Source organism: Oryctolagus cuniculus, chromosome 3 (genome assembly GCF_051225735.1).
Source record: "Oryctolagus cuniculus isolate XC-2025 breed Fujian yellow rabbit chromosome 3, ASM5122573v1, whole genome shotgun sequence".
NCBI classification, from domain to species: domain Eukaryota; kingdom Metazoa; phylum Chordata; class Mammalia; order Lagomorpha; family Leporidae; genus Oryctolagus; species Oryctolagus cuniculus.
In genome coordinates, this window is record NC_142869.1 from 125,802,356 (window position 1) to 125,874,444 (window position 72,089).

The 72,089-nt window shown below is 40.3% G+C and overlaps 1 long non-coding RNA gene across 5 annotated transcripts; it reads left to right on the forward strand.

Moving 5' to 3' along the window:
• Positions 1-24,006: 24,006 nt before the first annotated feature.
• Positions 24,007-31,140, forward strand: LOC127491634 (uncharacterized). Of its 5 annotated transcripts, none has more exons than XR_016231253.1 (4): positions 26,249-26,487; positions 27,084-27,173; positions 29,409-29,542; positions 30,756-31,140. It is a non-coding gene; the product is annotated as an uncharacterized LOC127491634 (long non-coding RNA). The 5 variants fall into 5 exon arrangements; XR_016231255.1 differs by having other exon boundaries at positions 27,058-27,173; positions 30,756-31,139; XR_016231256.1 differs by lacking the exons at positions 26,249-26,487; positions 27,084-27,173 and adding an exon at positions 24,007-24,153 and having other exon boundaries at positions 30,756-31,137.
• Positions 31,141-72,089: the final 40,949 nt, after the last annotated feature.

Below are 72,089 nucleotides of genomic sequence, written 5' to 3' on the forward strand. Positions count from 1 at the left end.
TCTGTCAAATAAATTTAAAAAAAAAAATTAAAAAACTAAGTTCACCTCCCTAAGATTCTTAGAACGCTCTTTGCAGAAGGCTGTCTGTGAGATCTGGTCCTCACCATCTCTAACATGGATAATAGCTGTGACCTATTATTACCTATAGAGTTCTCAAATCCCTCTGATATATATCGTATTCTGATCTAGATTATATGTTCTTAGAGAGGTAACATGAGTATTGAATCCATTCCATTCTTTTGTATTCATCCCAATCTAGTATTTCTTCATGAAAGAAATTAACTCAATCTTTACTCCATTCATATAATAGATGCTATTTGATTCTGTGAGGGAGATATTGGGAGAATATAAAATTCTAACCTGTGAGTCTAATGAAATGGATTGCCTTCTTGGATAATTCCAAGTAATCATCTTATTATTCTAAACGTCTGTAATTGCTCTCATACATCACACACCTAACGTTTACATGTGTATGTTAATATAATTGTTTTCCTCTCATCTATGTGCCTAGCTGTATCCAGCTAATTGAATAGAAACATGAGTAGCTGATGGCTGCTCGAGTCTATTCTTTAAGTTTGTGTAATTTGGCCGGTGCCGCGGCTCACTAGGCTAATCCTCCGCCTGTGGTGCCGGCACCCCCGGTTCTAGACCTGGTCGGGTCGCCGGATTCTGTCCCGGTTGCTCCTCTTCCAGTCCAGCTCTCTGCTGTGGCCCAGGAAGGCAGTGGAGGATGGCCCAAGTGCTTGGACCCTGCACCCGCATGGGAGACCAGGAGGAAGCACCTGGCTCCCAGCTTTGGATCAGTGCAGCACGCCGGTCATAGCGGCCATTTGGGGGGTGAACCAACCGAAAAATTAAGATCTTTCTTTCTGTCTCTCTCTCTCTCTCACTGTCTAACTCTGTCAAAAAATAAATAAAATAAAAAAAGAAAGTTACATGAATTGATTTATATGCACAATGGCCTTGTCAAAAATTATCAGAGTCAGTGAACTCAGGGGGCTTCCATAGCCTTGGCAGCTCATGACAAGAGCCTAGGGTGATTACTGAGGCCATAAACAAGAGTGTCAATTTGTTAAGCCAACAACAGGAGTCACTGTGCACTTACTCCTCATGTAGGATCTTTGTCCTTAGTGTGCTATACATTGAGATTTAATGCTATAACTAGTACTCAAACAGTATTTTTCACTTTATGTTTCCGTGTGGGAGCAAACTGTTGAAATCTTTACTTAATGTATGCTAAACTGATCTTCTGTATATAAAGAGAAACGAAAATGAATCTTGATGTGAATGGAAGGGGAGAGGGAGTGGGAAAGGGGAGGGTTGTGGGTAGGAGGGACGTTATGGGGGGGAAGCCATTATAATCCATAAGCTGTACCTTGGAAATTTATATTCATTAAATAAAAGTTTAAAAAAAACACACTGAATCTGTTAAAAACTAATTAAAAATTAAAATTACAATTTAAAAAAAAAAGTTTATGTGATTCATCCGAGAAAGACTATCTCAATAACTCTTTAGAAATAGGCTTTTGTATATAGATGTTGGATGCAATAGTTTTGGTTTTTGTTTTTATTTTTTAGATTTATTTTTTTTTGTTTGTATTTATTTATTTATTTATTTATTTTTTTAACTTTTATTTAATAAATATAAATTTCCAAAGTACGACTTATGGATTACAATGGCTTCCCCCCCATACCATCCTCCCCACCCACAACCCTCCCCTTTCCCACTCCCTCTCCCCTTCCATTCACATCAAGATTCATTTTCGATTATCTTAATATACAGAAGATCAGCTTAGTATACATTAAGTATGGATTTCAACAGTTTGCTCCCACACAGAAACATAAAGTGAAAAATAATAGATGATTTTTTTTAAATGATGATGAAATCAGAGCAGACCTTTTGTCATGTTTAATCCCAGTGAGAGTCAAGTTGGGAGTTGATAATTTCTTTTTTTTTTTTTACAGAGGATCAGTTTAGTATGCATTAAGTAAGGATTTCAACAGTTTGCACCCCCATAGAAACACAAAGTGAAATATATTGTTTGAGTACTCGTTATAGCATTAAATCTCAATGTACAGCACATTAAGGATAGAGATCCTACATGAGGAGTAAGTGCACAGTGACTCCTGTTGCTGACTTTACCAATTGACATTCCTGTCTATGGCATCAGTAATCTCCCTATGCTCCAGTCATGAGTTTCCAAGGCTATGGAAGCCCTCTGAGTTCTCCGACTCTTATCTTGTTTAGACAAGGTCATAGTCAAAGTGGAGGTTCTCTCCTCCCTTCAGAGAAAGGTACCTCCTTCTTTGATGACCTTTTCTTTCCACTGGGATCTCACTCACAGAGATCTTTTGCCAGAGTGTCTTGGCTTTCCATGCCTGAAATACTCTCATGGGCTTTTCAGCCAGATCCGAATGCCTTTAGGGCTGATTCTGAGGCCAGAGTGCTATTTAGGACATCTGCCATTCTATGAGTCTGCTGAGTATCTCACTTCCCATGTTGGATCACTCTCCCCTTTATTTACTCCATCGGTTAGTGTTAGCAGGTACTAGACTTGTCTATGTGCTCCCTTTGACTCCCAGTCCCTCCACCATGACCAACTGTGAACTGAAATTGATCACCTGGAACAGTGAGATGGCATTGGTACATGCCACCTCGATGGGATTGAATTGGAATCCCCTGGTATGCTTCCAACTCCACCACTTGGGGCAAGTCAGCCTGAGCATGTCCCAAATTATACATCTCTTCCCTCTCCCATTCCCACTCCCATGTTCAACAGGGATCACATTTCAGTTAATTTTCAACAATTAAGAATAACTGTGCATCAATTACAGAACTAAACCAGTCATATTTGAAAGACAGAGTTATAGAGAAAGGTAGAGACAGAAGAGGTCTTTCATCTGCTGGTTCACTCCCCAGATGGCCACAATGGCCAGAGCTGCACCAATCCGAAGTCAGGAACCAGGAGCTTCTTCCAGGTCTCCCACGTGGGTATAGGGGCCCAAGGCCTTGGGCCATCTTCTACTGCTTTCCCTGGCCGTAGCAGAGAGCTGGATTGGAAGAGGAGCAGCTGAGGCTAGAACCGGTGCCCATATGGGATGCCGCCAGTGCTTCAGGCCAGGCCTTTAACCCATTATGCCACAGCGCTGGCCTCAAATGTGAGTGTTGATGATAGATGTAATATCAGCTTGTCTGGGTTATAGGGAGCCCCACTACTTGAGTAAGCATTTCTGTGTGTATCTGAGAGAGTGTTCCATAAGAGGTTAGTGTTTGAATTTGTAGACCAGGTAAAACACATTACCCTCCCTTAGGTGAATGAGAATCATCCAGTCTGTTGAGGAACTGAGTAGAATAAAAATGGTGGAAGAGTAGAGCATTAACTTTCTCAGCCTGACTCTTCAGTAGTGACATTAGTCTCTGTCTTCCCTTGGACATGGACTTACATAACTGGGGCCTCTGGCTCTCAAGGCTTCATATTTGGATGGGAATTTACTGGCTTACATAGATCTTCTGCATGCAAATGATTGCAAAGCATATTGTGAGACTTATTGACTCTCCCTCCCTCTCTCTCTCTGTCTTTCTCTCTCCCCCACCCCCTTTGATTCTGTTTCTGTAGAGAACCTCAATTAATATTATAGAGAAGGAAACTAAGCCATGGGTTCTATAGGTCATTCATTAATTGTGTTTTGAGATGGTTCATACAAATGTAAACAATAAAATGTAGATAGCACTTCAATAGGAAAACAAGGTACATAAAAGGAAAAAACAAAGCTAAATTAGACCTCAAAAATACAAAATATCTGCTCTATGACAGACCCATTGAATGGACAAAACACAAACTATAGGGAGAAAATATTTGCAAATTACACATTTAGCAAAGAAGTAGTAATTAGAATTTATAGAGGACTCTGAAACTTCAAAAGTTAGGAAAAAAGAAAAAAAATCATTGAAGAGAATACACAGATGGTAAATAAGCACATGGAGATTTTCAACATTCTTAGCCATCAGGGAAATGCAAATCCAAACTACAATCAGATATTACCGCATACCTATCAAAATGGCTAAAACAACAACAACAAAAACAGCGCAAACAGTGATAAGACTAAACATTGGCAAGGATAAGGGAGAAGTATATCCAGTCTCTCAAGATGTACACAATATAAACTGAAAATGGAATAAAGACCTAAATGTAAGACTTCACCTTTGAAACTATTATATGAAAACACAGGGGAAATGTTTCAGGATATTGGAATAGGTAAGACTGGTGTGTGTGTGTGTGTTTTTTTTAATCAGACCCTAAAAACAAAAAGCAGGAGCAAACTTAGATAAATGGAATTTCATCAAATTAAGGAGCTTCAGTGTAGCAAAGGAAATAATCAACAGAGTGAAGAGACAACCTACAGTGTGGGAGAAAATATTTGCAAATTATACATATAACAAAGGGTTTATAAGAGCAATGTATGAGGAACTCAGCAGCAAAAAAAAAAAAAAAAAAAAAAATCCTCACAAAATTCAATTTAAAAAGAAGGCATACTTTAGCCAGACATTTTCTATAAGGAAATATTCAAATTGCCAACAGGTCATGAAAAAAGGGTGGACATCACTGTCATCAGAGAATAGCAAACCTGAATCACAGTGAAATATCACCTCTTTCCATTTGCACTATTACCAAAGGAGAAAGGTAACATACACTGACAAGGGTGTGGAGAAAGTGAACTCTTGCACACTGTTGATGAGAATGTAAATTAGTATAGTCATTGTGGAAAACGGTTTGGAAAATTGTCAAAAACTAAAATAGAGATACCATATGAGTATCCAATGACTGGATATATATCCAACGGAAATGAAATCAGTCTGTGGAAGCAACATCTGCATTCCTGTGTTTATTGCCATCTTATCCACAATAGCCAAGAAATGGAAACGACTTAAATGTCCATCCACTGACTAATGGATAAAGAAAATGTGGTACATATACATAGAATACTACTCAGCTTTCCCACTCAATTTTTGCTTTATCAAAAAACTTAGCAAAGGTGTCTGCTTTTTTTTATAAAGCAATGCACATTAACTTTATAAGTAGTTTAATAAGCTATAAATTGTATACCTTCATACACTTTCATACTATATGAATTGTTTATTGAATGGCTGTAAGTGCTGATTTATGTTCCACATGAATCTAACAGTAAGCAAAAATTATAAAAACAACAAAGACAACAACAAATGTTAACTTTTAAAGAATTCACAATCTCATGAAGAAAGTGCACATTTAACAGAGAATCACAAAAAACAAATTGAATTCAGCTGATGAAATAGGAATTACAAATGTAGTCACAGAGGCTAAAATGGATTCTCTGTGGAAGTGGTGATGGGGTGAAAACTGAGCTAGGGGATCCAGGGATGCAGTGGTGGGGTGAGGGCAGAGTTGGGGGAAGGGCAGAATTCCAGGGAATCCAACAGCCACCAAGACTGGGGCATGCAAGATTCATGTTTTGTACATCATAGTTAAACAGGAAACCATCCAAACAGAAACCAACAAGGTATCTTGTTGTCTTAGAGGGAGCTTCATGCAACATCAGACCAAGAAGCAATGCTATGCTACAGGCTGTCTTCTTAAGAGCCATTAAATCGCAGGTTTTTGAATACTTTTATTTCTCAGCAGAGAATTTGTGTGGATTTCTGTTTTTGAAAGACCTTTCTGGCTACCATAGCTAATATTCAATGAGAGCTGATGCCCTGAGGTGGGCATTGCTCTGAGAATCATACATGAATAGCAAATTTGATCCTCATGACAGTCTTATGAGTTTTGTATTCTTTTCCCCATTCTAAGTGTGAAGAGATCGAGGGAGACATTAGTAGTCTCCTATTAACTGACTCACACAGTGACTGCACAGAGCAGACTCTTGGAGTTTGCCTTCAGCTCTCACAAGAATAACCACTAGGGTAAACTATGCTCAGGTTTAAAAAGGATGGGAAGGAGAATGTAGATGTAAGTGGCTAGCTGGAAGCCTACTTTAAGAGCAAATCTACAGAACTTTTCATCCTACACATAAAACATTTACATTCTTCTCAGCAGTACATGGAACCTTCTCTAGGACTGACCACATACTAGGCCATAAAGCAAGTCTCAGCAAATTCAAAAGAATTAGAATCATACCATGCAGCTTCTCAGACCATAAAGGAATGAAGTTGGAAATTAGCAACTCAGGAATCCCTAGAGCATACACAAACACATGGAGACTGAACAACATGCTCCTGAATGAACAATGGGTCAAGAAGAAATCAAAAGAGAAATCAAAACTTTCTGGAAGTAAATGAGGATAACATCACAACATACCAAAACTTATGGGATACAGCAAAAGCAGTGTTAAGAGGAAAGTTTATATCAATAGGTGCCTACATCAAGAAATTGGAAAGGCATCAAATAAATGAGTTTTCCATTCATCTCAAGGATCTAGAAAATCTGCAGCAAACCAGACCCAAATCTAGTAGGAGAAGAGAAATAATTAAAATCAGAGAAGAAATCAACAGGATTGAATCCAAAAAAAAAAAAAAAATCAGCCAAACGAGGAGTTGGTTTTTTGAAAAAAATAAACAAAATTGACACCACATTGGCCCAACTAACTAAAAAAAGAAAAGACCCAAATCAATAAAACCAGAGATGAAAAAGGAAAAGTAAGAACAGACACCACAGAAATAAAAAGAATTATCAGAAATTATTACAAGGACTTGTATGCCAGCAAACAGGGAAACCTATCAGAAATGGATAGATTCCTGGACACATGCAACCTACCTAAATTGAACCAGGAAGACATAGAAAACCTAAACAGACCCATAACTGAGACAGAAATTGAAACAGTAATAAAGGCCCTCCCAACAAAGAAAAGCCCAGGACCAGATGGATTCACTGCTCAATTCTACCAGAAATTTAAAGAAGAACTGACTCCAATTCTTCTCAAACTATTCAGAACAATTTTTTTAATCTTAGGACATTTATTTTTTTTAAACTTTTATTTAATGAATATAAATTTCCAAAGTACAGCTTATGGATTACAATGGCTTCCCCCCCATAACGTCCCTCAGAACAACTGAAAAAGAGGGAATCCTCCCAAATTCTTTCTATGAAGCCAGCATCACCTTAATTCCTAAGCCGGAAAAATAAATGCAGCATTGAAAGAGAATTACAGACCAATATCCCTGATGAACATAGATGCAAAAATCCTCAATATAATTCTGGCCAATAGAATGCAATAATACATTAGAAAGATCATCCACCCAGACCAAGTGGGATTTATCCCTGGTATGCAGGGATGGTTCAATGTTCACAAAACAATCAACGTGATACACCACATTAACAGACTGCAGAAGAAAAATCATATGATTATCTCAATAGATGCAGAGAAAGCATTTGATAAAATACAACACCCTTTCATGATGAAAACTCTAAGTAAACTGCGTATGGAAGGAACATTCCTCAATACAATCAAAGCAATTTATGAAAAACCCACGGCCAACATCCTATTGAATGGGGAAAAGTTGGAAGTATTTCCACTGAGATCTGGTACCAGACAGGGATGTCCAACTCACCACTGCTATTCAATAGAGTTCTGGAAGTTTTAGCCAGAGCTATTAGGCAAGAAAAAGAAATTAAAGGGATACAAATTGGGAAGGAAGAACTCAAACTATCCCTCTTTGCAGATGACATGATTCTTTATTTAGGGGACCCAAAGAACTCTACTAAGAGACTATTGGAACTCATAGAAGAGTTTGGCAAAGTAGCAGGATATAAAATCAAAGCACAAAAATCAACAGCCTTTGTATACACAGGCAATGCCATGGCTGAGAAAGAACTTCTAAGAACAATTCCATTCACAATAGCTACAAAAACAGTCAAATACCTTGGAATAAACTTACCCAGGGATGTTCAAGGTCTCTACGATGAAAATTACAAAACCTTAAAGAAAGAAATAGAAGAGGATACCAAAAAATGGAAAAATCTCCCATGCTCATGGATTGGAAGAATCAATATCATCAAAATGTCCATTCTCCCAAGAGCAATTTACAGACCCAATGAAATACCAATCAAAATATCAAAGACCTTCTTTTCAGAAGTGAAAAAATGATGCTGAAATTCATATCTAGACACAGGAGAGCTCGAATAGCTAAAGCAATCTTGTACAATAAAAACAAAGCTGGAGGCATCACAATACCAGATTTCAGGACAGTTGTAATCAAAACAGCATGGTACTGGTACAGAAACAGATGGATAGACCAATGGAACAGAATAGAAACACCAGAAACAAATCCAAACATCTACAGCCAACTTATATTTCATCAAGGATCTAAAACCAATCCCCAGAGTAAGGACAGTCTATTCAATAAATGGAGCTGGGAAAATTGGATTTCCACGCGCATAATAATGAAGCAAGACCTCTACCTTTCACTTTACACAAAAATTCACTCAACATGGATTAAAGACTTAAATCTATGACCTGACACCATCAAATTATTAGAGAGCAATGGAGAAACCCTGCAAGATATATGTACTGGTAGGCCGGCGCCGCGGCTCACTAGGCTAATCCTCCGCCTAGTGGCGCCGGCACACCGGGTTCTAGTCCCGGTCGGGGCGCCGGATTCTGTCCCGGTTGCCCCTCTTCCAGGCCAGCCCTCTGCTGTGGCCAGGGAGTGCAGTGGAGGATGGCCCAGGTGCTTGGGCCCTGCACCCCATGGGAGACCAGGAAAAGCACCTGGCTCCTGGCTCCTGCCATCGGATCAGCGCGGTGTGCCGGCCGCAGTGCGCCGGCCGCGGCGGCCATTGGAGGGTGAACCAACGGCAAAGGAAGACCTTTCTCTCTGTCTCTCTCTCTCACTGTCCACTCTGCCTGTCAAAAAAAAAAAAAAAAAGATATATGTACTGGCAAAGACTTCCTAGAAAAGACCCTGGAGGCGCAGGCAGTCAAAGCCAAAATTAACATTTGGGATTGCATCAAATTGAGAATTTTCTGTACTGCAGAAGAAACAGTCAGGAGAGTGAAGAGGAAACCAACAGAATGGGAAAAATATTTGCAAACTACACAACACATAAAGGGTTGATAACCAGAATCTACAAAGAAATCAAGAAACTCCACACCAACAAAACAAACAACCCATTCAAGAGATGGGCCAAGGACCTCAATAGACATTTTTGAAAAGAGGAAATCCAAATGGCTGAAAGACACCTGAAAAATGTTCAAGATCACTAGCAATCAGGGAAATGCAAATCAAAACCACAATGAGGTTTCACCTCACCCCAGTTAGAATGGCTCACATACAGAAATCTACCAACAGCAAATGCTGGCGAGGATGTGGGGAAAAGGGACACTAACCCACCGTTGGTAGGAATGCAAATTGGTGAAGCCACTATGGAAGTCAGTCTGGAGATTCCTCAGAAATCTGAATATAACCCTACCATTCAACCCAGCCATCCCATTACTTGGAATTTACCCAAAGGAAATTAAATTGGCAAACAAAAAAGCTGTCTGCACATTAATGTTTATTGCAGCTCAATTCACAATAGCTAAGACCTGGAACCAACCTAAATGCCCATCATAAGTAGACTGGATGAAGAAATTATGGGATATGTACTCTTTAGAATACTATACCGCAGTAAGAAACAATGAAACCCAGTCATTTGCAACAAGATAGAGGAACCTGGAACACATCATGCTGAGTGAAATAAGCCAGTCCCAGAGGGACAAATATCATATGTTCTCCCTGATCAGTGACAACTTCCAAGCACCAAAATGGAAACCTGTTGAAGTGAAATGGACACTATGAAAAACAATGACTTGATCAGCTCTTGTGCTGATTGTTGATGTACAATGTAATACTTTATCCATTTTAGTATTTTTTTGTTTTGTTCTAGTGCTATTGGTTGAACTCTGTAATTAACACACAATTATTCTTAAGTGTTTAAATTTTAACTGAAAAGTGATCTCTGAAAAATATAACAGTGGGAATAAGAGAGGGAGGAGATGTACAATTTGGGACATGCTCAATCGGACTTGCCCCAAAAATGGTGGAATTTGAAACATGCCAGGGGATTCCAATACAATCCCATCAAGGTGGCATGTACCAATGCCATCTCACTAGTCCAAATGATCAATTTCAGTTCACAATTGATCACACTGATAGGTCTAAGAGTCAAAGGAATCACACAAACAAGACTAGTGTCTGTGAATACTAACTGATAGAATCAAAAAGGGAGAGAACGATCCATCATGGGACGCAGGATACACAGCAGACTCATAGAATGGCAGATGTCCTAAATAGCACTCTGGCCTCAGAATCAGCCCTTAAGGCATGCAGATCCAGCTGAAGAGCCCATGAGAGTATTTCAGGCATGGAAAGCCAAAACACTCTGGAAAAAAAAAAAAAAAAAAAAAAAGAAAACCTAAATGAAAGATCTCTGTGAGTGAGATCCCAGTGGAAAGAACAGGGCCATCAAAGAAGGAGGTACCTTTCTCTGAAGGGAGGAGAGAACTTCTACTTTGACTATGACCCTGTCGGCATAAGATCGAAGTAGGTGAACCCAAAAGGCTTCCATAGCTTTGGCAACTCATGACTAGAGCCTAGGGAGATTACTAATGTCATAAACAAGTGAGTCAAATTGTTAAGTCAACAACAGGAGTCACTGTGTACTTACTTCTCATGTGGGATCTGTCCTTAATGTGTTGTCCAATGTTAAGTAATGCTATAACTAGTACTGAAACAGTATTTTACACTTTGTGTTTCTGTGTGGGTGCAAACTGATGAAATCTTTACTTAATATATACTAAATTGATCTTCTGTATATAAAGATAATTGAAAATGAATCTTGATGTGAATGGAAAGGGAGAGGGAGCAGGAGATGGGAGGGGTGCGAGTGGGAGGGAAATTATGGGGGGGAGGGAAGCCAGTGTAATCCATAAACTGTACTTTGGAAATTTATATTTACTAAATAAAAACAAATAAAACAAATAAATAAAATTTGAAGAATGCAAAAAAAAAAAAAAAAGAAAGTTTGGCTTAGTGGTTAAGACACTGGTTAGGACTCTTGATTCCTGTATCAGAGCTCTTGTGTTCAATGCTACATCCAGTTCTAACTCCAGCTTGCTGGTAATGCAAACCCTGGGAGGCTGCAGTGATATCTCATGTAATTACGTTCCTGCTACCTACATGGGGATCCAGGATTGAGTTCTGATTCTTGGTTTTGGCTTTGGCTTTACCTCATTCCCAGGCATTCTGGGCAGCTGAAGAGTGAACCAGCAAATAGGAGCTCCCTCTTTGCCTGTCAAATCAAGAAATAAATTTTGAAAATAGTGGCAGTATTTTTTGTTTTCAAAGAAGCCTGTTTCAGCTGGCCAGATGAATGCCAGTCTAATGCCATTAAAGTGAGTTGGGCAGAGCGTCATGTGTTCTGGTTCTCATTTGGGATTTTGCTTTCAGCCCTCATCTCAGGACATTGGTGAACGTATGGAGCCATTTTAATTGTTAGCACATGGAGGGAGTGCCTACTGGCATCTGATCAGAAGCTGCAAGATATGATGCAAAGCTTGCAACAGTGTGCTGGATGCAACCAAAACTAAGAGTCATCCAAAGTATCAGTGTCATCAAGCTGACCATCTTGGTGGGAAGAAGGATTTTATGAGGGAAATTGATGAAACCTGGTACTGGGTGACATATGTGTGATGAAAGACAAAGAACAACAAGGATAATGTATAACAGAAAAGACTGACAACACAGCAAGGAGCACAGGAAGGTTCAAGGCGTGGGGACACATGGTCAGATTTGTCCTTCGGAGAGAGTTGTCAGGTTGTCACTTGGCTTTAGTCAGTTCTGGAGCACAAAGGGGGAACCATGCGTTAGGGAAACATATTGTGAGTCATGAGTGAATAGATGATATTTAAAACCATGACTGTAAACAATATTAAACATATTAAACAATATTAAACATATTAAAACCATGAATGTAAACAATCTTTCAGAGAATTAGCATATTGAGGGAAAATCAGTAATTTAGGTCTGAGCCTCAAAGAGGTCCAATGTTTAGTGTCCTTTTGTATATAGAAAGAGGATGGGCGAGGGAGAAGGAGATCAGATCAGAGAGTCAGACAGGGAAGAATGAAAACCAAAGAATGTGGTGTTTAAGTAGCCCAGGGAGGAGAATTTTATTAATTAATTAATTTTTTAATTTTCCTTTCAGTTTTTATTAGCAACACACTACGTATAATATTTAAAGAATAAATACATCGGGAAAATAAAGCAAACATTACTTTTAGCATGACCCTATTTTTATTTGACTTTATTTAAAGTGTACAAATTTCATGTATTTCATATATACAGATTAAAGAACGTAGTGATACTTCCTATCCTGCCCTCCCTCCTGCTCATGCCCCTACCCTTCCTACTCCTTCCTCTCTTATTCCTCGTCTTAATTTTTACAAAGATCTATTTTTAGTTTACTTTATACTCATAAGATTAACCCTACACTAAGTAAAGAGTTCAACAAATAGTAAGAAGAGAAAAAAAAAAAAAAAAAGCACTGTTCCTCAACAGTAGACAAGGGCTGTAAACAATCATTGAATCTCAAAATGTCAGTTTCACTCCTATACATTATAGTTTTGGTACTCTGTTAGTTACCACAGATCAGGGTCTGTTTTTTTGGGACTGAGGAGAATTCTTAAAATGACGAATTTTAGAAATGAAAGAGTACATGGCCGGCACCGAGGCTCACTAGGCTAAACCTCTGCCTGTGGCGCCAGAACCCCAGGTTCTAGTCCCATTTGGGGCGCTGGATTCTGTCCCAGTTGCTCCTATTCTAGTCCAGCTCTCTGTTGTGGCCCCAGAAGGCAGTGGAGGATGGCCCAAGTGCTTGGGCCCTGCACCCGCCTGGGAGACCAGGAGGAAGCACCTGGCTCCTGGCTTCAGATTGGCGCAGCACGCCGGCCGTAACGGCCATATCATGAGCTCATTTGGAGGAAGGAGAACTTTCTGGGTTGTAGTAAGGCCAGAACACACACACACTATTCCAAAAAGAATTCAACTCGATACATTGTAGCATACCACATTCTAAATCCTACATGTGCCACAAGTGACTTGTCTTCACCCAGACACTCTAAAGTTGTGTCATTATCTTCATTTCTCAGAGATTGTCCTAAGTCCAAGTCCAGATAAAGGCACAATTTGGAATGAGGTTTCCAACCCAAGTCAGGCAGGATCCGAAGCCTGTGGTCTTTCCCTTACACAGCACAATGAAGGAAAGCTCTAAATTCCATGGTGGACTCATGCTGACTTTAATCTTACTTGCAAAATTCGGATTCATCTCAGATACAAAATTGTTTTCATATGTTTCCTCTCCTTTTGTGAGCAAGGCTGGCCATGGGTTATTAATCATTGCTGCAACAGATAAAGCTGACTTGTAAAAACCAATCTCCATTATTCATGTGGAGCCATGTTGTGGACTGAGATACGGTATCAGCAGAGGAAACAGATGGTGTGTACTCCCAGTAAAGGCACAGCATAAAGGCATCCCTATCTGCAGTTTACAGGCTCCAAATGCATCCTATCAAACATGATACACACAAGGTCATCATGTACAGTTGACCTTAAATTACTTTGCAGTGGGAAATACAGTGTGTTTCTAAATGACATTAGGAAGAATAAATTCAGGACAGATACATACTGTAATGAAATCAGATGTATTCATGTTTCAGATCTAACAATGAGTAAAAGCCAATTAGATGAATGAAACTTGTTCTGTGACTGCTCAGAATTGCTCTCTTTGTTCAACTGGTTTCCTCTTGTCCAGAATCCACCTTTAGTCAGAGCCAGCAGTTAGATTATTCTGTTGTCCTGTTTAAAATTTTCAAATAGCTCCCCTTTACCTAGAAGGGGCTTTACCTTGGACAAGCTACTGGAACTCTCCTTATCAAGCTCGTGACCAGATATCTAGTGCAGTGGTGAAGCTGGGATCAAGTCCCACATAGCCTTGTTAGGTAGGAAGTGAGAAATGGGTTTATGTGTGTGTGACAAAGACCTATGGAATTGACATCTACAGCGTCCAGCATCCACATCTCAAAGTCATCCAAATAACCGTCCAGGTGCAGCCTGCATTTCCAAAGTCCTGCCCGGATCCTGATGACCTTCCAGGGGGTCCTGCACCTTCTACCAGGCCTGATAAACATTCTTCCTCTAAGGCGGGGTGATGCCAGCCAGGCTCCCCCTGTCTGACAAATCTTCAATGGGAAAAACTCAGAAAGGAATTTTTGTATTTACATCCAACAAGTCCTTTGTTCCGGGAGGAGAATAAGGAGAGGGGGAGATAAAAGGTGGGAAGGCAAGGCCCATCCCCTTAAAAGCCCCAGCCTAAATGTGAACTATGCACTCTCTCTCAGGTCCTGTCTGGAGAGGTGCCCATCCGTTCTTATGGATGTCCCTACCCTAATAAACCTTGCTATTTTGCTTTCCACTATTCTCTGTCTCACACCTGAATTCTTTCTTGCGAGAAGACAAGGACCCTTTGCTTCTCTGGTAACAGCCTGACTCCTACTGTAAGCCCTCAACCTCTAAGTTATAATGATTTTCTGTAACAAGGGTCAGAAAACCATGTCCTGGGATACAAATTCAGCTTGGCCCTTTGCTTGTATTGCCTGCAATCTAACAAAGACTTCATTCTCCATTCATTGGAAAACTAATCAAAAGAAAAACAATGTTTCAAAGCACATGGAAATCTCATGAAATTAAAACATCTGTGTTGGGGCCAGCGCTCTGGTGCAGAGGGCTAAAGGCCCTGCCTGCAGCACCAGCATCCCACCTGGGTGCTGGTTCGAGTCCCAGCTGCTCCACTTCCAGTCTAGCTCCCTGATAATGTGCTGTGCCTGGGAAAGCAGCAGAAGGTGGCCCAAGTCCTTGGGGCCCTGTACCCACGCAGGAAACCTGGAAGGAGCTCCTGGTTCCCAGCTTTGGATTGGCTCAGCTCCAGACGTTGAAGCCATTTGGGGAGTGAACCAGTAGATGGAAGACCTCTCTTCTCTGTCTCTACCTCTCTCTATAACTCTGACTTTCAGATAAATGAAATAAATCTTTAAAAAATCTCTGTCTATGAACAAACTTTTCTGGGTCACAGCAATGACTACAAGGTTAGGTACTAGCTGGTATGGCTGCTTTCACGCAGCATCAGAATTTAGGAGCTAAAGAAAAAACTGCACTTGCCACTGTACCTAAAATAATTGCTTCTTCGCCCTTTATGGGAAAAAAATTTCAACACATAAAGGCAATAGTTTAGAAAGAGGGAAATATAAAGCCAGAGAAGTACTCACAAGTAAAATCGTATATGATTACATTTCTCTCTCAAGGAATTTGGACTTGAAAAATCAAAACGTATTCTTCGGATGCTTCGAATCTTGTATATTGATAGTTGTGTCTTTATCAGGTTTTCTAATACATCTTGTGTATCTAAAATATTTATGTATAAACATATGGGTGAATTTTACTACTTTATTTTGAACAGTGTTTTTCTTTGTGCTTGATAACCTCTTATCTTTCATCAGTATTTCCTTAGCAATGATCCTTTTTTTTTTTTTTTTGATTTAAAAGTATTTATTAGAATCAAAGGCCTCCAGCCAGAGTGGCATGGAGCCGGGCTTCCAAGGGAGGAAAAACCCAAAAGGCCTCATAGCAGTGGGCATTTTAAGTACAATTTCAAACAAACAAACAAACAAACAAACAAAACTTGACAACCAGATTGGCATTCAGTTACCAGGCAGGGACAAAACCATCAAAGACCTCCTTGACAATTCTCCATCCTGTCTGGCCTGCTAAGGGTGGGATAGGTAACTTGTTTTCACAATAATCTCAGGAAGAGCTCCCTTCCTATTCTTATGGTAAATTTGGAGATTCCTAAGGAAGGAAGGAAGGAGGGCGGCCTGTTTGTTCTTGCTTCCCTTTTCCGGTAGGAAGCAAATGTTTTACACATCAAATTCCATTGAGATCCCCTGACTACCTATTAACCCATCAGACTTCTGAAGACTGAAACCCTAACATCTGTTAGGAGGGACTGGACCAAGATCGCTCTGCTTGCTTTGTGCTGAAAAGGCACATCTTTGGGAAGGGGAATCAAGACAGGGTTCCAGCAGGAAGTTGCTTCTCCAAGGGGATGCAGTGCCAACCTGCAGGAACTGTTTCCATGGGACGTTTCATGTGCATGGCCACCTAAAATTTTCTTTTTTTTAAGTCTGGAGAAAACGAATCTAACAAGCAGTTTGAACTCATAGGATCTAAAACTGAGGACAGAATCATTATTAGAGGCCCTAAGAAAAGTATCTAAACCATGAGCAAGGTGTTTTTTTTTTTAATTGAGATGCAAATACAAACCGTCAGAAAGGGCTTGAAAATAATCAGGTGGGCTTAAGACCTTTTCAGTTATGAGGCTCAGACCTTTCTATATCTCTTTACATATGGCACATCATAACGGAGGCACACTGTTGACTTCTATTATCTAGCTGGCCTGGGAGGAGAAGCTGGCTTGAAGAGAAGGCAGGTGGCATTTCTAAAAGGAAAACATTTTTAGTTAATATGCAGTTCTGCCTGCAATGTTGTTGACCCTACTTGGCCATCTCCTGGACAGCAGTGGTTGCTTTGGAAGCTGGGCCGAGTGAAGGGCTTTTCAGCTTAGAATGAATAAGGTCTGTGGCTCTGACTGGGAGCCCTTCGACTTTTTAAATTATTCATTTACTTGAAAGGAAAAGAGGCAGAGACATACAGATAGAGACAGAGATTCTTTAATGGCTGGTTCATTCCCCAAATGCCTACAATAACCTGGGCTGCACCAAGCAAGAGACCCAAGCCTGTACCTTAGTCTAACTCTTCCACATGAGTGGCAAGAACCCAAGTAATCAAGCTTCCACCTGTTGCCTTTCCAAGGTAACCATTGGCAGGAAGCTGGAGGTAAAAGTGGAGCTGGAAATTGAACACTGGAGTCTGATATGGGATGTGTGGATTTTAATTACTGTTCTAAACACCTATCACTAGGGCTTATGCTTAATGGATGCTTTTATAGTGTTTCACCATGGTTGATTTTTTTAACTGGATTTCTTCAACCTTGGACCTATTTTAGTTATTCTTGTATGCCCATGGCTAAGAAATTGCTGAACATGAAATATGCACTTAATAATACAAGTCTGAGGAGTGATACTTAAGAAATGCCATACACAACCTGGATCCAGTTTGGTCCTGGTTTCAGGCATGGACTGTGATCCTCCTTTGATGGAAATCTTGGAAATGTCAGAAACGCTTAGTGACCTGCTAACACCTTTTAGAAACTAGCTAAAATACATGCAAATATGATGGAAAATAAGGTCTTAACCACAGTAAACATTTTCTACTCATTCAGTCTTCTTTCTGAGGCTAGGGAGATTAGTCACCGGCAGCTTTTGTATGTAAGGAGTGAGGCCCAAACCAGGAAAAGTCTTGGAATAGCCTGGGCACCCAGGTGTATGTGACTAGTAGATTTTCTTTTTGGACATATAGACCAGTAAATCAATGAGGACTACAGTTGAGGTGTCATATGGTGGGAGAAAATTGGTTACACAGAGTTAAGGTGTCTTCGCAGAGCTCTGGGAAGAGTTCAGTTCTCTCTTCTGTTTCTCTGCATTTCAAAAATTTAAAATAAATAGCATAATAATAAATATTATCTTTAGTCTTTATTGACTGTTTCCTAGGAACCAGGTGCCATTCTAAGTACTTGATATGTATTGATTCCTTAATATTTGCAGCTGCTTTGTAAAGTTGGTACACTTGTTGTGTCTTCCACATGAATGATAGGGACCCAATTACTTGTAGCCATCTCCACTGTCTCCCAGTGTCTGCATTAGAGGAAGCTGGAATCAGGAACTGGAGCAGGTATCAAACCCAGGTACTCCATATGGGACACAGGTGTCTTTACATGTAAACCAACATATGAATTTTGGAAAAACACACAACATTCAAACTACAATAATATTCTCTCATGTATTCAAAGATTTATCCATTTGTTCATTCATTCAATATATATTTAGTACTCATGTGTCAGGCATTGGGGAGCTGGAAATTCAAAAAAATGAAATATAGTTCCTGACAGATATAGACTTTTAAGCACACAGCAATCACAGGGGCTTTGAGGGAGGTGTCCTGGTTCTCGGATCAAAGGAAGCAGCAGAATCTGATCAAGAAGCCTCAGGGAAGGGAAGTGTGTCAGAAAAGGGCACACTGAACGGAGGCCACAGTGTGAGCCATCATACCACTCTGAGCAGTGTGAAGAAGTCTATTGGCAATGGGTGAGGACACAGAGCAACGGAGGTGGATAGTGTGGCTTCAGCTGGGGCTGAGACTTGAATGCCACAGCAAGGAAGCTGGCAAGGCAAAGACAGCGTGGTGTAGAGGTGAAACAAGCAGCATGGCTGAGCAATTATGGAACTAGAGGAAGACCATCACATTCTATAACTCTGTATTTTGATGCCCTGATATATCTCTCCCTTCCTATGCAACACCAGCAGGAGACAAGAGTGCTATCTGGCATGGCAGGTAGTCAAATAGCACGACCAAAGCTACAATGAGATTATAAGATCAGGATTTGAAAGGTGAGTCCCAAATTCCCATTTGGAAATTTGATAAGCAATTTACATAAATGGATGTGTTGTTTCACTGCAAAGATTTGCCAATGTGTGTACATGATATATGTGCATATTGTATGTATATGCATGTGTGTGCAAGTCTGTGTGTGTGTGCACACATGCACTGCCAGGTTTGTAGCTTTCCACTATTTCTGTCTTTCTCACTTGGCATATTACAATAAATTGAACAGATATTTCAGATTGCAGAAGGAAGATTGATAGATTAATAAAAATAAAAGAATACCCTACATTCCAAACATGTGTTTTCATATGCTGAATTGTTAAGAGAATAGAACATTTCTATATAATCTCAACAAAATAGTCTCCTTTTTAACAATGTTATTATGTTTAATTGAAAAAGAGAATCAATGAGTTCATTTAAAAATATACTTCTGTCTTTGTAATGGACACTAGTTGATCTTATTCTCTGCCTCAATTTGTGGGAAAACTCAACCAAATTGGGGATTTATTAAAGAGAATACAATGGTACTAAATTTAAAAATAAAGTGACGTTAAAACTATTCTGTTGAGTTCATGTAAAAAGTTAGATCTTACTACTATGTTTTTATATATAAAGTGACTGAAGTTCAGAGAAGTTACTATTCCTATTCAAGGCCAGATGGATGTTGAACTCCAAAGTGCAACATTGTTCCTGTGTTACCAGGCAGCTCAACTGATGTTAGACAGGGAGACCCCTCTTCTCACAGCAACAGCTTGTATGCAAATGCCATGATGTAAGGGTTTTTTTGAGGGAGAAAAAAAGGTTCTGAGTAAGGCTAGAAATAAACCTCCATCTCACAGCACATGCTGGTGTTTGTGTATGTGTGTGTGTGTGTGTATCCTGAACCCTGCCTGAGGATGATTGTCACTAGCCACATTGAACAGGAAACACAGACCCATGTGCCTGAAGCAGGTGTAAGTAACAGCCTATAAACTTGCACACAATCTTAAGGTGACCCTCAGTGGCACTCTTAGAACCACCAATCCATCAAATCATGCCACCTTAAGACCAGTGAAGAATGACAATGTCATCTATTCTTCAATGCATCATTTCTCTGTTAATGAAACTGAGAACCAGAGATAAGAGGAAATTATAAAAATATTAGATTCTAGCCTTTTTGGTCAAATTGCATACCAATCTTCAGCTCAGATTGTTATGTATAGCATAGGACAACATATCAAGATGAACAGTCTCAGTTTACAAAATGTTAAAGAAAGAAATAGAAGAGGATACCAAAAAATGGAAAAATCTTTGATGCTCATGGATTGGAAGAATCAATATCACCAAAATGGCCAATCTCCCAAAAGCAATTTATAGATTCAATGCAATACCAATCAAGATACCGAAGACATTCTTCTCAGATCTGGAAAAAATGATGCTGAAATTCATATGGAGACACAGGAGACCTCGAATAGCTAAAGCAATCTTCTACAACAGAAACAAAGCCGGAGGCATCAGAATACCAGATTTCAGAACATACTACAGGGCAGTTGTAATCAAAACAGCATGGTACTGGTACAGAAACAGATGGATAGACCAATGGAACAGAATTGAAACACCAGAAATCAACCCAAACATCTACAGCCAACTTATATTTCATCAAGGATCTAAAACCAATCCCTGGAGTAAGGACAGTCTATTCAATAAATGGTGCTGGGAAAACTGGATTTCCATGTGCAGAAGCATGAAGCAAGACCCCTACCTTACACCTTACACAAAAATCCACTCAACATGGAATAAAGACCTAAATCTATGACCTGAAACCATCAAATTATTAGAGAACATTGGAGAAACCATGCAAGATATAGGTACCGGCAATACTTCTTGGAAAAGATCCCGGAAGCACAGGCAGTCAAAGCCAAAATTAACATTTGAGACTGCATCAAATTGAGAAGTTCTGTACTGCAAAAGAAACAGGAAAGTGAAGAGGCAAGCGACAGAATGGGAAAAAATATTTGCCAACTATCCAACTGATAAATGGTTAATAACCAGAATCTCCAAAGAGAACAAGAAACTCCACACCAACAAAACAAACAACCCATTCAAGAGATGGGCCAAGGACCTCAATAGACATTTTTCAAAAGAGGAAATCCTAGTGGCCGAAAGACACATGAAAAAATGTTCAAGATCACTAGCAATCAGGGAAATGCAAATCAAAACCACAATGAGGTTTCACCTCACCCCAGTTAGAATGGCTCACATACAGAAATCTAACAACAGCAGATGCTGGCGAGGATGTGGGGAAAAAGAGACACTAACCCACTGTTGGTGGGAATGCAAACTGGTTAAGCCACTATGGAAGTCAGTCTGGAGATTCCTCAGAAACCTGAATATAACCCTACCACACAACCCAGCCATCCCACTCCTTGGAATTTACACAAAGGAAATTAAATTAGCAAACAAACAAGCTGTCTGCACCTTAATGTTTATTGCAGCTCAATTCTCAATAGCTAAGACCTGGAAACAACCTAAATGCCCATCAACGGTAGACTGGATGAAGAAATTATGGGATATGTACTCTTTAGAATACTATACCGCAGTAAGAAACAATGAAACCCAGTCATTTGCAACAAGATAGAGGAACCTGGAACACATCATGCTGAGTGAAATAAGCCAGTCCCAGAGGGACAAATATCATATGTTCTCCCTGATCAGTGACAACTTCCAAGCACCAAAATGGAAACCTGTTGAAGTGAAATGGACACTATGAAAAACAATGACTTGATCAGCTCTTGTCCTGTCTGTCTAGGAACAACTTAATACTTTATCCCTTTTAGTATTTTTTTGTTCTACTTACTACTATTGTTTGAACTCTGTAATTAACACACAATTATTCTTAGGTGTTTAACTGAAAACTGATCTCTGCTAAATATAAGAGTGGGAATAAGAGAGGGAAGAGATGTACAATTTTGGACATGCTCAAGCTGACTTGACCCAAATGGTAGAGTTAGAAATGTGTCAGGGGATTCCAATTCAACCCCATCAAGGTGGCATGTACCAATGCCATCTCACTAGTCAAAGTGAACAATTTCAGTTCACACTTGATCATAATGAAGGGATTAAGAGTCAAAGCGATCACATAAACAAGACTAGTGTCTGCTAATACTAACTGATAGAATCAAAAAGGGAGAGAACGATCCAACATGGGAAGCAGGATACACAGCAGACTCATAGAATGGCGGATGTGCTAAACAGCACTCCTGCCTCAGAATCAGCCCTTAAGGCACTCGCATCCAGCTGAAGAGCCCATGAGAGTATTTTAGGTATAGAAAACCAAGGCACTCTGGCAAATAAAAAAAAAGAGGACCTAAATGAAAGATCTCTGCGAGTGAGATCCCAGTGGATAGAACAGGGCCATCAAAGAAGGAGGTACCTTTCTCTGAAGGGAGGGGAGAACTTCCACTTTGACTATGACCTTGTCTAAATAAGATCAAAGTCAGCAAACTCAAAAGGCTTCCATAGCCTTGGCAACTCATGACTGGAGTCTAGAAAGATTACTGACACCAGAAACAAGAGTGTCCATTTGTTAAGTCAACAACAGGAGTCACTGTGTAGTTACTCCTCATGTAGAATCTCTGTCCTTAATGTGTTGTTCAATGTGAATTAATGCTATAACTAGTACTCAAACAGTATTTTTCACCTGTGTTTCTGTGTGGGTGCAAACTGTTGAAATCTTTACTTAATATATACTAAATTGATCTTCTGTATATAAAGATAATTGAAAATGAATCTTGATGTGAATGGAATGGGAGAGGGAGTGGGGGATGGATGGTTGTGGGTGGGAGGGAAGTCATGGGGGGGAAAAGCCATTGTAATCCATAAGCTGTACTTTGGAAATTTATATTTACTAAATAAAATTTTAAAAAAAGATGAACAATAACATCCTCATAACAAAGAAAGGACCCTGAAATTGGAATGCAGCTTTCTCTGGGTTGCACTATAACAAAGGATCATGACTGGTGCTGAAATGATCTTTGGTTCCGGAAGGTGCTTTTCTTTGAGCTCCCAGATTCTCCTGAAGTCAGCAGGTTATCTGAGCAGAATGCAGCAAGACCCCAGCTCTTTTGTTGCCTCAGTGTAAAGTGCTTCATCTCCCATTCTGGTGGGGGGGAGCATTTGAGCTTCCACTTAGAGGAGAGTAGAACAGGGAAAGAAAGACATTGAGACTAATTCTAGTTCATTGTAATTCTGATGGCATTATTTTCTTAAAGGCTTAAATTTTTAAGAATTGATTTTTTTATTATTTGAGAGAAAGAATGAGAAAAATAAATCTTTGATCTTGCTGCTTCACTCCCCACATGCCTGCAACAACTAGGCTGGGGCCAGCCAAAGCCAGGGACCCAAAACTCTGTCTCGTTCTCCCAATTTGCTGGCAGGATTCCAACTACTTAAAACCATAACCTGCTGCCTGCCAGAGCGGTCGTTAGCAGGTAGATAGAATTAGAACTGGGCCTCCAACTTAGACATTACAACATGGGATGCACTTTTCTCAAGCAGACAATGATGCTCTTTTCAAAAGCCAGACAGAATTTCAACCCTTGTGAAAACTCCTGACTCCCTGAGAACTGCCTGGCTCATGGATGCAGAGTTTTCTAGTCAGTATCACTGGGGATTCATTCTATGACATTGATCAGACTACCATTTCTTTATCTCAGTTTCTCCACCCATAATCTGATGATAAATACCCCATGCCTCCCAGCAACAACACCAAGGTAACAAAGCATGAATATTGTAATTATTTATAAATCATTTGGTGAAACATGATATGAAAAATATCACTACACTCAAGATATCCCCTGACAGAAAGACTTAAATGGGAAACCTATTGCTTTCTGTGTAGAAAATGCATCTGATGTGGTATATAATTCTCTTTCAGAAAAATGCCTTTCATACAAGGACCTGGATACTTCATTAGTTTTCTTTAAGGTATCCAAGACTGTGGCTGGCAGACTGTGGGTGCAAGACTTCAGGGACCTGTGTTCCTTTCCCTATACTTTTACAACTCTATTAATTAAAACCAGGAGACAAAATAAGATTACAGGGTTCCCCAAACTTGGATTGTCAAATAAAATATATGATATGAGGATATATTAAATTCTAGGAAATCAATAAAATATATATATATATGTTTTCAAAAAGTTCGTAGAAAATGGATTAAAAAGATGCATTTCTTTTGGTGCAAAAATTTTTGAAATCTATATATATATATATTTCACAAGACAAATTATCCTTGAAATTTTTTTAAACATTTTATTTAATGAGTACAATTTTCATAAGTACAACTATGGTCTTCTGACCATACCCATTTACCCACCCTCTCTCCCATCCCACTTGCTCCTCCCTCTCCCATTCCCAGTCTCCCTGGTCCACACCTCTGCCCTACTTCTGTCACTTCCCTTTCTTATTTGCTCTTTTAGCATGGACCTGCATAGTCTCTGTTGATCTCCTGGGCTTCCTGTTGTGAATTTCTCATGGCTCTATCTCTGGTGAGTATCTTCTCTCCCTTTTAATTATCTATTTTCCCGTGTGAGTTGGATCATCCTATTGCTATACGGCCATCTTGCGAGCCCCCTACCCCATGAACTTTTTAGTAACTCTTCTTTGTGTGACTTTATTTATTTATTTATTTCACCAGGAGCAGTGTTTGACTTAGTGGTTAAACCACCAATTGGAATGCTTGCCTCCCCTATTTTATTGCCTGAGTTGGAGTTTTGCCTCCGCTCCCAATTCCAGCTTCCTGATAATAAGCACCTTGTGAAGAAACAGGTGATGGAACCAGTAGTTCAGTACCTCCATGCACATGGGAAACTTACATTGGGTTTCTAGCTCCCTGCTTCAGCCTATTCCAGCCCTGGCAGCTATGAGTACTGCGAGAGTGAAACAGCAAATAGGAGCTCTCTCTCCCTCTCTCTGTCTCTCAAAAAAATGCACCAAAATGTGTTTTTTAACTACATTTCCACAAACTTCTTTAAGTACCCTTATATCAGTTGTATTAAAAATAAGTAATTATTTATATAAAATTCAAGTCTAGCTGAGTGTTTTATTGTTACTTACTAAATCTGTCAACTATGCCTCAAACCCTACTTATTTAATTATATTTCAGCTTAAACTGATGAAAATCTTTCGTGTAATGATTAAAAGACTAAATGATTTCATTAGAAGCAGATAACATAAAATTAAATTATATAGGGTTTCTGCAGCATTGTAAGCACTGGGTAAATGTTCCTTGAATAAATAAATGAATAAATGATGGATTGAATGAATTAATTAAACTGTAGAGATTTAAGATTGGTTAAGACATATATATATACACACACACACACATATATATATATATATTGCTGTTCTAAACCTTCTCTTTTTTTCCTGCATGGAATTTCAAAAACAGCTCACCAAGCTTCCCCTCCCACTACTATTTGCAGCTCTGTGTTGTCCCACGATTTCCTATCTAAACTGGTCTGCTGTGGCTGGCACCAGCAGATGACAATTAGTTATCATGATGACAATTAGTTACCATGCAATTTCTATATGAAAGTTTCTTCTAAAATGGTTAAATTAATTTAACTTTCTTAACTTGCAAGCTTTCACTACACTCAACAAACACTATTGAAGGCCTTTTTATGTACAGTGTATTTATCTTGGAGCTGAATTGCACCGTTAATTACTTACCAAGCTACTTGTTATTGATTCAGCAGCAAATTCTTCCTAGATCTTCAATTATAGAAACATTATAATAACTGCTTGCTGATTTTCAGTTTATCACTAAGTATGAAAAGCAGGAGCAGTGAGAATAGAGATTACAGAAAGATTTTGAAAAATGAGTGAGAAGTAAAGTTAGAAATAAGCACATGTAAGAGAGGAAAGAAATCAAGAAATATAAATCCTGCACGGAGAGTTGGAGTGCAGGGTTGTCGGCAGACCACATGGTTTCAAGTCCTGACCTCTTTCAAAGGTCTGTGATCTTTTTTTTTTTTAAAGACTAAATAATTTTAGTTTCTTCATAAATGCATTTCAACTAAGAGGTTTTTGTTCCTATTTTTATCAATCACAAATCGTGATAATAATTTTGAGTGTAATCATAATTTTAAGAAAAATTCAAAACGTTCACTTATTTTATAATCAAAGCATTAAATCATTTTGAACATTTGAATACATTTTCAAAAACTAAATAAACTTCTGTAAACATCTAGAGCACAGCCGGGACCTATGATTAGGAAGCCACAAACCCCTTTAGGCTTTCTTTCATTCACAGCGTTTTTGAATGGTGAATCAACTTTCAGCTGCTGGGTGCAGGGTGGTTACTTTGCATTACTGGTTTCCTATACTACTGGATTCAGTTTGGTTAACTTCTGGGGAAGATTACTGCATCCTGTGTCATGGATAAGATGACCTTTGACACACCCCTCTTTTCATGACTGTTTTCTAGTTCTGAGTTGAGGAACACAGCCTCTTAGTCTGCTGGAAGTGTGTGTGTAAAATTAGCATTATATGACAAGGTCTTTAGCTTATATTTATTTGAATTTGACAGTGAAACACCTGTCCTAGACATTTCCATTGTTTCCATATTATTATCGATCATTTAAAATATATATCCATGCAATGTGTATACAAACACCAAGCCAGTTAGGACAGCAGAGGTTTGAAACACGGAGGTTGATCAGCATCACCTGAGGAGCCTGTTAAATCAAACACTGCTGGGCGCCACCTGCAGTCTTGGCTTGAAAAGGGGTGGGCTGAGCTTCTGTGATCTTAAAAAGCTTACCTACCCTCTGAAAGCACAGCCTGCGAATGCTGGGATAAGAGTAGACCCTATGCATGAGGTCAGTGTTGGCGTTGCACAGACAATGCACCGGGAGCACTTAACCCCATCCTACCAAGAGAGGCACACTCTACTTGTCAGTTAACTTCTATCACAGGTCTTTGTATTCTTATCAAAGCATGGGGCTAAGGTATCACCTCTCCAGGGACTTATTTACTTGAAACAAGTAATTTAAAAATGTATGTTTCTATAAAATCAAGCACAGTGGTATCCCATTTACAAATTATATCCTATCTACTTTATGGTCCATAACATGTTGCATTTATAATTCTCTTATAAATGAATGTAAAATACATCTTTTCATACAAGGCTAAGGCTCATTGCAGCTACATTGGGCTCTGTCTCTAGAGGTTCTGGGTGCTTTATTTTCCTCTACTATTAAAGTAATGGCAGTGAAAATGTTGGAAAAAACTTTTGGGTAAGAAAACAAAAATAACTTAAGTGAAGTATGAACTTGATTGAATGCTCAATCAATAGTAACTATTATTAGATTCCAGCATTCTCATGCTTTTTAATATATTTAAATTCAACAAATAAACAATGAAGCAAGATTTCATTATTTCCAATTTAGAACAGAGATCAAAAAATCTCTCCCAGGGCAGTATAATTGGAGAACTGGCTGAAGATCCCCGTTTGCTGATGCCAAATAACTTGCCTTTCATCTCCCAGCACCTCATTCATGGAAAGGTAACCTGCAGTCAAGTCCAGCATTGTGGAGAAAGTGACCCCATCTGAAAAGAGAGAAAGATTTCAGGATGGAGTTCTCACTGCTTCTTGCTGGAAAGTGAGCTAGGCAGCCAGACACGGTCCCTTTTCTGATAGTAACGTCAATAACCAGTAACATAAACTCATAAGCTAAGCAATGATCATTACAGACTTGGACAAGGAAGCACTATTAACAGAAATGATAATGATCCTCAGAACTAATTGTTTCTTTCTATCAGAGGGCTACACTGGGAGCGTCAGTGTAGACAGAATGGCAATGGGATGCTACATCCTCTGGAAGACGGAGCTTCCTGTCAGGGTCTGGAGGTAACATCAGTGAGTCTCGCTCTGCTGGCAGTGTTAATTTCAAGCTCTGTTAAATACATGAAATAATAAGTGTATGATATCTTATTCAGAACAAAATTACAACACCATTAACTGCTTTACCAGCAGTGAATAAATTACCCTCTGACATGTAGTTTGCATTGGTCAAGCAAAAAGAAGGTGCGGGAGGAAATGGAGGTTCGGATTTGCTTCTTGCTATTTCCCTCAGCCTCTGTTCCCCTGTCTTCCTTGCCTCTGGTCCCTGAGACAAACAGCCTTGTCCTGTCTGAGTCTTCCCTCACCCAGCCTATCACTACTCACTACTGGTCCATGGACTCACTCTTGCCGATTTGGGAGGTTCTCTCACTTTAGCCTTCTCCATCAATCAGAGGGCTGGCCCAAGTCGGGATGACTCAGCCCCAGGAATTTCCCATTCTTGAGCCCCGTTTCTGAGGGATGTAGATGTTTCTGGCTGAGTGTTCTCTTTCAAATTCAATTTTCTAACCCAGAGAGACTGTGGCTCAGAAGGGCTTACAGATCAGATCCATTTCCAGCTGTTTGTTTTGGATCCCTTGTTCCAATCTTTGGACTGAGGAAGTGCCATGGAAAAAATGACTCCAATTTAATAACCCTTTGTCTAACATCATGTCGGCCTTTTACTTTTATACTTCCAAACCTTGTTGCCTATTCACAAAGCACTCATCACTTGCCTGGTTATGAATATAATATGTGATATTTACACTCCTACTCCTATTGGGAAACCATCAGAAAAGTAAAACAGGCATCAGGCTGAGAAGGCACAAAGATCTGGAGTGAAAATCTGTGTGAGTGTTGCCTCTTCTTTGCTTCATTATCTTAAAAGTCAAGCTAAACTATCCTAAGCCTGCAGAGCTGTCATGAGGATGGCATAATGTGAGCGCTCTCAACGCTAGGGCCACAGCAGAACTTCGCAGAAGGTTTGTTGAAGCACAGATTTCCTGGCCTTACCCCCCAGAAGTTCTGATTCCAGGTTTGGACAGGTGCTTAAGAACAGGTACCCAGCAGTGATGCCACTGAGCACATCTTGAAAGTCACCAAACTATTGAAAAACAAAGGCTTACAAAGGTGTAGCCACCTGTGGGTAGTCAGAATGCTCTCTCACTCCTACCTTTGTATTCTCGCATATTCTTGAATAGATCCACAAGAGCTCTCTTGCTCCAAAGCCTGTTTAATCTGATGTGTCTAACTTTGGCACTCACATCGACCAGTTCATATGTCTGTTCTGTGCTTAGTTTTTTACTGTCTGAACTAATCAGTTTCTATTGCACCCGATTTTTTTGGTAATATGGCATCTCTACCCAGAATTCAGGATCTTAATATCCTCTCTGTTTCTCCAATTTTCAGCTCCATTTGGCCTCTCCCCAGAAACTCCCTCCCACAATTAGTCATGCATGTCGCAGCAGTGGAGGTGTGAGACTGGATTATTTTCTGCTCCAGGTGAAGGCAGAAGAGCCTCTGAACTCTCCCTGCTCCAGAGCTTTTGAATTGCAACGTTCTGTTAAAACAAACAGACTATGTTGATGCAGACAGCTGTCCCGCCCCCAAACACTTTCAACTTTTGAAAAGCAACAGCAAGATAAAAGCAGATCAAATCTATTCGGAAATTTGTCCTTTGGCAATAAGCCTCTTATTTCTTACTTGGGAAAGAAGCTTTTGAGCCTCTACTTTCTTTCATCTCTCTCAGTGCCCACCTACCTCCCCATACTTGTGGGAGGAGGGAGGCTCTCCCACACCTCTCCTCTGCTGCCCAGCCAAAGGGATGCAAGAGGCAAAGATCAGACTCTACTTTTAAGAGATAAAAGCCAGTGCACTCCATTTGTAATGCCTTGCTCTTCTACCTGTGTTTTTACCTAGGGATCACCAACCACTACAGAAGTGCTTTGCAAAACTCTCTTGCTACTGTACTTAGCTCCAAATGGAAAATCAAGTGAGAGCCATCTGCTGTGTGATATTGCACCTCATCGACCACAATGGATTACAGGACAAAGGTAAAGGGCCCATGTGTTTTCTGGAATAGCCCCTATTTCTCTAGAATACATTACTTGTTTAAAGAACAATGAAGGTAAATTTGAAAATATAGTTTCTGAGCAAGAGTGTTCTCTCAGGAAGAGTTCTGGGGGAAAGAAACCTCAGGACCAACTTTATATGGTAAATGATGAATGACAGATCAGGAGACTACTTAAAAACATCAATTTTAAATAGTGCACTAGAACAGAATTCGCAGCAGGGGATTAATAAACTTAAATACTTTAAGAATCCAAAACTGGTCATAGAGTTAAATAAAGAGCTACATTTTAAGTGGGGGAAATTTCAAAGAACAACTGCAAGAATTCCATCCTTTTTGTGCAGTGTTTCAAATGGAGCGAAACGTCCAATATGAAACTCCAGTTACTTGGTCACAGTAAGGTTAACGAAATTCTGGGAGAAGAATCTGGGAATTTGAAATATCAAGTTCCAATGCCAGAATTGTTTCAACCGTCCTCTTTATTTCTAAATGTATCCTCTCACTAGCCTTTGTGTTTCTATTTTGTATTAACACAAATTAACATTTTTAAGACAGATAGTATTCTAAGTGACTCTGTCCTTCTGTAATTAGAAGTTGATCAATCTGCAGGGCTTCTTGTGGACTGCTGAAATGAAACCATGCAAAACACAATTCCTACAGTCAAGCTCTATTTGCAGGAACCTCATCCATCAAAGGAAGTTTGCTGACATACATCGACTGCCTGATTTGGGGCAGGATAGTGCATATAGCGTTTTATTTCTACTGAACAACAATGCTGTGTAACAAATATCAAAAATGCAGTCCTCCAAGCTCAGAGAGTTTGAGTGACTTGACTAAGTTTATACTACTCGCTGGTCAGAAAATCAAGATTGGGATGTAAACCTGACCAGATCAAAAACCTGTTTTATCTTTGGTAATTACTGCAACTGATGAGAGCAGAGAGGGCTCCACCCCAGCTTCATAGAATTTAGTCGTTTGCTGTACATACATCATAGTTTTATGTATGTGATTTAATAGGACTGAGCAATTAGAAGGTGGTGTTTGTTCAGCCTGAGCAGTAACTGCTTAGTGACTTGTTAGATTAAGAAGGTTTAAGTATGCCTAAGACAGTCATAGCTTGCATTGATTTGGTTTCAAGGGTCATTTGGCCAAGCTAGTGGTTTCCCACATCAATGGATGTTTTGTTTGTTTAACAGGATGCTAGTGGTGTTTTGTGGGAAGAAGCAAACCTAGCAGAGCATGTGAGAGTCTTTGAGAATTAATTTCTCTGAATTCTGCATCATTTTCAAAAACCTTATTGGACATTAATGCAGTAGGAAAAACTTCTCGAAAAATGTTGACCCTGGAATCAAATTTCATTTTATATTAAACTAAAAAACGTGTTTTAGCTGAGGTTTAATATTACTGAAATTTCCACAAATGCAACTAGCTTGTAAATTGAGACCCAATTTTACCTTTTTTGTTAAGAACGCTGCCAAGAATTGTTCACTGTATTGGAAAAGCACATCATGAGCAGCCATGCTGTAATATTTGAATTGCTAATAAAATAGATCTGTTTCAGCATTTTCCATAGCTGTTGCTTCATCACAATTCCATGTAGAGATGCAAGCATTTATTTCTTCGTGCCTTCTGCTATGGACCTGTGTGGTAGTTTACATAATGAAAAGCATATTGTTTTATTATAAATTCCTTTCCTTTTGTTTCTCCATTATATTATTCTTGGAGAAATATTTCTGGAAATTTTTATATGAATAAGTTAGTTTATCAATTATTCCAGTTCAAAATAGTAAAAGGATGTCATGAAACATTGATTACAAAAGGGTACACTGGGTCATTATAGAGTTGAAAGAGACTGGGCTAAGCTCTCATTGCCTACCTGAGCTATTTGACCTTTGGCTTTGTTAGTATTCCAAACCTCCTCCTAAAATTTTTAAGCTGACTTAGATCTTCCTCCCTTAGGTTTGGATAGTCTTTATTTTCTTTGTTTAAAAAGGAAATGATATATTCGTGTTTCCAATAAAGCTGTAATCCACATAATTCTGTCAGAAGGTAATATTGTCACAAGCTAAAACACATATTAAAACACCAGGCAAAGATTAGGAAGCCGGACAAAGCCAAGTGTTTACAATAACAGAGAATATAAAAACTTCCCATGAGTACTACTGTTGGTATGAGCTGATGGTCACATTGAACATAAGCATATATTTTGATTTTGTTTACATAGGATCACATTTGTGACACCCACTCAGAAGTGGTGTCCTATCTAAACAAGGGTGCCCTATATAAACAATTCAAATAAATTTTCACATAGGTGAATAACGAATATAAACAAAAATATCCTTTTCAACATAAAGTCCAGAAGTAAGAACTGGGAGCAACATGCACGGCCAGTCCCAGGAGAGTGGACAAGTGAAAATCTGGAGTTTTATACAGTAGACTAAAGCACTGGATTCAATATATTCATAGAAACCTGGAGGAAACTTAAATCTAATTGACTAATTAAAACATCACAGGAAAACATGCTATATAACAATATATAGCTTATATATTAAAAATATGTAATCAAAGATACATTTTGCAATAATATATAACAAAAATACATATTAGGCATATTTAAAGGATTGACTATACAGATAAGTAGAGTGATAATGTAGCATTAGGCTAAAAAGCAATAAAGAATTAATTTTTTAGTGATTCTTATAATCTATGCAACCAAATGCAATTTCAAAATTACAAGTCTTTTACTTGTGTTTCTTCAGAGAAAAGATAATGTCACAGTAGAACCAAAAATCCTCTCTGTGAGCATTCAGTAATCAGACTACTTTCTCCTTAACATTGAGCTGACCTGTACTAAGTGTCCAATAAGAAGTTCTTACAGGGAGTATAGCTTTACCCAGGCTGCCTTCTTCCTCAGTGTCCCTGTAAATTTCCCTACCAGCTGTGGTTTTCAAATAGCCTTTCTGACCTCCTTCCATCCTTATTTTCACCCTCTCCACCATTGTAAAAGTTTGAGTCAATTTAACAACACAGGAGCCAAGTTGGAGGGTGGAGGAAGGGAAAGACCTATTGCAAGACAAACCTGGGTTCCGTTTAGGATCTCAAGGGAGACAGCTAGGAACAACCTCCCCATAAACACTCAGGCTGGTATCAAGTGTCCCAGGAGGCTGTGTGGATTCCCACAACCTTGCCTGCACACAGAGTACGATTCAGTCCCTAGCAGAAATAACCTAAAAAGACAGGTCAAAAACAGGGCGATCTGGCTCTTAAAATCAATCCTTAAAAAAAAAAAAAATCTGAATTTTTTTGTATGGTCAACTAGTTATAAAACTGTTATTATTATAGAGGAAATTATCTATCAAAATAAAAGGAATTGTTTTGACTTAGATATTCAATGCCCATTTTGGGACAAAGAGTTTTCAGCAAAGCTTACCTTCAATTGAATAAGCACTGTCTAAAGGCTGCCCATTCTCCTTTAGTTATACATGTTGACCAAAAATTCAATTTTAGAGGCCCTGAGATGAAAATGGAAGATCCTTGAATATGGAGGTAAATATTCTAGTAACTGTAAAGGAATAACCCAATTATAAAAGATAGTACTGGTATGTAGTTTATGTGGAAGAGCCATGGAAATTTGCTTTCCATGTGTACATTAATCTAACCATCACTTGCTTTTATAAAATCAATTCATGAAACTGTGTAATTGGAATGTGGAACCCAACCAAAAGTGAGCCTATGTCTCTGGTCAACTTCCCTTTCAAGATACCATCTTGTCCTTTCTTATTCCTTTCATGGTAGCTCAATGGAATATCTGTCATGAAGCATTGTTGTTTAGAGGCATTGGTGGAAACAGTTTATATGTTAAAAAGCAGCATTCCCTGTGTATCAGTTTCTTTACTTGGAAGGATCATTGAACTCTACCATGTACTCTGCCATACCTAGCATATTATTATGTAGTCACATAAATGTGAAATGAATTAAAACCAGTAAGACCACAAGACTTGTAACTTCTACTCTGTAGCATGTCCAACACTCAAGAAAAAGCCTTCCTATTGTAGGTTTTTTTTTTTTTTTTTTTTTTTTTTTTTTGACAGGCAGAGTGGACAGTGAGAGAAAGAGACAGAGAGAAAGGTCTTCCTTTTGCCATTGGTTCAACCTCCAATGGCCGCCGCGGCCAGAGCGCTGTGGCCGGCGCACCGCACTGATCCAAAGGCAGGATCCAGGTGCTTATCCTGGTCTCCCATGCGGGTGCAGGGCCCAAGGACTTGGGCCATCCTCCACTGCCCTCCCGGGCCACAGCAGAGAGCTGGCCTGGAAGAGGGGCAACCAGGACAGAATCCGGCACCCTGACCGGGACTAGAACCCGGTATGCCGGTGCCGCAAGGCAGAGGATTAGTCTATTGAGCCATGGCGCCGGCCCTATTGTAGGTTAAAGGGATATTGAAAATACTTTAACAGAAAAGGAAATAAAATAGACAGTTATAGGAGATGCTAAAAATATTCTTAACGTTATCTCCCCAGCTTTTTCTATAGTTCTTCACTTCCCTTTGTGAAAACATCTGAAGTCATACTTACTTTTCATGATGACTTAAATGAATTTCATTTAACACATTTCTCTCCTCAAATGGAAGACCCTTAGTAGATTGAGCATAGCAGGTATGTGAAAATGAAATAACTTCATTGAAGGACTTCCCTGAGTAGCAGATAAATAAAAGTTTGGATTGAGATTGTGAATGACCTGAACCTTTATTTGGTTAAAAAAAAAAAAATGGGGGCCCAGTGAAAGATAATTTATTAGAAAATTAGATGCAGGAGAAATAAAACAGAAGAGCATTTTAGTAACCATAATTTTAGTAATCACAGTGTTATGTGATATGAAACTCTTGGTCTGGAAGAAGTCAAGGAAACCATAACATCTACTTCTGCCACTTTTTACCTATGCAACATCTGACTAATTATGTAAACCCTTTAACTTTTAATGTTTTCCTTGCAAAACTGACATATGAGGATACTCCAAAAATTTGTGTATGAACAGAAATAAAAGATAACTGTATTTTGGTACCAAAACTGTGAATTCCATGTAATTTTTCACAACTTATACTTTCCAGGAACTTTTTGAACACTCTTTGTGTAGACTGATTGCAAAATCCTTTTCATCAGTATAAACTTATCTTTGAATTTTATAAAGTTTCTTTTCATGAACATTATAAAGTATCCACGTATTTATAATAGCCTCTCAGGGTTGTAAGGATTGGCATATTGCCGCACACATGGAAATTTTTTAAAACTGTAGGACAGTATTGGAGAGCATTGGTGTTCAAGGTGTAAGCTGAGTTTAAAAGGGTGAGGCATTGCAATCAGGGAGAACACATGGCCTGAGCACAGCTTCACTCTTCATCCTAATGATTTCATGGTTTGGGGCTCGACATGGAGCTTTCTCCAGTTGAATCTGAGCCAGTGTACATAACTCATTTGAATGAGATGAGTAAGCCGTATTAATGACTGTTTTGTGTCATCAACAACTGTGCACTCATATTCATGTGTGCCTCCTGGAAAAAAAAATGAGTGTGCTTTTGAGTGGCTGAAATTTTGTGACAGAATTTGGAATCATAGTTAGTTTGGATAGTGCTGAGAATGTCAGCCAAATAAACTGCAAGCAAATGTTCTACCTAGGAAATAGCAGCATGTGCCAAAAACGGTACATCTGCTAATGCAATGAGGATGCTAATAAAAATCGTTAAAATTTGTGAGGATTTTGGAATGTCAAATGATACATCTCTAAAGAGGCAGAATTCTCCTCTCTATTGCAGCAGCATCTGCTGTTCACATACACTTACCACACCCCAAGCTCGTTGCGTATATGGCATCCTATCATCTAACAACCTCTGCGTGGGACAGGTGTTATCCTCCTACTGATGCCTAGGAAACGAACTCAAAAGATGAGCATTTTTGTTGAAGGTTGTATAACCATTTTTTTTTTAAAGATGTATGCTATTTATTTCAATGTGGGCAGTAGCGGGGAGAGAGAACCTTTCATCCACTGGTTCACACTAGTTCACTCCCCAAATGACTTCCACTGCCTGGGCTCAGTCAAACCAAAGCCAGGAGTTTGGAACTCCATCTTAGTCTCCTTCTTGGGTGGCAGAGACCCATGCAGTTGGGTGATTATTTGCTTCTTTCCCATGTGCATTAGCAGGGAGCTGGATCAGAAACAGAGTATCTGGGACTCACACTGGTGCTCCAATATGGGATGGCAGTGGCACAAGAGCCTGCCCCAACTGTCAAGTGTGAAATTGCTGCTTGAATTCAGTTCATTTGTCTTTCAATGCTTTTTCTTCTCTCAAAATCCATGCTTGCTGCACCACATGGGACTGTCACTTGCCACCATTATTTTGGGGACAAAAATACTTAAATACCATGAAATATGTTAAGCTTGTGTGATAAAGGAAGAAATGCTAATGAATTAAATTAGTTTGATAATTATTTAGGTAAACTAGTTTAATAACTATTTTTATTACCATACTATCTTTAAGTGCATCATCTGGAAAATTGTTGCCCTATCAATTCTATTGTTTTGCTTTGCTAGTAAATTTCAACCTTCAAGAGTACCTGGAATTCCTATGTAGGTGATGCTTAATGGACTGAACTATATTTATGCCCTTGTCTTTGATTATCACAACATAGAGCTACAGCTTGAAAGAAGCATCATGGGGCCCTTAGGTTTGGATAGTCTTTATTTGTGTTGTGGCATAGTGGATTAAGGCATCACTTTCAATGCCAGCACCTCATTTCTAAGGGCTGTTTTGTATCCTAGCTGCTCTGCTCACGATCCACTCCATGTTAATGCACCTGGGAAGCAGCAGATAGTGGTCCAAGCAATTGGGACCCCTGCTACCCATGTGGGACACCTAGATGAAATTCTGTCATGAGAGGTCCAGATGGAGTTTCAGCTCCTGGCTTTGGCATACCCCTGTCCTGGCCATTGCTCACATTTAAGGGAGTGAATCAGAAGATATAAAATTCATTCTCTCTCTCTCTCTCTTTCTCTCTCTTCTCTCTTTCGCTCTGTGTGTATGTGTGTGTTTCTGTTTTTCTGGCTTTCAAATAAAAAATAATATTTGAAAAAACAGGAAAGAAAAGGGGTTAGCATTGTGGCATAGGATGTTAAGCCTCTGCCTGCCATGTTGGCATCCTCTATGGGAGTTGGTTCGAGTCTTGGCTGCTCCACTTCCGATCCAGCTCCCTGTTAATGTGGCTGGGAAAGCAGCAGAGGATGGCCCAAGTGTCTAGGCCCCTGCACCCATGTGGAACACTGGCTCCTGGCTTGGGCCTGGCCCAGCCCTAGCCCTTGAGGCCATTTGGGGAGTTAACAAGCATATGGAAGGTTCTGTCTCTCTCTCTCTCCTCTCCTCTCTCTGCATCTCTGCCTTTCTAATAAATGAATAAGTCTTTTAAAAAAGAAAAAGAAGGTTGTGGATATTGAAAAGCAGGAGCAGCAACAATAAAGCCAAATAAACACAAAAAAAAGTGACTAAAGAATTTCTCACTTAAAAAAGTAGAAGGAAAAGAACTATCACAGTTATTGTAGACAAACCACAGAAGAAATGTCTAATATTGAAAATTTCTAGAAAAAATATTCTCCCCTCTCCACTGACATTCATTTATAAGTGGCAATTATACACATGCAGTTTACATTGCCTGAAAGACTACAAATGATAGTCTTGGTGAGATCATCCCTAGTATGCACATAAGAAGGGAGTTCAAAAAGTCTGTGGAGAGGCCGGTGCTGTGGCATAGGAGACAAACACTCCACCTGCAGTGCTGGCATCCCATATGGGCACAGGTTCATGTCCCAGCTCTCTCCAATGTCCTGAGAAGGCAATAGATGACGATCCCACTGTTTGGGCTTCTGCACCCACGTGGGAGACCCAGAAGAAGCTTCTGGCTCCTGGCTGTGGCCATTTGCTTAACTCTGCCTCTCAAATAAATAAATAAATAAATCTTTAAACAAAAAGTTTGCGGAAAAATATAATTTAAAGAAAAGTTTATTTTGACAAGTGATTTTTGAAAAAGGTTTTTTAAACCTATACATAATGTTTCCATAACACACATTTTTCATGAATTCTTTCAAGAAACCTGTGGTGCTTCCATGAGTGTCTGGGGAAGAACAGCTACTAGCTAGGAAATAGTGACTTCCGGTGAATCTCACCCCTGCTTGCTGCCGTCGGAGGCTCCCCTGCCACATGCCCGCACTCCCCAGATACTCCTGAGTGAAGGCCTCTGCTCTCACAGTCAGGAGCGCCCACTCAGTGCTGCCTTCTACTGTCACAGCCACTTCCTTCTCCACCCTGATCTCCTGTTCACTGGGTCAGAACCTCTCTTGACCCTTCTGTGTTCTCTGGCAATACTAGCTCATCTCCTGAAAAACTGACATGTCAGAAGCATCCCTGTTTGGTTTCAAATAAATAGGTAGAATAAGTATGCCACGAGCTGCTGTTGCATAAATGTATTCTGAATTCGCCAACTCAGTGCAGATGGACACGATTCAAGTGTCTGGAAGAGGTGCATTTGGAGGCTTTGCTTTTGACTCAAAACATTGCCTTAGCTCCACACTAGGAGTGGTGGAGGTAAACTAGGGCTTTGTTAAGAAACTGAATTAATTGGGTGCCAGGAAGAGTAGATATCAAGAGCCTGTACTCTGTCCTTTGTGTTTTTTTTTTTTAATATTTATTTATTTATTTGAAAGGCAGAGTTATAGAGAGGCTCCAATGGATGGAGCTGGGCCAATCCAAAGCCAGGAGCCAGGAGCTTCTTCCAGGTCTCCCATGTGAGTGCAGAGGACCAAGAACTTGGGATATCTTGTACTGCTCTCCCAGGCCATAGCAGAGAGCTATATTAGAAGTGGAGCAGCCAGGACTAGAACCAGTGTCCATATAGGATGCTGGCACTGCAGACGGAGGCTTTACCTGCTACGCCACAACACTGGCCCCCCGTTTGTGTTTTTAAAATTTATTTTACATTAACATTATTTTTAAAATGTTTTAAAATATTTCTTTTATTTATTTATGAGGCAGAATTACAGAGTTGGTTGAGAGGAGAGACAGAGAGACAAGGAGGGGGGAGAGAGAGAGAGAGAGAGAAAGAGAGAGAGGTTCCATCCTCTGTTTCACCCCTCAAAGGCTGCTACGGAAGACAGGAGTCAGGAGGTTCATCTGGGTCTCCCACATGGGTACAGGGGTCCAAGCACTTGAGCCATATTTTATTGATTTCTCAGGCCACTAGCAGGGAGCTGGATAGGAAGAAGAGCAGCTGGGTCTCAAACCAGCAGCCCATATGCGGTGCTGCTATTGCGGATGGCAGCTTAACTGGTTAAACCACAATGCCAGCCCCAGAAAAATGATTTTAATAAAAATTAATTGAAAACAATGATTTATACTCTTCATTTGAAAGACTCAAGATTATTGAAACATTCATGAAACAGAGGAAAACATCTCTTTATCCAGAACATTATATTCCAAGAATATTTTAATGGTGATATATTGAAAGAAGCATCAAAGTATACATAAATGTGTTAATAAATATTTAGACATAATTTTGTAAAATAAGTATTACTGAGTACAGATCATTGCATTTATTTTAACTTGAATAAAAATGGGCAAATAAAGATGAAATTCAAGAAATCACTACACGTCATAAAATTTACTCAAAAGAGGAAATACTGATTTTTTAAATATACCTTTGATTAAAGATAAGTATTACAAAACATTAATGGCTTATATTCATAATTATTTCAAATTCTACCTTCGAATTTCCATTTTACATGTAGCAATTTTTCTCCCTCCCTCAAAACTTGAACAAGTCAACATAAGCTTTCTCATTTCTCTGTCTTCTGACTTTCATAATGTGTTTTAATTACAAACAATTTTAACCCTATTAAGGTTCAGCACATTAGCAATCATTGCTGTAATTGTTATTTACAAATGCTTTCAGTGTTATTACTGTATATCAAAGGATTGTATTTCCACCGTCTGTTTTGTTTGCCATGGTTTTTTCATTCTTTAGTAATTTATTTTGCTTTGTGTATTTTCTCCATCTGTTCATCCCACTATAGCTGTTATACAAACGAGTCATAAGTGGGGTACCCTGAGTTCTAGTCTACTTGGGATTTTCTATGTATTGCTTTATGTTTAAAGGAAAACACGGATGAATATAAATTTCTTAGAGCTTTGAAAGTGCATCAACACTTGTAACCATGGCTTCTGTAGTTATTAAGAGAGTAATTTTACCTTCATCATTTATATGTAACTATTCCCTCCCTCCCTTCCTCTTTTCCTTCCTTCCTTCCCTCCTTTTTTTTTTTTTTTTTTTTCAAAGAAAGGGGCATGCATGGGGCTGATGCTGTGGCACAGTGGGTTAACACCCTGGCCTGAAGCGCTGGCATCCCATATGGGCACCGGTTTGAAATTCGGCTGCTTCACTTCCAGTCCAGCTCTCTGCTATGGCCTGGGAAAGCACTAAAAGATGGCCCAAGTCCTTGGGCCCCTGTGCCTGTCTGGGAGACCTGGAGGAAGCTCCTGGCTCCTGGCTTTGGGTCAGCGTAGCTCCAGCCGTTGCAGCCATCTGGGGAGTGAACCATCAGATGGAAGACCTCTCTCTCTCTCTCTCTGCCTCTCCTCTCTCTGTGTAACTCTGACTTTCAAATAAATAAATAAATATTAAAAATAAAGAGAAAGGGGCATGCACACAGCCTACATTCCCAGGTTACACATTTCATGTCATCTGTCACATCCTTTGTTAATGAAAGATGGACTGGAGGTGTTATCTGCAGAAAGTTATTTTCCTCTCTTCCCTTCCGTGGCTCTCCACTTTCTGCTGGTAAACACATTTGCGTTTTCTCTCGGAAGGGACTTGACTTTTATGACTGAGTGATTTAAACATCCTTTCATTATTCTGGAAGTTCAACAAGTCTTCAGTGTTGTCTGTGCTTGCTTTCTCCACCTTGGACCAGCCTCTGGCAACTGCCCTTCAGTCTGGCATCCTTCCCCTGCCCTCCAAGGAAGCAGCTCCCGCTGGAGACTCCTCTCATCACATCCAAGGCTCATCCTCAGCGCTCATCTTATTTGGAATGCCAGAGGCAGAGGATGTACTCGATCATTTGCTCTGCCTTGCTTTCCACATCCATTATGTTCTGTCTATTTCCATTAATCTCTCTGTCTTTTTCCTCTCCATTTACGTTATCATCTCAAGCCTCTTCTAGTTCAGCATTTCCATTTTTAGCACATCAATTTTCCCCTCACTGTTTTTCACAGTTTTTCTTATAATGATAATGTTTTGTATTTTATTTTCTTTCACCTCCACCAAAGGACAACTCGATTTTTTTTAAACTTAAATGCAATTTTTTTTAGGTAAGCCCTTTTTTATGGAATTCAACTTGGGAATTTCTTCTCAAGAACAGACAAATACCTAGAAGGTGAAAGAGGAAAGATATAGTAGGCCAGCAATAATCAAGATAATATTAGTTAAGTTATATTAATAATAGGACAGAAACATGTTTACAGATGAAAGGGAGCTAAAGAATGAAAGAAAGATGTTCTAATAAAGTATAAAAATTCCAAACTTCGTAATCACAGGTTTAACATTACTGTTAGTAATATTAATTTCAACGTGACACCAACCAAATAAGGAAGAAGAATCGAACAATCCTAACATCAAGCTTTATATAACATGGATGAAGACCTATAATTAATGATTATAGGTCAATAAAGACTTATAATTAATGATTATAGATTATATATTATTTTTAGTTACAGAAGGTATATTAATTGTATAGTTAGTCACAAAGAAAATCTCAAAAAATAACAGAATCAACATCATAAAAATTCCATTTCTTATCACAATGTAATAAAATTGGACATCAATAAAATGTTTCCCTCAATTTTGTGAAATGTGAAGCCACGCTAACATATGGAGAAAAGTATGAGTTGATCTTTTTTTAATAGATTCAACTAATTCTATAATTTTTGGCTAACTACTATATTAGTTGTGTGTCATTGCTCCTAGTGTGTGCCTCATCATCTAAGTCTTGTTTCTGTCTTCTAAATATTCACTAGGAAGAGAATAAGAAAGTGACATTTTATAGTGACAACCAAATCAAAGTCTGAAGTCTCACAGGAAACCCTTCAAAAGCAGCAGTTCTCTGTTGCTCCCCGTCTTCGTGCAGGAATGACACAGGACCCTGCGCTGTTCTTCTGTCTGCTCGGCCCTCCCCGGGTTTGCTGCTGGTTCTTCCCGGGTTGGCTACTGTCCCTTCCACCTCCGTGGAAGGGTGGTTCCCCCTGCCACATTCCCCACTTCCGCAGGGGAGCGGCACACCGCCGGCCGGCTCTCTTGGGGGCTGCACAGGTGTTCCTTCAGATAGATGTTCCCCTTAGATGTTCCTGGTGCATGTTGTCTCTCTCCTCCTTTATAGTCCTCTTCCGCCAATCCCAACTCGGCTGCCCACACGCCGAGTACGCTGCTCTCCTCCAATCAGGAGCAGGCCCTACAGTTTATTGGTTGAACTGGAGGCAGCTGTGTAGAAGCTGTTTCTCCCTTCTCAGCGCCATATTGTGGGAGAGCAGATGCATAGAATAAGTCTTAATTCCAGTAACTTAGTCTAGTCCGGGTTGCTCCCCACAGTTCTCTACTAGGAGCAAGCTGGAATGGCTTGTCAAACACACGTGATGGGTCTTCACTCTACAGTTTCTAATTGTGTCAGATACTAGGAGAGGACAAAGCATTTGCATTTTTAAAATATTTGTTTTATGTATTTGAAAGCAGAGTGACTGAGAGAAAGAGAGAGGGACACACAAACACACATACACACAGAGAGAGATGCAGAGAAGGAGAGATAGAGATAGGTAGATAGATAGATAGATAAAGAGAGAGATAGAGAGAGAGAGAGAGAGAGAAAATCTTTCATCTACTGGTTCATTCCCCAAATGACTACAAGACTACAACAGCCAGGAGGGGGCCAGGGTGAAACCAGGAGCTGGCAGGTTCCTCCACGTCTGTCACATGGTAGCAGCAGCCCAAGCACTTGGTCCATCTTCTGCTGCTTTCCCAGGTGCATTAGCAGGGAGCTGAAGCAGATGTGGAGTAGCCAGGACTATAAATGGCACTGGCACTCCATATGGGAAGCCAATGTTGCATGTGGCAGCTTACCCCACTGCACACAGTTCAGATCCCAGAATTTACATTTTTTTTTTTTTTTGACAGGCAGAGTGGACAGTGAGAGAGAGAGACAGAGAAAGGTCTTCCTTTGCCATTGGTTCACCATCCAATGGCCGCTGCTGCTGGCGAGCTGCGGCCAGCGCACCGTGCTGATCTGATGGCAGGAGCCAGGCACTTATCCTGGTCTCCCATGGGGTGCAGGGCCCAAGTACTTGGGCCATCCTCCACTGCACTCCCGGGCCATAGCAGAGAGCTGGCCTGGAAGAGGGGCAAATGGGACAGAATCCGACACCCCGACCGGGACTAGAACCCGGTGTGCTGGTGCCGCAAGGCGGAGGATTAGCCTAGTGAGCCACAGCGCCAGCCAGAATTTGCATTCTTAACAGGTACTCAGAGGATTCCAAAGATGCTTCTCTGGGAACCACACTTTGAGAACCACTGGAGCGGGAGCGTGACTTGTAGGTGATAAATTTGAGTCAACAGTACAAATGATTCTCAATAAATGAAAAACATTTTGAGTTATCATTAGAGTCAAGGAAAATTAATTTTGAAACTGTAAGATCAAGTGCATTTGTGGCCTAAAAACATAATGGAAGGAAGTGGGAGTGTTCCAGACAGAAGCAGGATAATTTATTCAGTGAGACACTGGAAAATGATAGAAAATGTGTTCAGTAGCTCAACAATATTTGCTAAGAACTCACTATGTGCCAAATACCATGAAAAGCACAGGAAAGACCAAAGGTTGTCGTTTCCTTCAGAGAAATGATTGAAGCAAGTAGCAGAATACTGCATGGTGATTCCATTAGAGATTCATAAGGGGAGAGATCTGTTTCTGACAGCACAGAGGAGGAGAAGCAAGCAGCCTGGGAGTTCAGAAAACTTTCCTGCTCTGAATCTGTAAGCCTTATCTCAAGAAGATGGGCACTTCCTCTGAAACAGAGGGGAATTTGTATTGTATTGTATTTATTCATTTAATCAAAAAGTTCCTTGGTGTATTCATATTGCACCATTTCAGCATTCCTGAACTTCTTTTTTAATTTTAATTTTTTTTTTTTTTATTTACAGATAGAGTTAGACAGTGAGAGAGAGATACAGAGAGAAAGGTCTTCCTTCAGTTGGTTCACCCACCAAATGGCCACTGCGGCCGGAACGACCTCTATCCAAAGCCAGGAGCCAGGGGTTTCCTCCCGGTCTCCCACGTGGGTATAGGAGCCCAAGCACTTAGGCCATCCTCCATTGCCTTCCCGGGCCACAGCAGAGAGCTGGACTGGAAGAGGAGCAACTGGGACTAGAACCCGGCGCCCTTATGGGATGCCGGTGATGTAGGTGGAGGATTAACCAAGTGAGCCACAGTGCCAGCCCTCGCATTCCTGAACTTTAAAAAAAAATTTATTTATTTAAAGGGCAGAGTTACAGATAGAGGGAGAGAGCTTTGATCTGTTGGGTAACTCCCTGAATGGCCTCAATGCCCAGGGCTGAGCCAGGCTAAAGCCAGAAGCCAGAAGCCAGAAACTTTTTCTGGGTCTTCCACATGGGTGGCAGGAGCCCAACCACTTGGGTCATCTTCCACTGTTTTTGCACTGTTTTTATAGCATATTTGCAGAGAGCTGGATCAGAAGTCGAGCATCTGCGACTCAGGTTGTGATTTAATCTGATGCACCACAAGGACCGCCAACATATTATATATTGTTTTGAAAGATTTTATTTATGTATTTGAGAGGTAGAATTACAGAAAGTGAGGAGAGACAGAGAGAAAGGTCTTCCCTCCATTGGTTCACTCCCCAAATGGCCGCAATGTCCTGAGCTGCATTGTTCCAAAGCCAGGAGCTAGGTGATTCTTCCGGGTCTCCCACATGGGAGCAGGAGCCCAATCACTTGGGCCATCTTCCACTCCTCTCCCAGACCACAGCAGAGAGCTGGATCAGAAGAGAAGCAGCCAGGACTAGAACTGGAGCCCATATGGAATGCCAGTGCTGCAGGCAGAGGATTAACCTACTGTGCCATGCGCTAGGCCTCCCAACATATTATATTTTAAAACTTTGGGATTAATAAGATCGGAACAACTACTTATTAAATTCAAATTACAGATGGAGAGAAGTATAGAGGAAATACAAAGGAGGGAGAGAGAAAAGAATGGATGTAAATAGAAAATAGATAAAAAATTATTTAGAAGTAGAAAAGTTGTTCAGCAAGGCTTACATAGTCTCCAGGAACCACCAAGCAGTTGTCATCTGCTGAGAGGGAGATTACCTCAGCCCTGAGAAGATGAAACCCTCCTGCCAGCTGGAGGTGGACTAGAAGAGTGCCCGGGCTTAGAGGGCCCAGCTGTGCTTAGTGCAGTTTTATGAGGCACCAGTTGTGAGTGACATTTTCAGCCTAATGCAGTAGCCTGAGGTTCTCATTGAACTCAAAGTAGCCAAGTCTACTTGGTGTTGCCATACAAAGGCTTTGTAATACTGGATGCTTTCTAGAGGTGAGTGGGCAGAGCATGATATTGCTCATTAAATGTTGGTATCTACACTGGTTAGTCTGCTGACAGGTCTGGCAGCTCCAAGAGCATGGAGCATAGGTGTGGCTCTCACACTGTTTAGAAATTAGTCTAGCTGGTAAGATGCAACTTGGGATACTCATATTGCATATTGGAGTTTCTGAGTTTCAGTCCTGGTTCCACTCCAAATTCTAGCTTCCTGTTAATGTAAAACCTGGTAGGCAGTAGGAGAGGGCTTAAGTACTTGGATTGCTACCACCCATATAGGGGACCTGGACTGAGTTCTGGGCTCCAAATCTAAGCCTGGTTCAGTTCAGTCCTGACTATTACAAACAATAATGAGCCAGTGAAACTGAGTGAAGCAGATTGGAAACTCTCTCCCTCTCTCTCTCTCTCTCTCTCTCTCTCTCAAGTAAATTGAAGCTAAATAAATAAGATATTTTTTAAAAGAATCTATATAATTCTGATCATTGAAGGAAACATGGGGGAGTAAAAGCAGATGATAAGAGAAATACTATTATGTTTGCTCCAAAACATTCCTAATTCCTAAAATCTAGGAAGAGCCAACATTTCCTGAATGAACAAAAACAGCTACTGGGCTGCAGCTCAAAGAGTGATGTTAGCAGAGCTAAAGCAATAATGTATCTGGTAAAGCATGGAACATTTAGAACAAATAAACAAATGGAGAGGCCAAAAGCAGCATAATGCCTTACACTCCAAGAGGGATGCTAAATATGGCCTACATGGATATTCACATCAATAATGGGTGTCCTTTGGATAGCTTTCATGGTGGCTGGGACAGCAGCTTTTTTTGCCATTCCTTCCTCTCCCAGGAAGCACAGTCTTTTAGGAAATGGAGCAATTTAGAAGCTCATCAAAGACATGTAATACAAATACATGTCTTCCTTTTCACTTGTATTATTGGGAAAGGCACTCAAAGTAGATCCAAAGCGGCCATCTTGTCTCCCTACCTGACACTCGAGGTTACCTGGCTCCCCTTGCTGTTGGATAACCTCAGCAGCCCCCAACACTGCAAGGTGGACACCCTCTAAACCACATCCTTGTCACCAACTGGGTAAAGCACTGGCCCTCAACAAAGCATCACCGGCTAATGTGTAAGCTTCCTCACCTAACTCAAGCTTGTATTACTGAAAGCATCTTTTCCTATTTGGCTATCCGCTCATCTCCTCTGGCTTAATCCACAGAACCCTCGGTGATAACCCAAAGCATTTTACCTGGAGTTAGCTTAAATGACAAGAGGCACATTCCTAAATCTGACCCAACTCCGACCCACTCTTCAATATTCAACACACACATTGATGCTAATGCTTAAATTAGCAAGAGGATAAACAATTCAGCTGAACCTCTAACAAAGTTACTGAACTCTCAAGAAGATAGAAAATTATGCTAGATAATATGGGACAATAAAATTTGCAGAAATGTCTCTGTTTGGAATACCAAAATTTAATTTGCTGTGGGAATTATGATGTGTGTAAGGCCAACTGCATTTTAGAAAGGGAAAATATATGCCATACTAAAATTTTCATTTACAGGAAAACTAGTTATAACATTATGTGTCACTCTCTGTTTAATTTCAGCAACTTCTATCCCCAAATAAAGCAAAACATTTTATGGATAATGAACAAGAGATTTAATATAGGATGGGTGACTAATTTAGTGACTTAAAATATCAAAAATGAACTGGATGTTCTCAACTTGATTAGTGATTCTAACATAAGGAAGCAACATTAGTTTGACGATTGAAATTCAAAGCTCATTATTTTTGTATGGCTTCTCCACTAGCTGCACATCTTAGAGTTTCACTGCTCTATGAGAATTGTTAATTTCTGCTTCTTGGAGAAGTTTTGCTTAGTAAAGCCAGTTTTGAGAAACCTAAATATAACAGAATTGAAGCAATTATGCAGATCATTCTGGACCTAGATTCCTTTCTTGCTCTCTTTCTCTCTCTCTCTGTCTCCTCTCCTCTCCTCTCCTCTGCCCTTCTCTCCCCTTCTCTCCTCTCCTTTTTTTTAAGTTCTCTCAAATTTCATCTCAGTTGCAAAGACCTAGATAAAAATTGCACATTTTGATTAAAGAAATAAAGTTCATTAATATGCTTTAGGAAACTTTAGGCAAGCAAGAATTTTCTGTCCGTTTCCCATATGATATTCTTCACAACCATTACCATTTCCAGAAAGGATTTCATTAAAAAGCAATGTCCCTTGGTGCATGAAATGAGTTATGAGTCATTCACACCTTAACACAAACTGGTTTAATCATCCATATTTCTTTATATTACCTTACCAAAGAAATTTGCATTTGGAACAGAGGAAAAAGTGAAGAGAACTTTTAAAACAGATATCCCAGTGGAGATCAGGTACCTGGGTAGACTGGTAAAGTAGAAGTGTATAGGGAACTGGAAGTAGCCAGGAGCCTCCAACTCTGCCCCAAGTTAAGCTAATGGCATAGCAACAGGAAGAGAGAGTGATTGAAACATGTCTCTGCCAGTTCAGATTCATTTTCTAATAGAGCCCACCAACTTCTTCAATAGCTGCTACTTGTTTACATGTTAATGCCCCCAACATTAAAATGGGAGGTACATGGAAACATCAGTCTACTTCCTTGCCTTGATGAAGCAGAACAATTTTTTAAAAAATCAACTGCTTGAAAAGACTTCCCCAAATGACAAGGCCACCATAGAACTCTTTTATTTTACAGTGTGCCAAAGGCAGTTTGGATCACCTCATCCAGAGGCTGTCATGGAATTCTACCCAACAGAGTAGCAATGGGCTGTTTGATCTCCTCTCTCTCTCTCTCTCTCTCTCTCTCTCTGTGTGTGTGTGTGTGTGTGTATTGTGCATGTGTGTGTCCAGGATCCCAAGGGAAAAGGAACAGAGAATAGCACCAGCATCAGATGGCTGTCTCAGGAGTACAGGGCATCTTTTATTCCTCACTCCTTCTCATAGCTTTCATCACTCCTCCTTTAGGCTGAGGATATGAAAGCTTAGACCCCATTGTCCCACACTCATGTGGACTTGCCTGCTTCCCCTGACAGTTTGCCAGACATTGATCATGGCACTGCTTGGTGTTTGTGGCAAATCTATCTCAGCAAATTGGCCTTTGGGAAATTGAACTGGACTCTAGAGGTTAACTTTGGCCTCTACTGGGATTTTTGTCCCTAGCCTAAGGCTGACCTGGTTCCTAGGTAGGAGTATTCTGGGAAGTGTAAAGTCAGAAGCTAGTATCTCCACATTAGCTCAGCTCCTAAGGGTCACACACTGGTCACTGGCACAGGTCACATTTGCTCACTGCGGTAAATTTACAATTGGTTTTTCTGCCTCTAAAATCCATGAACATTGTTGCAGTTTTTATCATAACAGTTGTATGTTTTCACTTACAAATTTCCTTGAGTGAGAGTCTCATGTCTCTGGGACTGGAGGTAAGAGTTTCTAGTGGAAGATGGGGTTTCCTTCCTATTCTGAAATTACTACCCCACCCCCATTCTCTTTAGGATATAGTGCCATACTCATTTCTTTGCTCCTGAATCTTTTCCACTCTTTTTAAAAACTATTTATTTGAAAGCTAGAGTTACAGAGAGAGAAGGAGAGGCAAAAAGAGAGAGGGGAAGAGAGAGACAGACAGACAGACACTGAAGTCTTCCACCTACTGCTTCACCCTCCAAATGGCTGCAATGGCCAGGGTTGGGCCAGGCTGAAGCCAAAAATCTGGTCTCCCATGTGGATGGCAGAGGTCCAAAGACTTGGGCCATTTTCTTCTGTTTCGCCAGGCCACTAACAGGGAGCTGGATCAGAAGTGGAGCATCCAGGAAGTTACCCAGTGCCCATATGGGATGCTGGCATAGCAGGAGGTCAGTTAACCTGCAACACCACAACATTGGCCCCTGATCTTGAATCTGTGTATCACATGCTGCTTGTCTACCTCTGGAGCAGGGTCCTTTCTGCCTGTTTCCATATGCAGACATACAGGAGGTGGTCCTACGTTCCCACTGAGGCGAGCAACGGATGTCTACCACTCACCTCTTCACTGCTGCTCTACTGTGCTCCTCAGAACTGGGGACAGAGAACATGACCAAGCAGCAGGTGCCAACTTCTGGCATTGACCCAAGGGCTTTTTCTGCATTTTTTAAAGTAAACATTCTCACAAGTTCTAAAGTTTTAAAGTAAACATTCTCACAAGTTCTTTCACTGATTGTTAGGATCAGTAGAGATACGCAGTGTGGTGAGTTAACAAAAAACACCATTCTTGATAATAAATACTTGGGGAGCCTTTAGAAATGAAATGATATGGTGGAGGTATATACTCAATTGACTCTGCTGACATTCATGGCCAGATTTACCATAAATCAAAGGAGGGACAACAGTGATTCCTATGTGTTTTGTGATACTCAGTTACACTGTAGTGTTGGGTGACAAAAGCATTCCATGATACAACAGATCTGGGAAGATTAGAATAAACACAGTAAAACATTTATTTCCTATAGGATGTGAAGTGTTTGCTGCACTGTAAGACAGAATATATAAGATGATGTCAAAAGGTTCATGGCACACGGAACTAATAGATGAGTTCATTTGGATGCAATAGGCTTTTGGAAATTTGTGCATAGCTTTCTCATAGTACACATTTTCCGTGAACTATTTGAAGGTCTCCAATATTTCTTCTCAGAGCCTCCATTGGAACTGATGACCCTTAGAACATAGAATAGTCTACCATGGAAGTAAATTCAGGTCTAGCAGAGTGGTAACTATGTGTGACACAGTATTTATATCATTATTGACACTTGTTCCAGTTCTAGCAGAGGCCATAGGCAAGAAATGGACCCAAATTTCCAGTACTAGGCTGCATTTGGTGTGCATGATGGAAGGTTTTCATTAAACCTCAAACTCCACCCAAGTGATCTCGGCTGTTTGCAGAGCTAAATCTGCAATCCCAGGTAGTCCTATGTTTTTCCAATTCAAACAATGAGTGAGCATGGTAGGTGGTAGACAGGGAGTTATTAACAAGACAGTCTGAATAACAGAACTAAATATAGTTTATTTAATTTTATTTTATTTAAGTAATTATTACCTTCTGTGTCTTTACCATGAATTCTTTTTTTTTTCCAAAAAATTAATCCTTAATTCTGATATTCAGAAAGAAAATGAATGCCTGATCCTGGGCTGCAATTACTCAGAAATTTTGGTTATTTCAGATTAAAAAACAACTACTAATTTACCCCATTAAATATTGGTTATTATAAGTGACATAAGGAATAGAGATTGCTTGTGGATTTAAGTGTTTTTCTCCCAAGATAAGTATATTATCTGGTAGGTTAATTGCTCTTTTGGAGTCACCTTTAAATAGGTGGTTTGAATGCTTTTCATATAATCCTCTTAACACACTTATCTATTCCCTTGGATCTGGGGAGAAACTGGATAGGCCTACATTGACATGACATGCTAATGGTGGAATAAGATGTTCTGTGCAGCTGTATTCTATTGGCATGCATTTAAATATTTGAAATATAAGTAAGTTAATTGCTGGAAATGTAGCAATATTGTAGTACAATTATAGTCACCATGAACCACAGCCCCCACCGTGTCCATTCTACCACCTTGTCTCACAATTGTCAATCAACCAGCTAGTTATGTTGTGAGTAGTAGTCCTAAATTTTTAAATTGTATTGGAATCTCCCTACACGATTGCTAAAGGTTCTGATTCCTAGGATTCAAAAGTACAAAATAAGAAATTCTGATTCAATACGTCTGAGGTACACTTAATAATAGTAATGTCATATGCAATGCATGCCTTAGATCAAAATTTAATATTACAGACTGACCACTGTAGTTTTTCTTGATAAAAGCAATGTCACAGGGCCAGCACCATGGAGTAGTGGGTTAAGCATCTGCCTGTGGTGCTGGCATGCCATATGGGTGCTGGTTCTAGTGCCACCTGCTGCTTTTCTGATCCAGCTCTCTGCTGTGGCCTGGGAATGCAGTGGAAGGTGGCCCAAGTGCTTGGGTTCCTACACCCATGTGAGAGATCTGGAAGAAGCTCCTAGCTCCTGGCTTTGGATTGGTCCAGATCTGACTATTGAGGCCATTTGGGGAGAGAACCTATGAATAGAAGACCTTTCTCTCTTGTTTCTTTCTCTCTCTCCTCTACCTCTCAAATAAAATATATAAATCTTTCAAAAAAATAAAACAAATGCCACAACACCTTTCAAACATTATAAGAAATAATGTAGGCCGGCGCCGTGGCTCAATAGGCTAATCCTTCACCTTGCAGCGCCGGCACACTGGGTTCTAGTCCTGGTCGGGGCGCCGGATTCTGTCCCGGCTGCCCCTCTTCCAGGCCAGCTCTCTGCTGTGGCCAGCGAGTGCAGTGGAGGATGGCCTAAGTGTTTGGGCCCTGCACCCTATGGGAGACCAGGAGAAGCACCTGGCTCCTGCCATCGGATCAGCGCGGTGCGCTGGCCGCGGCGGCCATTGGAGGGTGAACCAACGGCAAAAGGAAGACCTTTCTCTCTGTCTCTCTCTCTCGCTGTCCACTCTGCCTGTCAAAAAATAAATAAATAAAAAAAAAAGAGAAATAATGTAGTCAAAGGACAAAATAACAGTAAGTTTAGTTTAAGATGTAATTTGCTTTTATTAGAGATTGGGCAACATAGTATCCTGTGAAGTAGAATGAGAAGTCTAATGAACAGAGGGACTGGGCTTTCTAGTTAGAAAAACACTGAAGAAATAGCAATAGGTAAAAAGAAGAGCAAGTGTAACGTCAAGGTCACTTTCTGTAGAGGGTTAAAATAGAGGAGCTTCCTTACCGTACCAGATAAGGTAAAGTGGCCCCTTCTGATTGGTTACTATGAACCTTTTTTTTTTTTTTAAACTGACCTGTTTCAAGGTTCAGTTGGGTGTCATTGCACCTAACAATGTGACTCCCTCTGGTTTGTTCTCGTTGCTGATCTGGCGAGGACTAGTGAAGAGCCTAGTCTAAAATAACATAGCTCCCCCAGCCATATCCCTCGTAACTTCCGTATATTTTGTTTAACTGTGTGAGTGACCTAACATAGCCAGGTGATATAGAGAACCTATGACGAGAGTCACCTCCTTCTCTGCAAATATTTTTTAACCACTGACTGCAAGAGAACGCTGTTTTTTCCTGGTTCTACTGGAGATACAGTAGGAATGTAGTCATAGAATGCCTTTTGCAAAACATTTTTTTAGAAGCATGTGACTGTGGAAGGGTAGGATGGCTCCTTCCACAGTGTTTATCCACCTCTGAAAACAGTTCTGTTGTTACCAGGGTTGGGGTCAGAGACCACCTTGCCTCAGTCTTGGTACTACTCTTTCTTTCCCACTCCATGACTAGAACATTTGTTATGTATCCAAGTTCTAGCACATTTTTGAGTCCTCCCATGCTTCCCACCATGGTCCCACCCTGCTTGTTCTTGTTTCCATGGAGAACGTTTTCACAGGGCACCCAGAAACACCTTATTAAAAACACCAACTAGGGGCTGGCACTGTGGTATAGCAGGTAAAGCTGTCACTTTCAATACCAGCATCCTACATGGATGGCGAATCAAGTCCCAGTTGCTCCGCTTTTGGTCCAGCTTCCTGCTAACTACTTGGGAAAGCAACAAAAGATGGCCAAAGTATTGGGGCCCCTGTCACCCATGTGGGAACCTGGAAGAAACTCCTGGCTCCTGGCTTCTGCTTGGCCCAGCCCTAGCTGTTGCGACAATCTGGGTGGGTGGGTGGGGGGGGTGAATTGACAGATGGAAGCACTTTCTCTCTCTCTCAAACAAATAAATAAATAAAGTTTAAAAAATACCAACTGTCAGATCACATCATATCTTTGATCCCTTTCCTCCATTCTTTCCATGCCATTCAGAAATGAAGCCAAAATTATTTGTTTTTCAAATGACGGGCTTCACTCCCTCTTTGAGTCAATGTCAGTCTCCATTTAGATCCCTTGGCTCCCAACCATGTCATTTCCCCTTTCTACTCTTAGAATAAGCCTGGCCAACTTCACCTCAGGTCTGTTGCATTTGCCCTTTGTTCTAACAAGAGTGTTCTTTTCATGTCAGACACTTGAATAGCCCACTCTTCCATCCCCTTAGAAGTCTGGTTACAGTGCCCCCTTTATGGAGTCACTTCCTGACATCTCTGATTAAAACTGTATCTGCTATGACTGTGGCATGCCCTATCTCCTTGCCTGCTTTCTCACCTACCCCAGTTATTGTCATTTGTATTAGATGCTGTACAGACTTCTTTATTTCACTGATTGTATTTTCTCCTCCCTCTCCCTAAAAAATATAAGCAAATCAGAGAAAAGATTTTTTATGTAATGCACTGATGTATATCACAAGCACAGACAATAGAATCAAACACAATTGGTTATCATTAAGTGGATATTTGAATAAATAAGTAAATGAATGGATAACAATTAATAAATGAATTAAATAAATAACAGCATTTACTGCATCCAGGATATTCCAGGTACCAAACTAAAAGTTTAAATCGTTCCACTCCCACGAGCAATCCATTGAGGTAGGTGTTACAAAGGAGGTATTCACAGATGAAAATCAGGCTGGGAAATGGTAGCAAAGCCTGAAAGCAGATACTTGAAAGAAGATGCATCTGATTCCAAAGCAGACATTGACTGCTTTGGAGGAAGTTGTCTTTCATATCCTTTGAGATACCCTACAGCCATTGCTACTACAGGCATCTCCTAATATGATAAGTTTATTTAGCTGATTTTAATGGAAGTTATAAGTTTGATATACAACTTTAGTGCTAATTAAGTTATGCTTATAAGACTTTATAGGTATTGGCAAACATGTTATTAATTGCTATTTTTGTACGCTGCTAAGTCTTACTAATTGTGAAAGTTCTATCATTAATGAATCCATATCTTCATTTAGCATTATTTAGCAAAGTAAAACATTAACGTCATCTGAAGTTTGCAGTAGAAGCTTTTCATCATTTCTTCACTAGGTCCTAACTGCACTTTACTGACACAAGTTGAAGTATTGATCTTTATGTATGCACTTGATGTTTCTTGTCCCATATAGTCAAAGACCTGTAGGTAATTCCTTGTGAATCTTGTGGAGTTTAGGTTGGTTGATCTTATCCAGCCATTTGGCAAAATTTTAATCAACACCTATTCCTTATACTGGGTTCATTGTCACTAGTATTTACTATATCGGTTGCTTCTCATTTGAAGTTCCTGTTCCCTTCTTCTATCTCTATCCAAGTTTTCATAGACTTGGCCAATAGCTTTGCACCATCTACGAACTTTCTTTTTTTCTGTTTACTTGGTTACGTTAATATCTTCCTTCTTAATTGTCACACGTGTTTCCTCCATAACTTTGCTTTCTACAATGCAAACTTATTCATTGAACTTATTGAGAGTTCCTTTTCTGAATCTGAATACGCATATGAATATGACACACTCTCCAGATATGAAATATGAAGTTGTGGTTTCAGCATTGTGGAACAGCAGGTGAAGCTGCCGCCTGCAATGCCAACATCCGATACAGGTTCTAGTTCAAATCCCAGCTGCTCTACTTCCATTACTGCTCCCTGGTAATGTTACTGGGAAAGCAGTGAAAGCCCAAAACCTGGGATCCAACCACTCATGTGAGAGACCTGGCTTCTGCCTGGCCCAGTCTTAGCTGTTGCAGCCATTGGGAGTGAATCAGTAGATAGAAGATCTCTTTCTCTCTCTCTCTCCCTCTCCCTGACTTTCCATCTCTTTCTGTAACTCTGCCTTTCAAACAAATAATGAAATAAAATCTTCTTAAAAAAAAGAAATGCAAGGGCCGGCACCGTGGCTCACTTGGTTAATCCTCCACCTGCCGCACCAGCATCCCATACGGGTGCCGGGTTCTTGTCCCGGTTGCTCCTTTTCCAGTCCAGCTCTCTGCTGTGGCCTGGGAAAGCAGTGGAGAATGGCCCAAGTGCTTGGGCCCCTGCACCTGCATGGGAGACCAGGAGGAAGCACCTGGCTCCTGGCTTCAGATCGGTGCAGCTCCAGCCATTGTGGCCATTTGGGGAGTGAATCAATGGAAGGAAGACCTTTCTCTCTGTCTCTGTCTCTCACTGTCTAACTCTGTCTAATTAAAAAAAAAAAAAAAAAAGAAATGCACAGCTGTTAGGCATGAGTTTAATTTTTTAATTTTTTTTTCACTTCAACATTTCTTGGCTATTTACAACATTCTATATTCTTGTATTCATACTGTAGAAGTAAGTTAAACACAATCCTTCACTTTTAAGAATGTGTATTATTATGGAGGAGAAAAGTGCATAAACTATGATCAAAATATGATGTGGTCAGTGCTACAAGTAATGTGAATACAGGGAAATATCAAAACAAGAAGGCAGATTGCCTGATCAACTTGGGAAAAATCAAACTAAGAAAAGGGAAAGTTTAGGCTGTAAGTCATAAGTGTAACCCAATTAGAGCTGAACGGGGTGGGAGGGTTCCGCAAACTCTGAGACAGATTTTTTTCCTTATCCAAACTTAAGAGATAGTAAGTTCTCAGTGAATGAGAACCATGGTGTCTCAAAGGGTGTCATGGACTGGAAGACTTATGGTAAGTATTCAGTTACAATTTTCTGAGGAAAGTTATTGATTGGTTAATGGAACTGCTATTTAGTTAAGGGGCAATCATGTACCATTCAAGGGACTGCTATAACTCATTTGAAGATACAACAAACAAAACTAAGGCTGTGGTTCCAGTTCCTGTATGGGTCCTTTATGCACAATCCAAAGAACAAAGACTATTTTGCTTTAATGTTCCTGTACCGTGCTAACATTTCTTATAGAAATAATGACAATAGAAACCCACAGGTTGAGGTAGTGCATTTGTTTCTAAGTTTCTGGCCTTTGTCAAGATCTTCCTACCTCGACTGAAAGTTTTGATTTTTCCATCGAGTAACCCAACAGGTATGCTGCCTTCTTTGCAGAGGTGAGGTTCTGTCACCTGAGGTTTTCCTGGTGGGGTCAATTGCAGTCTAACCTTCTGAAGACACATGGGGACAGGGAAGCGAATATATTCCCAGACACAATTGGCAGCACAAAGACTTACAAAAGACTCCAAGGTGAGAAAATGCCCCTGAAACACCTCACCATTATATCACAACACTTAGAATTTCCTCAAATGGCTCTGGTTCCTGCCGCATGCTGTGGAGTCAGAAGGGAGAGGGTCTGGCTCTGGCTAAGGAGCTAATTAGCTATGGAGCCCTTAGCAAGTCCCCTGACCTCTCCAGATCTCAGCAAGTCCTTACCTATGAAGCAAAGGACAAATTGCTATCTGGCCTGCAGATTTTTTTATTAAGAAATTATACTTTAAAAAAAAATCTCAAAAAGATATCCCTAGTATCCTCATGTGCTTTTTTTCTCAGCTGTCTCCCTTTTTAGGTGCTTAAAGAATCTTGGGGTGAAAAAGAACTTTGAGGTTTTTAAGGTCCCTTTCGAGTTTCCTTCCCTTTAGAGAGCCCATCAGAACTCTCCTCATGAGACTGAATTTTTCTCTTCAATGTTTCCTCCAAGATAATTGATGTACAGCTCTCCTTATGCTGTAATCACCCATCTCTTTGTACCTTCACCTGGACTGTAAGGGCCTTAGCACAGGAAATCAACTCTTTATTGCACCCTGTGGACCTTTGACTTAGGACACCCTCAGTAAATACTTCATAAATCAATAAATAAACAAACATACCGTTACCTGCACCCTGACCATCTATGGCACTGATTATAATGTCTCTCCAGTACATTCTTTTTTTAAATTTTTTTTTAATTTTTTATTTTTTGACAGGCAGAGTGGACAGTGAGAAAGAGAGACAGAGAGAAAGGTCTTCCTTTGCCATTGGTTCACCCTCCAATGGCTGCCACGGCTGGCGCACTGCGGCCGGTGCACCGCGCTGATCCGATGGCAGGAGCCAGGTGCTTCTCCTGGTCTCCCAGAGGGTGCAGGGCCCATGCACTTGGGCCATCCTCCACTGCACTCCCGGGCCATAGCAGAGAGCTGGCCTGGAAGAGGGGCAACCGGGACAGAATCCGGTGCCCGACCGGGACTAGAACCCGGTGTGCCGGCGCCGCTAGGCGGAAGATTAGCCTGTTGAGCTGCGGCGCCAGCCCTCTCTAATACATTCTTTTTTTTTTTTTTTTTTTTTTTTTAATTTTTGACAGGCAGAGTGGACAGTGAGAGAGAGAGAGAGAGAGAGAGAGAGAGAGAAAGGTCTGCCTTTTGCCGTTGGTTCACACTCCAAAGGCCGCCGCGGCTGGCGCATCATGCTGTTCTGAAGCCAGGAGCCAGGTGCTTCTCCTGGTCTACAATGCAGGTGCAGGGCCCAAGCACTTGGGCCATCCTCCACTGCCCTCCTGGGCCATAGCAGAGAGCTGGCCTGGAAGAGGGGCAACCGGGACAGAATCCAGTGCCCTGACCGGGACTAGAACCCGGTGTGCCGGCGCTGCAAGGCAGAGGATTAGACTATTGAGCCGGCCTCTAGTACATTCTAAAAGGCATTATGTAACTTCATTTTCAGTCAGTTCCATCTTCAACTTTACATTCAAAATGGTAGTGATCATTTAGTTTTATTTCAGTACCTGTTAAACATATAGAATCAGTGTAAGTGTGTTATTATATATTGACTATCAAAACAATATCAGTTGAGTTTTGAGAGTTTACAAACGTACGTGTGTGTGTGTGTTCTCTTACCTTTTATGTTATGAGAGTCTTCTGTAAAAGTGTCACTAGATGATGAGGGAAAAGTGGAGCTTTTTGCTCCAGGCTCTCACCAGCCCAGGGAATGAGACGTCCCTCTTTTTGCTGCTTGACCCTAACTCATTCTTCAGAAGTCAATTCAGGTGTTATGCACACAAGAAAGCTCTTCAAGACTTATCAAAGTGCCTGAAAACCTCCACTACCTCTCATAATTGTTCCTTGTAGCTCTTTTCTCAGAGAGTAGTACAAATGGTTTTTGTCTACTTATTTGATTTTTTCTCCCTACTGATTTTAAGTACCATAAGTGCTTATGTGTTTATTATATATTCAAAAATAATAAGTATCATCATATTAAGATCTAATGAGAAGGGGCCTGTGCTGTGGCGCAGCAGGTTAAAGCCCTGGCCTGAAGTGCTAGCATCCCATATAGTCGCCAGTTCTAGTCCCGGTTGCTCCTCTTCCAATCCAGCTCTCTTCTATGGCCTGGGAAAGCAGTAGAAGAAAGCCCAAGTCCTTGGGTCCCTGCTCCCATGTGGGAGACCTGGGAGGAGATTCTGGTTCCTGGCTCGGATCTGCTTAGCTCCAGCCGTTGCGGCCATCTAGGGAGTGAACCAGTGGATGGAAGACCACTCTCTCTGTCTCTACCTCTCTCTGTAACTCTATCTTGCAAATAAATAAAAAATAAATCTTAAAAAAAGATCTAATGAGAAACCAAGCATTTGAATTTTTTTTTGAATGAAATAAATCATGTTTCTGTTGACAAATTTAATCCCTGCTCAGAAATCTAGCCAGGGGTCGGCACTGGGATGTAGCGGGATAAAGCCCCAGCTTGCAATACCACCATCCCATATGGGTGCCAGTTCGAGTCCTGGCTGCTCCACTTCCAGTCCAGCTCTCTGCTATGGCCTGGGAAAGCAGTGGAGGATGGCCCAATGGTTGGGCCTCTGCGCCAATGTAGGAGACCCAGAAGAAGCTCCTGGCTCCTGGATTCTGATCAGCTCAGCTGTGAGCATTGCAGTCATTTGGAGAGTGAACCAGTGGATGGAAGACCTCGCTCTCTCTGGCTCTACCTCTCTATGTAACTCTTTCAAATAAATAAATTGAATCTTTTAAAAAAAGAAATCTAACCAATAGAAAAAGTAAACTTCCATCAATTGGCTTAGTGACAGTGCAAGGATAGGGTACTGCCATTGACACGGCTCCATTATGCAGACTGTGTGTTTTGAAGTGCAGTGTACTCATAGAAGATTTGAGGTATAGTAAGAACAGAAGATCAGGAGAATATTTCCATTGTAAAGATAGTTTGTTGCTGGCCAATATGCCTGCATCCACATCTCCACGCCGGGTTTGAACTCCTGACTCTGAGTACTGACTCTATCTTGTGATTAAAATTGACCCTGAGGAGGGAGGCAGCCGTGATAGCTGAAGCAGTTGTGTTCCTGTCCCTCACATGGGAAACCCAGACTGAGATCTCAGAAAGTAAACCAATGGGTAGTTTCTCTCTCTCTCTCTCCCTCTCTCTTTCTCCCTCTCTCTTTCTCCCTCTCTCTCTCTCTTCCTCACTGTCAAATATTTTTTTAAAAAGATAATTTATTACAGTTCCTAGAAAAGGGAGTCTCCTACATCAGGCAGTGCCATATGGAGAGCACAGAGGTCACTCAGGAAGCACAGAAGTGAGGGGAAATCATGGACAAGACTCTGTATATATATATATGTGTGTGTGTGTGTGTGTGTGTGTGTTATGGGAAGGGGTAGATGAGGCAGAGTCAGCAGCCTGGGTCTGACTACTTGGAATAAATGTCATAGGATCACTACACAGGGTCTGTCTGTACTTGCTTGGTAGTGACTCTGGGGTTGTTCAGGTAATGGCAATGCTGGCTGGAATAGCAGAGTTTGAAGGGTGACATGGTTGGGGATTTGGACTCTGGATTGGTTGTTTTGTATTTGGGGAGTGTGTCTCTTCTGGGGATCCCTCCTCCCCAGGAGGAGAAGGAGGTGATGAGAGAAGTAGGAGGTCAAGTTGCTCAGTTGTGTTATTGGCTGTCTGATAACAAGGTGTGCTTGGCAAGGACACGTGGGTCCACTGTCCACTTTAGAGAGGCTGGAACCTTAAATATTGCATGGTTGTCTGCTGGAGGTCAGGGAGCAACTGAGATAGAGCACTGAGCCTCCTGGTCAACCAACTTTTCCCTTGGCATTTGGTTGATGAATTTGGGGAGCCCTTGTAAATTTCCATTCTGTACTTTTGTTTTGCATTCACAAGACTGCATACAGTGAAGGGGAAAAGGAAACATAATTGTATTTTGATTTCTTATCTCATTTGATGCTCAAAACATTCCCCTGACATTTGAAATCTGCTTGGCAGAGGAAGACATTGAAACTCAGAATTGTTAAATGATTTTCTCCAAATTCATACAGCAATGACTAACATATTCTAGCTGTTAAGACTGTTTTTTTTTCCATAGAATCCTGCCTTCTACATTCTACTGCTGCAACAAAAAGTACAACATATGCTCACTTAGCCTGCAAAACATCTTTTGCTTTCCATGAGTAGTGTATTTACAGAGCTGTAGTAAATGAAGCAGGAGAGCCACATGAGTTTAAAATATGAATTTCATTCACAAGGATTGTAGAATCCATCTGGAAGACAAGGTATATATGTGACTTCTATTGCTGAATCTTCTGCTTATTCACATATTGCAGACAAGTAAAACCATATATCATCTTCAAGTTAGTGCCCAGACTTTCTCTTTCTTCTAGGAATATCATTGAGTGGATCTGCATGAAAGGTTCCTAAATTATTTCTTGCCTACACCTAGAGACAAAAAAAGATCAATATTAATACTAGTAGTTACGTATATGATCTGCATTAGAAATCAACTGATGTTGGAGCAGGGGTGTTAGAGGAGATTAAGGAAAGAGGAGGATGTGCAAGAATCTGGAGTCTGAATTTGGGAAATGGAAGTTGATGTTTTACTGACTAGAAAGCTGTTTGCCATGCTATGATCTGATCTAAACTCTCTATACCCCCAAATGTTCAGTGGAGTTTGGTGGAAACTTGGAGAAGGAATCTAAGAGTAGGGCTGAAGAGCCATGGGGAAATGACCTTGAGCTGACATAAACCACAAAACCAGCAGAAACAGCTACTTTGATCCAGGGATGAGTGTGGAACCAGATTATTTCTAGGGATATTAAAAAGTTAGGAATGGAGTGTCACAATGGCCTCCAGATAGCTATGTGGGGCACACTGACATCAGACAGTTCCTCTATTTCACTACCATTGTGGCAATGTGCCCTGTAAGTTCAATAACACATCAAATGAATTAAGTTCCATCTCTGCCATACCAAGTTTTGTCAAGACCTTACAGTAAGATCTATGCATAGGAAAAAGTTAACATTGATACCACAATAAGCATTGCTGTGCAGCCTACACAGACTGTAGAGCTGGGCTATAAATGTTCCTATCTTCCTTTCCAAAAGTAAGTATCAGGTTGGAGAGAAATCTTTGCATGTATTTCTACCAGAGAGGAGTTTCTTGAGGATAAGGGTGACCTCTTATTCACTGCTGCATTCCATTGCAGAGAAGAACAACTGGGGCCTGACTGAAGAGCCAACAATGAATGGTGCTTGCATTGCACAGTCAGTGTCAGGTAGATTTGATCAACTGACCAAATTTAAAAGGAGGAAGATAGAATTACATAAACAGAATTACTGAAGAATCTAGGTACATACTTCTGATTGTTCTCAGTATACATTTTGAAAACTTGATCTTTTCCACTGGTGCTTTTATTCAAAGGATCATTTTTTTTTTTAACTTTTATTTAATGAATATACGTTTCCAAAGTACGAATAATGGATTACTATGGCTTCCCCCCCCATACCGTCCCTCCCACCCACAACCCTCCCCTTTCCCACTCCCTCTCCCCTTCCATTCACATCAAGATTCATTTTTGATTATCTTAATATACAGAAGATCAGCTTAGTATACATTAAGTAAGGATTTCAACAGTTTGCTCCCACACAGAAACATAAAGTGAAAAATAATAGATGATTTTTTTTAATGATGATGAAATCAGATCAGACCTATTGTCATGTTTAATCCCAGTGAGAGTCAAGTTGGGAGTTGATAGTTTCTTTTCTTTTTTTTTTTTTTTTTTTTTTTACAGAAGATCAGTTTAGTATGCATTAAGTAAAGATTTCAACAGTTTGCACCCCCATAGAAACACAAAGTGAAATATATTATTTGAGTACTCGTTATAGCATTAAATCTCAATGCACAGCACATTAAGGACAGAGATCCTACATGAGGAGTAAGTGCACAGTGACTCCTGTTGTTGACTTTACCAATTGACACTCCTGTCTATGGCATCAGTAATCTCCCTATGCTCCAGTCATGAGTTTCCAAGGCTATGGAAGCCCCTTGAGTTCTCCGACTCTTATCTTTTTTGAGGCTTAAACAAAAACAAAGCGGACTGTTTATATAGAAGGCTGTTTTTAAATTAAGTTTAATTGTACCTATTTTGTAACAAAAATAAAATTTTTTGCCTTTTTTAAAGATTTATTTTATTTATTTGAAAGGTAGGGAGTGAGAAAGATGAGACAGAAAGAGAGAGAGAGAGAGAGAGAGAGAATAACATCCATCCACTGGTTCACTCCCCAAATTGCCACAAACAGCTGTAACATCTAGGGCTGGGCTAGACTGAAGTCAGGACCCAAGAGCTTCATCCAGGTCTCTCACATGGATGTGGGGGCCCAAGCACTTGGACCATTTTCTGCTGCTCTCCCAGGTCCATTAGCAGGGAGCTGCATCAGGACTAGAGAATCTGGTACTAGAACCAGCACCCATGTTGGATGCTGATATCATATGTGGTAGGTTTACCTGCTACACCACTATGTCAGACCTTAAAATTGTTTTCAGCTATTAATTATGGACTTAATATGGGTAGGATATTATCAATATTTTGTATGCTATTCACTCCTACAATGGATCTTGATATTAGGAAAAAAAAAAAAAGACAACATGTGAATGTTCCCATTTTCTCTAAGACCTCAAATATTGCAAAGAGCAGTGAGCGCCAGTCCAAGGATTTTTTTTAGAGTTCCAAAAATATGTTGATTTGAAATGCAGAGTGACAGAAATGGAGGGGGGTGGGGAGAGATTGATTTTTTCCTACCCTTTGGTTCATTCCCCAAATGCCTGCAACAGCCAGAGCTAAGCCAAGCTGAAGCCAGGGAGCAGTAACTCCATTCAGGTATTCACATCAGTGGATGGACCTCAAGTACTTCTGCCATCATCTGCTGCCTCCTAGGTGCATCAATGGGCACTGGGCCAGAAGTATGGAGTGGCCGGCGCCGTGGCTCACTAGGCTAATCCTCCGCCTTGCGGCGCCGACATACTGGGTTCTAGTCCCGGTCGGGGCACTGGATTCTGTCCTGGTTGCCCCTCTTCCAGGCCAGCTCTCTGCTGTGGCCAGGGAGTGCAGTGGAGGATGGCCCAAGTGCTTGGGCCCTGCACCCCATGGGAGACCAGGATAAGTACCTGGCTCCTGCCATCGGATCAGTGGCACGATGCGCCGGCCGTAGTGCGCCGGCCGCGGCGGCCATTGGAGGGTGAACCAACAGCAAAAAGGAACACCTTTCTCTCTGTCTCTCTCTCTCTCACTGTCCACTCTGCCTGTAAAAAAAAAAAAAAAAAAAAAAAGGAGAAGTATGGAGTATCTGAGAATTGAACCAGGCACTCTGATTTGGGGTGTGGTGACTTAACCTGATACAGTACAACACCTGCAATCAAGGATTTTTTTAAAACTATTCAGTGGGAGTAATTATCTTTTTGAACTCATTTTATAATCATCAACTGTTCTGTTTGCTTAAAGAAGCTTATTATTCCAAAGATAGCTACCAACAGAGGATAATTGTGTGGCATTTTCCTAGTTACTACAATGTAAATGGCCACTTTATTTCCTTAAGTAGTCTGCTTATGTTCAGCATGAAATTTGTCTCCAATTTCGTTTTATTTTTTCAAGACAAATTTATTTGAGAAAGAGAAAGAGAGATAGAGGAGAGAGAGAGAGAGAGAGGTCTTCCATCTTCTGGTTCACTCTCAAATGAATGCAATATCCAGGCCAAAACCAGGAGCCAGGAACTGTATCTGGTCTCTCATGTAGGTGACGGGGGCCCAAGCACTTTAATCCTCATCCGCTGCCTTCCAAGGTGCATTAGCAGGGATCTGTATAGGAAGAAGAGCCTCTGGGCTTGATTGAGCAATGGCATTATAAGCAGCAGTTTAACGCACTGTGCCACAATGCTGGTCCTTCCAGTTTTATTTATTTAATACAATTAATATTGTGAATGATTTATATAAAGACACTGTGGAGCCTGAAAACCAATGTATAACTTATGAAAACCGGCATATTTGTAACATATAAAGAAGTCATTGGCATCTGTTTGCAGATGTATGTTACAGAGAGAATGGAAATTTCTGTTTGCACTTCCAGTGTTTGCCTTACATTAGCTGTGTAGTCTGCACATGGTTTCATTCACTGTCTGAGTCTTGGTCTCTCCCTCAGAAAAACAGAAGTAATAATCGTTATAGAATTATAGGTTTCTAAGATTCTGTTATACATTAAGATATGTGAAGCAGTAAGAGTATGTTCAGTAAATACTGACTACCACAGTTGTCAATTTCAAATATGGATCGATTTTGAAGTGCAAAATAGTTTAGCTACTCTTGGTCAAATGGCCTGCTTTTCCTTCTACCTGTTACACCTCTTACACAGATTGAAAGTTTGGGGATGGTGAGTAGTTAGGGAATCAGGGACAGATGAAGATAACATTTATTCAGTTCTGATGTTATAGAAAGCCTGCTTTTTAAAAAATATTATTTATTTATTTATTTATTTGAAAGGCAGAGTTTCAGAGAAAGAGAAGTCTTCCATCCAGTGGCTCATTCCCTAAATGGCCACAATGGCTGATGCTGTGCCGATCCAAAGCCAGGAGCCAGGAGCTTCTTCCAGGTCTCCCAGGTGGGTGCAGGGGCCCAAGCACTTGGGCCTTCATCCACTGATTTTCCAGGCCATAGCAGAGAGCTAGATTGAAAACTTGTTGTTTTGAATATGTTATGACCATGTTTATCAAAAGCTATACAATATGAGATGTGTATAAATCAGTCACCATTTCATTGTTACAAATAAAATACCAGGGAGGAGCTACTTTAAAAAGATGGATTATTTTGGTTTTCAGTTCAAGATCTGGAGGCGTCATTGATTCAGGTGACTGGTGAGAAATGGAGAGTGGAGTCATCTCCCTGGCAGGAAGGAGAGAATGGCTGGGCTGAACTCACTTACTCAGCCAACAGGCTCATCAGAACCACCTCCTGAGGGCACTCCCCCAAATCCTAAAGACCTCCCACTAGATCCACCTCCCAGACAACACAATTAGATTAGGTCTACACCTTCCCATTAACTATTTATTTATTTGACAGGTAGAGTCATAGACAGTGAGAGAGATGGAGAGAAAGGTCTTCCTTCCGTTGGTTCACTCCCCAGATGGCCACCATGGCCTGCACTGTGCCTATCCAAAACCAGGAGCCAGGTGCTTCCCCATGGTCTCTCCTATGCGGATGCAGGGCCCAAGCACTTGGGCCATCCTCCACTGCCTTCCTGGGCCACAGCAGAGAGCTGGACTGGAAGAGCAGCAACCGGGACAGAACCTGGTCCCATGTGGGATGCCGGCTCAGCAGGCGGAGGACTAACCAAGTGAGCCATGGCGCCAGCCCTCCCATTAACTCTTTTTTTTTTTTTTTTTTTTTTTTTTTTTTTAACAGGCAGAGTGGACAGTGAGAGAGAGAGACAGAGAGAAAGGTCTTCCTTTTGCCATTGGTTCACCCTCCAATGGCCGCCGCGGCCGGCGCACTGCAGCCGGTGCATCGAGCTGATCTGAAGCCAGGAGCCAGGTGCTTTTCCTGGTCTCTTCAAGTGTGAATATGTTCTCAAATACTGTATATATGTGTTATGGATCAGCAATTTAGACGTGAAAGCTAATGGAAGGGTAACATAACACTGAAAATCTGCCAAGAACTCAGTGAAAAGCTAAGGCAGTATCTGTCATTTCAAACTCTCTTGTTCTTATCTGAATCCTGTTGCATATTATAGGACTAAGTCCAGTACTATGATTTTAGAGACACAGGATACCCACCAGTTACGCCCACCACGCATTACACATCAGCACTGAAATAAAATGCATTTATTGATTATATACCTATCACTTTGTAGTCTGCTATCTGGCTCTCTGGAGAATATCCCTTTTTCTGTAGTGCTACACAGGTACATAAGAGTAAGGGCAGAAAGTGACTACGGGCACCTCTTAAACTTCTTAAACAACTTTCTTTTTTTTTTTAAAGAATTATTTTATGAAATGTGTCAGACAGGGTTACATAGAGAGATAAAGCAAGAGAGAGAGAGAGGTTTTCCATTCTGCTGATTCACTTCCCAAATGATCACAACAGCCAGAACTGGGCTGATCCAAAGCCAGGAGCCAGGAGCCTCTTCCAGGTCTCCCACATGGTTGCAGAGGTCCAAGGACTTGGGCCATCTACTATATGCTTTTCCAGGCCATGGTAGAGAGTTGGATTGGAAGAGGAGCAGCCAGGACTCTAACTGGCCCCCATGTGGGATGCTGGTGCTGCAGGCTGGGGCTTTAACCCACTGTGCCACAGTGCTGGCCCCTAAGCAATTTTCAGTAACTTTTCTGGTAACCTTAACTTTTTTTTTTTTCTGAAATAGCGAGTCCACATGATTGCTGAGATCTTTTCCAGAAATGTCCTAATTGACACATTTCAAATGCATTGTAGTTAAATATCAACTGCAGATGATTCTCTTTATTTTACTTTAAAATAAACAAAGGAATAGGCAGATTGAGCTTATCATCTCTACTTAAAGATTGTTGGAATTGGGGTCTGTCATGGTGATATAGTTGGTAAAGCCACTGCCTGTGATGTTGGCATGTAGGCATCAGTGGGAGGCCTGGATGATCCACTACAGGTCCGGATCCCTGCTAATGTCCCTGGGAAAGCAGTGTAGCAAAGCCCAAGTATTGGAGGCCCTGACACCTATATAGGAGCTCTGGAAGAAATTCTTGCTTCCTGGCTTCAGCCTGGCCCAGCTCTGGGCATTGTGGCCATGTGGGAAATGAACTATTGGATGAAAGATCTCTCTTTCATTCTCTCTCTCTCTCTCTCTCTCTGCGTGTGTGTTTGTGTGTGTGTGTGTGTGTCTTTCTCTCTCTGTAACTCTAGATAAATAAACAAAAAAGAATTACAGAATTGACTGAATAATGGTACACCTCTGCTCATGACTGAATTCTCTCCTTTTGCTGCATTTACACAACAACCCCTTAAACCATAAACACTAGGAATCATATCTTTTCATGTTACCCGCTTTAAAAGGTATGCTTAATTTATTTGAAGTTCAGAGTTACAGAGAGAGGGAGAGGGAGATAAACAGAGATAGAGGTAGAGATAGAGTTAGAGCTAGAGAGCTAGAGTGAGAGCAAGAATGAGAATGAGAGTGAGCAAGAGAGAGAGAGAGAGAGAGAGAGAGAGAGACTCTTCCATCCTATGGCTCACTCCTTGAATGACTGTGAAGGTCAGGGCTGAGTAGGCCCAATCAGGAAACTGGAACTTCATCCAGGTCTCCCAAGTGGGAACAAGGGCCTAAACACTCTGGCCATCTTCTGCTGTTTTCTCAAGCACATTAGAGTAGAGCTTCATTTTAAGTGGAGCAGCCGGGACTTGAGCCAGCACTCACATGGGATGCCTGCATCACAGGTGGCCGTTTAACCTGCTGTGCCAAATTGCCAGCTCTTACGTCACATATTATTAACCCCCATAGAGCCACCCAGGTGAGTCAGAGTAGAACAAGACAGAGCAGGGCTTAGCTGGTTTTTTCTCACATTAAAGGATTTCAGAATGATTCGGCAAGTTCTCAATTTAGAGCTTAGACCTTGAGCTGTTGAGAATCGGGATGAACTGCCAAGAGAGGGAAACAGGCATGCATGCTGAGAAGTGACTGTGCAGAGAGAATTCAGGCTACATGTCTAATACATCTGATATGGCCAGCCAGCAAAAGGTTGTTCTTCCTGGAGCAGATGTGGAGGACAGTGGAATGGGGTGATGCTCTAGGAAACAGTACAGGACCCCAGCTTGACTAGATACTGTGCTCCCCTGCATAAAGGGGGTCCTCTCCCTCCTCTGAGTGTATCCAGCCTTGACAGTGCTCCTGCTACAGATTTCCTCAACTAATCTCTCTGTCTCTTCACTTTCCCTTCCCCAACTCCCTTGATCACAAAAATATTAATGCCTTGGAATAATTTTAACCAATGATGTGAAATAGCTCTATCATGAAAGTTATAAAACATTAAGAAAAGTAGCATAAGACACAAAAAATCTTCCATTTGCATGGATTGGTAGTATTAATATCACCAAAATTTTCATACTACCCAAAGCAATTTACAGATTCAATGCAATACCAATAAAAATACCAAGGACATTCTCAAACCCAGAAAAAAAGAGTAGAATTGACATGGAGACACAAGTGACCCCAAATAGCTAAAGCAATCTTAAAGAACAGAAACAAAGCTGAAGATAGAAACAATATTAGGTTCCAAGACATACTATAGGGTAGTTATAATCAAAACAGCCTGATACTGACACAAAAACAGACATGTAGACTAGCGTAACAGAATAGAAACCCCATAAAATAATCCACACATCTACAACTAACTAATCTTTGGCAAGCAAGCCAAAATCACTCCCAAGAGAAAAGGCATTCTCATCAACAAATGGTGTTGGGAAAATGCATCTTTTCACGTAAATATATGAAAAAAAAAAAACCACTACCTTATACCTTATACCTTACACAAAAATCAACTCACAATAGATCAAGGGCCTAAATCTACAACCTCATACCATCCAGTGCTTTAGGGAAACTCTTCAAGACATTGGCAAAGGCAAAGACTTCTTGGATGAGACCCAAGAAACACAGGCAATAACAGCAAAAATATACAAATGGAATTACATCAAGCTGACCAGTTTTTTAAACTAAGTGATGCTGAAAATACTGAATACACACATGTGAAAGAATAAGGTTAGATATTCACTTTATGTACAAAGAATAGCCAAAAAGTGACTACAGCATTAAAACTATAAAACTTTTAGATATGACAATGGAGTTAGCAGTAGCTCATTGTATGTGACACCAAAGTCACAGACAACAAAAGTAAAAATACACAAATTGGTCTTCATGTCACAGGCAGTGGCTTAACTTGCTATGCCACAATGCCAACAGCTGTAACTATTGTTAAATCAATACAGTGAGAGATTCAGAATCCTTTTTTTAAAATTTTGATTTTTAATTAGTTTTAACAGATTCGTTGTGGTTTTTAGAAATAATTCTAAGAACATAATAATATTTCCTTTCTGCCTCCATTTCTCCTTTAACCCTCTCAGTTTCTTTTCTTCTCCCTTTTTTTGTCTTTTTTAATTTTTGAGATATTTTAAATTGACATTACAGTTAAAAGGCTTAATACTTCACCAAATAAAAAGTTTAGCAAGTAAAAAGCAAAGACCCTATCTAGTTTAGTGGGACTATAGACAACAGCTATAAATAATAATTGAATAAAAATGACCATTTTACCAATATACAGTAAATTTTAAAGAAGTCATAGATTATTAAAAGAGTAGATATATAACATCCTTAACCATCATTTTCACAAAGGTATAAAGCAGATGTTACAAAACTATATGTGAAGCAATACTGATACACAACAGACTTTTCTTTCTTCTTTTATTTTTAAAATTCTTCCTCCCACATACAAGGGAGAACATATGATGTTTATCTTTTTGGGTCTTTTATTTAACTCAACATGATGTCCTCCAATTGAGTCCATTTTACTGCAAATGGTATAATTTCATTCTTTTTTATAGCTGAATAATATCCGTTTTCTTTGTCCATTCATCTTATGATGGATACCTTGATTGATTCCAAATTTTGGCTATTATGAACAGTGCTTCTATAAACATGGTGGTACTGGTATCTCTTTGATACATTATGTTCAAATCTTTTCGGTATATACCCAGTGGTGGGATTGCTAGATCATATGGTAAGTCTATTTCTAGATTTTTAAGAAATCTCCACACTGTTTTCCACAGTGACTACACTAGTTTACATTCCTACCAACAAAAGTGAGTGTTCCATTCTCACATCTTTACCAGCATTTGTTAATCTCTGTGTTTTGGATACTAGCCATTCTGACAGGGGCGAAGAGATATATCATTGTGGTATTGATTTGCATTTTCCTGATGCCTAGTGACTTGAGCAGTTTTTTATATATTTGTTGGTACTTGTATTTCTTCTTTTGGGAACTGTCTATTGAAGTCCTTTGCTGATTTTTCAACTGGATTGGTTGTTTTATTTTTGTTGTTGAGGTTTTTAAGTTGATGATATATTCTGGATATTAATCTTTCATTATATAGGTGGTTTACAAACATGTTTTCTCCTTCTGTTGGATGTCACTTTATTCTGCTGATCAATTCCTTTGCTCTTCAGTGGCTTTTGCATTTGATATAGTCCCACTTGTTTAGCTTTGCTTTTGCTGCCTGTGCTTTAGGAGTCTTGTCCAAGAAGTTGACCCCTACATCAATATCTTGGTGTGTTTCCCCTTCACTTTCTTCCACAAAATTCAGTTTCAGGTCTTATATTCAGGTCTTAGGTCCATCTTGAGTTATTTTTTCTATGGTGAGAGGTATGGATCTAATTACACTCTTATACATATATACATCTGGTTTTGCTAGCATGATTTGTTGAAGAGAGTATCCTTTTGCTGTATGTAGGTGGATTATTGTCTAGAGTCTCTATTCTGTTCCATTGATCTATTTATTGGTTTTTATGCCAGAACTAAGCTGTTTTAATTACAATAGCATTGTAGTATGCTTTGAAATCAGGTATTGTGAATCCTCCTGCTTGATTTTTCTTGTTCTTTACCACTTTTGGTTATTCTGGGTCTTTTCTGATTCCATACTCATTTCAGGATTGCTTTATCTAATTCTGTAATGAATGTCATTGGTATTTTGATAGGGATTGCATTGAATCTGTAGATTGCTTTTGGTAGTATAGACATTTTAATGATATTAGTTCTTCCAATCCATGAGCAGGGGATGCCTTTCCATTTTTTGTGTCCTTGATGATTTCTTTCATCAATTTCTGATAATTTTCAGTCTAGAGATCTTTCATTCTTTGGTTAAATTTGTTTCTAAATATTTTATTTTTTGTGACTATTGTGAATGGTATTTCTTTATTGATTTCTCTTTCTGTGAATCCATCATTAGCATACAAAAAGTTATGTTTATTATATATTTATTTTGTAATCTGCAACTTTACTGAATTGGCTTATCAATTCCAACAGTTTTTTGGTGGAATATTTAGGTTTTCCCATCATGTCATCTGCATACATGGATCTTTTGACTTCCACTTTTCCAATTTTGATGCCTATTATTTCAGTCTCCTCTTTAATTACTCTTGCTAAAACTTCCGGTACTATATTGAATAAGAGTGGCTAGATTAACATCTGGTATTTTTTGAGTTCTTAGGGGAAATATTATTAGTTTTTTCTAATTCAGTATGATATTGGTTATTGATTTGTCATATATAGCCTTTATGATTTTGAGACATGTTACTTCTATACCTAATTTGTGGAAGGTTTTTATCATGATGTGGTATTGAATATACAGAGAGGCAGAGGCAGAGAGAGAGAGAGAGAAACAGAGAGAGGGAGAGAGAGAAAAAGTTTTTCATCCACTGATTCACTCCCCAAATGGCCGCAATGGCCAGAAATTTGCAGATCAAAGCTTGGAATCTGGAGCTTCTTCCAGGTCTTCCATTGGTGCAGGGGCCTGACAACCTGGACTGTCTTCTACTGCTTCCCCAGGCCATAGCAAAGAGCTGTATCAGAAGTGGACCAGCCAGAATTTGAACAGGCACCCATATAGAATGCTGCCACCACAGGTGGTGGGTTTTATCTGCCATGTCACATTGCCAGCTCCATGTCTTT